Source organism: Lycium barbarum, chromosome 4, assembly GCF_019175385.1.
Source record: "Lycium barbarum isolate Lr01 chromosome 4, ASM1917538v2, whole genome shotgun sequence".
NCBI lineage: Eukaryota > Viridiplantae > Streptophyta > Magnoliopsida > Solanales > Solanaceae > Lycium > Lycium barbarum.
Window position 1 is genome coordinate 7,257,554 of NC_083340.1, and position 72,089 is coordinate 7,329,642.

General features: G+C 34.4%; 6 protein-coding genes across 8 annotated transcripts in view; 2 read left to right on the forward strand and 4 right to left on the reverse strand.

Moving 5' to 3' along the window:
- The window catches only part of LOC132635043 (uncharacterized), a 6,945-nt gene extending 1,132 nt beyond the window's left edge, over positions 1–5,813 (forward strand). Inside the window, exons 2-7 of the mRNA XM_060351256.1 lie at positions 3,688–3,747; positions 3,833–3,915; positions 4,597–4,661; positions 4,740–4,773; positions 4,930–5,000; positions 5,117–5,813. Coding sequence (XP_060207239.1) covers positions 3,688–3,747; positions 3,833–3,915; positions 4,597–4,661; positions 4,740–4,773; positions 4,930–5,000; positions 5,117–5,207 — 404 coding nt within the window. The 3' untranslated portion in view covers positions 5,208–5,813. The remainder of the gene's footprint in view (positions 1–3,687; positions 3,748–3,832; positions 3,916–4,596; positions 4,662–4,739; positions 4,774–4,929; positions 5,001–5,116) is intronic.
- Positions 5,814–6,390: 577 nt separating this feature from the next.
- On the reverse strand, positions 6,391–7,553 carry LOC132635044 (uncharacterized). Its single transcript, XM_060351257.1, has 2 exons — positions 7,235–7,553; positions 6,391–7,134 (listed from the first exon to the last, which is right to left on the reverse strand). The coding sequence occupies exons 1-2, from the start codon at positions 7,292–7,294 to the stop codon at positions 6,544–6,546; spliced, it is 651 nt and encodes a 216-aa protein (XP_060207240.1). The 5' UTR covers positions 7,295–7,553; the 3' UTR covers positions 6,391–6,543.
- Positions 7,554–21,896: 14,343 nt separating this feature from the next.
- On the forward strand, positions 21,897–26,924 carry LOC132635046 (putative transferase At4g12130, mitochondrial). Its single transcript, XM_060351259.1, has 5 exons — positions 21,897–22,451; positions 25,156–25,403; positions 25,722–25,820; positions 26,153–26,311; positions 26,389–26,924. Exons 1-5 carry the CDS (start codon positions 22,003–22,005, stop codon positions 26,625–26,627), a joined length of 1,194 nt encoding a protein of 397 aa, XP_060207242.1. The 5' UTR covers positions 21,897–22,002; the 3' UTR covers positions 26,628–26,924.
- Positions 26,925–27,277: 353 nt separating this feature from the next.
- On the reverse strand, positions 27,278–31,433 carry LOC132635045 (BRASSINOSTEROID INSENSITIVE 1-associated receptor kinase 1). The gene is made up of 4 exons (XM_060351258.1): positions 30,744–31,433; positions 29,772–30,032; positions 28,782–29,660; positions 27,278–28,091 (listed from the first exon to the last, which is right to left on the reverse strand). Exons 1-4 carry the CDS (start codon positions 31,174–31,176, stop codon positions 27,613–27,615), a joined length of 2,052 nt encoding a protein of 683 aa, XP_060207241.1. The 5' UTR covers positions 31,177–31,433; the 3' UTR covers positions 27,278–27,612.
- Positions 31,434–42,993: 11,560 nt separating this feature from the next.
- LOC132635047 (uncharacterized) lies at positions 42,994–57,628 on the reverse strand. The gene is made up of 8 exons (XM_060351260.1): positions 57,388–57,628; positions 56,310–56,435; positions 51,024–51,122; positions 50,580–50,722; positions 50,190–50,298; positions 44,832–44,939; positions 43,759–43,899; positions 42,994–43,587 (listed from the first exon to the last, which is right to left on the reverse strand). Exons 1-8 carry the CDS (start codon positions 57,460–57,462, stop codon positions 43,168–43,170), a joined length of 1,221 nt encoding a protein of 406 aa, XP_060207243.1. The 5' UTR covers positions 57,463–57,628; the 3' UTR covers positions 42,994–43,167.
- A 3,092-nt stretch (positions 57,629–60,720) lies between these two features.
- On the reverse strand, positions 60,721–63,579 carry LOC132635049 (UDP-glucuronate 4-epimerase 5). Of its 3 annotated transcripts, none has more exons than XM_060351263.1 (2): positions 62,009–63,579; positions 60,721–61,055 (listed from the first exon to the last, which is right to left on the reverse strand). In XM_060351263.1, exons 1-2 carry the CDS (start codon positions 63,340–63,342, stop codon positions 60,968–60,970), a joined length of 1,422 nt encoding a protein of 473 aa, XP_060207246.1. In that variant the 5' UTR covers positions 63,343–63,579; the 3' UTR covers positions 60,721–60,967. The 3 variants fall into 3 exon arrangements, with proteins under 3 accessions (XP_060207246.1, XP_060207248.1, XP_060207247.1); XM_060351265.1 differs by lacking the exon at positions 60,721–61,055 and adding an exon at positions 61,086–61,161; XM_060351264.1 differs by lacking the exon at positions 60,721–61,055 and adding an exon at positions 61,336–61,712.
- Between the last annotated feature and the right edge of the window lie 8,510 nt (positions 63,580–72,089).

The following is a 72,089-nucleotide window of genomic DNA, read 5'->3' on the forward strand; positions in this document are numbered from 1 at the left end:
CCACAACCCTACTGGTATTATGGTGTTTCTATGGCAATGGTGCTATGATAAATGGGGTTACTCATAGGCAAGGAACTCTTGTTGCGCAATATAAATGAACAATTGGACATTTTTTATTGCTTCTACCTTTTGATTTCACAGACGGCATAATATCTTGGTAGCATGTATATGTGACGAGTTTATCTTCCCATTTCTTTCTAACATACCCTACCTAGAAATGCACGGCTTCATCAACTGTTTTGTAATACTTGCTAGTGATAGCTGCTCTATTTGGTCCTATAAAACAACAACAACAACAACAACATACCCAGTGAAATCTCACAATGTGGGGTCTGGAGAGGGTAAAGTGTACGCAGACCTTACTCCTACCTTGAGAAGTAGGGAGACTGTTTCCGAAAGATCCTCGGCTCAAGAGAAAACAAGACAAAAGAGTTAGATAAGGACAAGCATATCAGAATAATGCGAAAAATAAGAAATAACAAGAGCGAAGAGCCAACAAATATAAGCAGAAATCACAGGGCAATAAATGATAGAGCAAAACTACGACCACTAGTGCGAGAGAATAAGTGAGACTATCTACTAGCCTTCTATCCTAATCTGAGTCCTCCACAACCTCCTATCTAAAGTCATGTCCTCGGTAAGCTGAAACTACGACATGTCCTGTCTAATCACCTCTAATCACCTCTTCCCAATACTTTTTAGGCCTACCTCTACCTCTCCTGAAACCGTCCATAGCCAACCTCTCACACCTCCGCACTGGGGCATCTGTGTCTCTCCTCTTCACATGCCCAGACCATCTCAGTCTTGCTTCCCGCATCTTGTCCTGCACCGATGCCACTCCCACCTTGTCCCGGATGTCCTCATTCCTAATTCTATCTCTCCTAATGTGCCCACACATCCACCGCAACATTCTTATTTCCGCGACTTTCATCTTCTGCACATGAGAGTTCTTGACTGGCCAACATTCTGTCCCGTAGAACAAAGCCGGTCTAACCACCACTTTGTAGAACTTGCCCTTAAGTTTTGGTGACACTTTCTTGTCACACAGCACTCCAGAAGCGAGCCTCCATTTCATTCACCCTGCACCAATACGATGAGTAACATCATCGTCGATATCCCCATTTCCTTGTATAATAGACCCAAGGTACTTGAAACTTTCTTTCTTTTGGACGACCTGGGTACCAAGCCTCACTTCCACGTTAGCCTCATTTGGTACGCCACTGAACTTGCACTCCATGTACTCCGTCTTGGTCCTACTCAGCTTGAATCCTTTAGACTCCAGCATCTGCCTCCAACCCTCTAGCTTAGCGTTAACTCCGCTACGAGTCCCGTCATTTGGTCCTATAAAACATTATCCCAAAAGCTCAACAAACATTTAACTGATTTGCCACATTTCAATTGAAAATATTCAGTAATCTATGTTATAATAAAGGCATAGGTAAATAGATGTCTAGGTTTATCTAAATATGCCATATTCACTACATTTTCATGTTGATACTAATTAGCAAAATGAAAAAAGATGTTCCAAGACTACAAATTGACAACAATTTATAAACTAACTGATGACCCTTTTCGATGGAGAACAATATCGTTGATTGCCCTTCTGTTCTCTCTTGAGTTCCCCTCTTTCTAAAATAAAATGAACTAGGGTTGTGGAAATGGGTGAAGAGAATTGAGATTGGGAATCAGGTTACGGGTTAAAAAGAGAATTGGGTTTGGGAGTCTATGTAGAGCCTACGTGGATCCGACATGGCTAATTTTTTTGTGTTGTGGAGTCCAAGTCAGACTTCCATCTATATAAGGGAAAATTTATCAAGTATCCTAACGGGGAGGGCAAATTTGATCCCAAACTTTAACGGAGAGGGCAAAGTTGATCCCAAACTTTGACGGAGGGCAAATTTAACCTATAAACCATACTTAGAGGGTAAATTTGACCATTTTCCCATTTTTAAATGAAGTAACTGTAATATAAGTAGTATAGCCTTTAAGCAGATTTGGCACTTATAATTAGTTGGTGTTACGGTGTATCCAGTGTCAGATTTAGGATTTTCACTCAGGGGTTCAGACAAAACAACAAAAGTTAAATATAAAAAATATCTGGGAATCGAACCTAAGACACTAGAGCAATTTTGAACACCCTAGACCGCTTGTGCTAACCTTTTGCATTTGTTTAGGGTATTCAAAAGTTAATATATGTACAACACAGAAAATACACCCTATATATACAATGTAAGTTCACCCTCTAAATCCGCCCCTGGGTGTATCATCTCACTTGAAATGGTCACAAATAGAACAGTGTGGTTAATCCAACTAGTTGTGAATGTGATTGAGGTATAGTTGATTGATTGATAACCTTTCACTTCCATTTCCATGTTTGGATACTTGATAACTTTATAGGGTTAAGCAAAAGTAATGTTTTTTCTACTGACTGACTGCATATGAAATGGCATTCTAGAAATAATTGTATAAATATATTACCTTACAGAAGTGATGTCCACATGGCTGTGCTATAGTTGCATAGCTTGGAATTATCACAAAAGGCGATCAGATTCTCAAATGAGTTATTTTGTTTAATTCATCAAATGAGTTTTGTGTAATGCTTAGAGTGTTATATCTCAGTGGCTCTTTTTTGTTTTCGGTTGGGCTCTTGAGTCTTCGCTTACTTGGTCTCAGAATTATCCAGGATTTTTAGCAGAGTATTTTGAGGTATTTGTATGTGTAGTATAGAGCAATTAGTGGTAGGGAAACTTGTCTAGAGTGGCCATAGATTTTAAAATACATTGGACAGCAAGAATATGTAATAGCCTAAGCGTAGAGTTGCCTAATACTTGTGATAGTGGGAAGTAGCAAGTACCCAGTGAAATAGTCGAGGTGCACACAAACTAGCCTTGACATCACACCTTCATTTGGAAAAAAAATGTGAATATCAACGTCAAAGACTATGGGGATACTAATCAAATTTGAACCACAGGTAGAGTAAGACTATCGAGGCTACTGCCAAGTTAAGCTTTTTCTGGAATTCCTTTTTAACTTCTTAGGATAGAAGTAGTTGTACAGCTACAGTACGAAATTGCTTAATATGGCTCTTCTGCTCAGTGAAAAGCCAAAAACCACTTGGACTATCTAATAATCATCAAAAGCTTTCTTTTTCATGCATATTTTCTCAAACCAAGGCCAACTTTCTACCTATAAAATATCTTTGTAACCTACTCTTGTGAAAGATGGATTTTTTTTGTTGGGGGGGGGGGGGGGGGGGGGGGGCGGAAGGGGAGTGGGTAGAAAATTGAGAATGGGTGATCTCTTGTTCATTACATACTCAATTAGGTTTAGTTTTTAACATGTAACAAGTGTTGCTTCTGATGAATTATTCAACTTAACTTAATCAGGAAGGAGGGGGGTGGGGGAGGGGGGAGTGGGTAGAAAAATGAGAATGGGTGATCTCTTGTTCATACATACTCAATTAGATTTAGACGTGGGGGGCTGAGGGGGTAGAAAAATGAGAATGGGTGATCTCTTGTTCATTACATACTCAATTAGATTTAGTTTTTAACATGGAATAAGTGTTGCTTCTGATGAATTATTCAACTTAATTAATCAGGATGTCTTGTATTTGTTGAACTCTGAACAAAATGGACAAACTAATTATTTTTTGGTGGTGCTCTTCTTTGTTCTATCTTTTTGGTCCAGATTATGTTACTGTTAATTTTGCAAGAAGTGGAGGTCCTGGAGGACAAAATGTCAATAAAGGTCTGGTGCAGCTTGTTTCAGAAGATATGATTACCTTCTAAGTTTTTATTTCCATCTTTTATTCAAGAAGCTTCTATCTTTACAGTAAATACCAAGGTGGATATGCGGTTCAATGTTAAAAATGCTTATTGGTTAAGTGACAGAGTCAGAGAGAAGATTTTGCAAATGGTGAGTAACACCATTCTTTCACTGTTTATGTTCTTTCTATAAATATAACTTGGTGGTCTTGATCAGGTAGTATCTCAGTTTTTATTTCATCCAACTAGCTATTATTTTAATTGGTACTAGAATGTTAAAGTCCAATTGTTGGCTCTTCCTACTTTACATATCTTGCAAAAGGTTTGTGATATATATAGAAAGAAAGAGACAGCAAGTCATCCCTTAGTTAATTTACCATCACGAACGCTTATGGGGGTCTTATCTCATCTATCACGATTACATGATAGTTTGAAGGGATACTTAGCCACTGTTTTTTTTTTTTTTTTTTAATTTGTTGAAATATATGGTTTCAATAGGCTATGGACTGGTTGCAATAATTCTTTAACAGATGCTGATAACTTCATAACTTTCCTGCATTCTAGATCAATAATTAGGTGATAGAAGTATACTGATTAATGGTGCTTGTTGTACAAGTATGCGAGTCTGATTACTGGACTTGCTATATTGCTAAGCATTAGCAAACCTGTATGGGATAATGGGATATATTTCCTTGGTTCCATGGGGAAAACTATCTAGTGAAAAGCTCATTATGCCTCTTCTTGTGAGTGATTTATTGCTGTTCACATATATTTATTGTGATCTAATTTATTGCACCTAACACTATAGCTAAATTTTTAATATCCTAAACAGGAAAAGAATCGAATAAACAAGGATGGAGAGCTTGTGATCTCTTCAACAAAGACGAGAACTCAGAAGTTAGCCCCTTCACTATATTCTTTTCTGTTTGCTTAGTCAAGGCCACAGAGCTGATTGAGTGCTACGATTCTTTTCAGGGGTAACATCGAAGATGCTTTGAGTAAATTACAGGTGAGTATAAGGAATATTCCTTATATGACTGTTCCCACTTTCTACCAATTGGATGTTAGAAGTCCATCCTTGAGTTTCAGATGATGTTTCAGTGAGTAGATTTGTTCCTCAATATACAGGTGTATTATGAATCGCTCATTAATCTCAATATTGCAGGCTATAATTGAAGCTGCTTCTTATGTACCGCCACCTCCATCTGAAGAGCAAGTGAAAAAAATAAATAAGATGTAAGCTTCTCAAACCAATTGCCTGTATGTTATGCACTTGTTACATACCAGTTACGTGTATCTTATGCAAACTTGTAGTTTTCTGGAATGACCAATCTCCTTTCTCTATACAAAAGGGCTTCTATTGGGGAGCGCAAGAGGCTCGACAATAAGAAGGCCCAGTCACAAAAGAAGGCTATGCGAAGAAGCAGAGATAGTTATGACTGATTCCAAGAGCTCGAGATTGGCATGCCAGATTTCTTGTCCAACATAGGCACTCCGCTATCAAATTCTCCCAGCTCCTTGATCATTTCCTTTGTCCTACTTCTGAATGATACGAAAATGGTTTTAGTATGAATCTCTGTAGGTCCTTCAGATGATGGTTTCTTGATACGAGTTACACACCATATTAGCTAAAAGAATCTAGACACAGCCTAAGCTTTAGCTGAGAGCATTACTGAAAGCAAAAGATCTTGCTCTTTCTTTTCTTTAGAAGATGTTGATATTGGATAGGTAAGCTCAGGTCTGGGTGAGAACCCCTGTAGTTACAAAAGAAGAATAACGCGGCCACCCGTCTTTTGTATGTATTGGGGCGCGCATGTTGACAGAGGCGGATCCAGGTTTCGATCTTTGCTCATTGTACTTTTATAATTATTGATTCAGATCTATTACTTGATGAAATTTTTGTGGATTTCACATAAAACACTGCTTGTCGAAAATAGTGGGTTCGGATGACCCGGTGCGTGGATAGTTTGTTATGACTTATGAGACACTCATAGTAGGACAGAAAGTTTCACGTTTTAATATATGTATTGTCTATTGTTTTTCCTTTAATTATTGTTCTAAAATGCGTTGGAACGCCATAGCATTTTCTTTTGCTAGAAGATGATATTTCAGAAACGACAAAATTACATGAAGAGTATCAAACTCCTCTACGCCTCACCAAAACACCATCGATGTTATAAAAGCATTTAATGCTTATTGCTTTTCTCGAAGAATAGGAGAAGTAACGGCAATGAGGCGAGAATTGATGAGATCTGTTCAATCCTGTCTATTTGTGTAACAACTATGAAAGCAAAGTACTAATCCCTCCGGTCACTTTGCTGGTCGTTTATTTTAGAAAATCACGATATAATTAGCTATTAATTTCCACCTTTACCTTATACAATAAATGTGAAACGTGAAGAGAAATTATGTGGTACAAAAGTTAGTAGCATTAAATTAAGATTAAAGAATAAATAAGAAAAAATTAATCAAATTATCCTTTTAGTTTAAGAGGCCTGTAAAAAAAAAAAAAACACATAACAAGTAAAATGACCGGAGGGCGGTACTATTTCATCCAAAAGTTTCTTACGTATATACAACTTTCTTCACCAAGATAAGCACCAGCATATATCAAAATCGAAGAGGAAAAAAAAAAAAACCTGATTAATTTGTATTATCTATATACAGAACGTAACCGAAAGCAAATATAATTAAACAAGAGGTGAAGAAAAAGACAAAAGAAAAAAAAAGTAGTAATAATAAAAGAATTTTCCATCTTCTTGAAAATGGACCAACGTAATCACTTACGTATCACAAATTCCTCTCCTGTATCTCTATCAAAATGTCTAATCCATCTACTTTCTGTCTTCCCACCCTTTCCTCCACCACTTACGGTGGCTCCAACATGTGCTATATCCAAACCTTTACCAACCGGCAAAAAAACAGACCTCACAATTCTTGATTTTCCGTCAAGTACGCTCCTCCATCTAAAATCAGACTCAACTCTTGAACTTGCATTCTTACACATCAAAACTGCACCTCTGTGTCCTAATTTAGCAACCCCCAAGATCCTACCAAAATCATTTCTTCTACAATCAACAACCAAGAAATCAATACCTATTAACCCTTCCATTGCTTCTTCAGGTTCTCCAACCACAACTTCAGGTGACATGCCAGCATGTTCCATGGCTGATATATATTCTGTTCTTGAAATTTCGTCTGGTACTACACAAATATGTCTACCACCTGTAACATGATTTGCAACTGCTAATCCAATACTTGTTGTCATAACACCACCTTTTGACCATGTTTCTACAATCATTTTTGCGTCCCATCCTGCTGCCATGGCTGATATCATCTCTGCTACACTAGATTCTCTACATATCTTACACTGTATAAACATTGAAAAAGCCAACAAAAATCAACAAACGTATTCTTGGAAAAAAAGGGGAAAAACAGATGATGGGAATTTCTAGAAATTGTATACTTACGGATTTAACAGTATCAAGATAAGCTTTAGAGGCTTGTTCTGGAGACCAAACCAACTTCATTTTTCTCTATTCTGAAATTTGTTTCTTGGTGTAAATGGGGTTTTGTATAGTTGGTAAATTCTTGGTGATCAAGTTTGTGTTTTTCTTTGCGGCAAAGTCTTGAAAAGGGAAAGTTAATTTATGCTGGGGCAATGAGAATGGGAGGCTTTATTTATATGAGGGAGTGCGGGGTCAGAGAGAGAGAGAGAGAAAAAGGAAGGAAGAGAAGCGACCCTCTAGAAAGCAAAGAATAATAAGGGAATAGGTCAATTTGAAGAGAGTTGACATTCGGTTTCCATGCAACACCAACGTGGTGGTTTTAGCTTTTCTGTGGATTTTGCCTTATTCTCTTGTTTAGTTTTTGCCTTTTCACAAGCACCCCGACTACCCCTTCCCCGCGCCCCCCACCAAAAATAAAAAACTAATCTCCTCTCCTCGTTTCACCAAATTAAAAAATCTATAAAAAGAAAGTACTCTCTTTCCAAATTTAAGTTTTTTTTTTTATCAGTTTCAAAAAGAATATTTATTTCTATATTTAGATTAGTTGACAATTCAAATATATACACATATTTAATTCAGAATTACAAGATTCAAAAATTTTCTTTTATTTCTTAAATTTTGTGTCAAATCAAACGAAGACACTTAAAAAGGGTCCGAGGGAGTACCTTTTTTCTTTTTAATCTGTTTTAAAAGAAAATTTTTTCTTTTAATTTCTGTGATGTATTTTAATTGGACATAAAATTTAAAAATAAAAAATTTCTATGTTAATTTAACATGATATGGGGGGACTGGGAGAGCATAGAAACATGATATAGAGGCTATTACACTCAATATTTAAAGATAAGTGCAAAAGGAACAAAAAATGAGGCACTAGATCATCAGTTTTTGACAAAATTAAAGTAAAAAGAAGACAAGTGCATAGATATTTGTGTGACCAACAAGGATTGAGGTTGGAGTGTTAAGCACTCCTTTATTCTTAACTAAAAATCTTGGGTTCTAAGTAACCTTTGTTGAGAAGCACTTTACCCCCATTGTGGACTTCTCGACATGAATTCGAATTTAGTGGGACCCTAATGAGATATTCTACACCAATTGGGAACCAGAAAAAAAGATATTTTGTGTAGCTAAATCATCTCATCAAGGTAAAATATTAAGTAAAAAGTTTGATTTTATTTTTTTACATATAAAAATGTAATATTCTTTTTGAAATATATTGAAAAAGAAAATACATCACATGAATCAGACAGATGGTACAGTAACCCATAAATGTCATGGCATCTTTAAAAATACAGTTACAAAAGTCATACAGTGACAAAATGATATATCTTGTTTAAGAACCATAATGTTTCAAAAATCATCATTTTTTTCTTAATCGATGTTGATTCAATCTATATATGTCATATAATATGGAGTGAAGGTAGTATTATGTATACTGTTCTAAAGAGAATAGTATCGAGAGGCGAATTAAAATTTGAACATTAAATTACCTCATCGAGCAATTGTATCCGCTAAAATTTAGATAAATAAAAATGATTACCGTACATTTTAATTTTTAAATTTAATTTGAACTGTTTAAATTCACGATTATAAGTAGATGCATTAAACCAAATTTTCCAGATTCTCTTTGGTCTAATGCATATCTTAGAAAAATTAGTGTCAGTTGTGTGAGATGTATAATATCAATATTTAAAATAAGGATTTGTTATTGTATACATAATTTAGGTGTTCAATAACCAAATACTCATGTAATTATCAGTTTCTACTGTTATTGATAAAACCATCTCAATTGATATTTGTCCTTTTACTTCACCTCTGTCATCACTTACGCGGTCGAATCCCATTTCAAAAAGTAATTATTCGCAAATGCTGTACACACAACTTGTTACCCACATTTTCTTTTCAAAAATATTTTTGTTCACACAAGAAGGAAAGAGAATGTTCGAGGAGACCAGGAAAAAAGAAACAATAATTTGTTTGGTTAAGTTTTTAGAAAGTTAAAAATACTTATTTTTGATTATTTATTTTAAAGACTTGAGATGCTTAATCAACCTTTTAGAAAAACAATAGGTAATTTTGAGTAATACAATAAGCTGTCTTTCTAGCCGTTGGAAAAATCTGAAGAATAGCTTCTCTCGCGTAGTAATTTTTGAAACATTGTGAAGCACAAATGTGTGCTAATATTGACAAAAATATTTTTAAAAACTACTCCACTGAACATTGACCGCTACTCATTGAATTTTTATTTTTTTTAAGAAATGCTTCTTACAAAAAATACTTCTCACAATTTTTTTCTATGTAAATAAATCTTGAAATTAACCACATGAACTTTCAGTCTCTATACCAATAATAATAATAATAATACTATTCCTTATCCCTAAAATAATATTTTTTTTAATTCTAATTCATTTTAAATCCACTCAAAATATTTTTTTTTTAAAATATGATTTGTTTATTTTTTATTTAAATATGCTATATATAATGTCATTTTTTCCTCCTTCCTTAAAGGGCTTACAGGTACTTGGTTCTGCTAATAATAATAATAATACTAATAATAATAATAATAATAATAATTTTAAAAAAAATTATTTGGGGGGAGTGCCAAGTTGTAGAAGCAAAAGTGTATACGGCGAGTGATAATAGAAACAACGAATATCTTTATGTCTACTTCCTATTAATACTCGGCAGACGTAATAAAAGATGGCACGATATTTAGTAATGATAGCTCAATCTTTGCTTCTCCCCATTTTCTGTTTTTCGCGTCCCTAATTAAATGTTTTCTCCCTGCAACTGCCAGATAAGATGATTCTACTAATTACTGCTCTTCACGTTTTAAAAAGATTATCTTAATTTAATTTGATATGAAATTTAAAAACTAAAGAAATATTTTTAAAATGTATGATTCAAAATATATCTTAAATATTTATATAACTGTGAATTATCTCATAAAATTAAATTATTTCTAAATATAGAAATATACTAATATTTTTAAGATAAATTAATAAAAAAAGTAAGACAATCTATTTGAGACCGATGAGTGCTACCATGTTAGTACACTAGTACTTTCTCCTTTTTATTTTAAGTGATGATGTTATTTGAGTGAGAAAGAAATTTAAAAAGAAAAACAGACCTTTAGAGTTTATAATTTAACAAAAATTATAAGTATATATGTGATTACAAGTTATTTATTAAAAACAACAATAATGATTTATTATTTCTAATGTGTGAAATAGTTTTGTTAATGTCAATCCGCTATGTACCTTAAGGATGTGTTCGTCTAAAAGAAAATGTTTTCTACAAAAAAAAAATATTTTTTTTTTTTTGAAAAATAAGTGATTTTCTTATTTATTTTATTGTGTTCCAAAGTTAACAGAAAATTTCAAAAACATTTATATATAACTTAGACAATTTTATAATGATAGAGATGTGGTGGGTTTGAGGGCGGGGGAACAATCAACATGAAATGTCAGTTATGAAACTTATTTTTCATACTTTCATTATGAAGATCATTTTTCTGATTTTTAAGCAACTTTTGTTTTAGAAAACCAATCAAACATAAAAAAGTTAAATCGAAATTGTGTGGTTCACATATGAACTATATAAGTTCACATTACAATGTAAAAAGTATTATGTAATGAATAATAATATATGAATTACTATTAATGACTCATTGATTATCAAGAGTATTTTTGTCTTTAGATAATTGATGCATAATAACCACAAATTTTCTACTTTAAGCTTAATTTTTCATTAATTTTTTCTTATACAAATGGTAGTATTAGCAATTCATAGTTTAATTTAGCATACCAAACGCTGCAATCAGAAATTTATATTCAAATACCAAACATTATAGTACTATATTATACAAAAAAAAAATGAATAATCTCGAATTTTATTAGGAACCAAACACGGTATCCTTTTTTTTTATTAATTAGAGTGCGGGTTGGGCTACACTAATAAGAAGAAAAAAAATAGTAATAGTACCACGTATATAGGATCAAAATTCTCAACTAGTACGGCTGTTATTATTCTGTTCTTTGCTCTCCTCTTTTTTTAATCAACGGCTATTATTATGCTTAGTCTATTCAAAATATTCAAAAAAATGTGACTCTATTTTAGCAGACAAGTAAGTTGACTTCAAAGATTATATATTTCTTCCTCAATGGTTGGCTATATCGCCACGTCATTGTACTTTCTCTTTCCTCATTGATCATTTCCGTACTTTTTTTCCTGGGTCTTATCGTACGCGTACTTCAAAATCAACATGTATAACGAACAATATAAAAATGTTTATAAAAATAGAATGCAGATGTAGACATTACAAATGTTTAATTTAAAGATATCAAACTGAATATTGGCTGTAAAAATTATCTGATTATCACGTTAAAATATGTGTCTTTCTGTTTCGGATGGAATGACTATACATTAAATTAATCTCCTTGCCTTTTAAATTTATTAAAAATATGCCAGTTGTTGAATTAGAGATATTTTCCCCTTGTTGAAACTACGTAATATGATTGAGGATGACTTTATCTTATTTCAAAATATGATTTAACGCATTTTCAATTCATCATTCTAGTTTTGAACATTTCAAACAACGTATATCTTTTAGATAATTTCCCTGCCAACCGGAAATTAGTAAATTATTCAAATATTTGTTTTATATTTACGACAGTGTTTACTTGCACAACGTCAGCTTTTCCGAGAGCGAGAGATTTCAACTTTCAAGACAGTTTATCTTAGGTTGTTAATTATAGCTAAGGTTTTATAATGATTATTTCAGTGGTTGTACGGAAAACAATTCAGTAGTTAAAGCTTATCCTGCAAAGTTAAAGTCACGATTTCAACTTTGTAAGTTATGAATTATAGAACGATGACTTCAAGTGTTAACGGATTTAGAATTTAATATGTGTACATATTTAATAATTTTCTTAAACACAAATACACTGTTTGATTTTTTTTTTTACTGAATTCGACTAAATTCTATCTATGCTCCTGCTTATTGGCGATATGCTAATTTAAAAGATAATCACAATTATATGGTATGCAAGTTTACACTCTACACTCAACATATATACTACATAGTCAAAGATATTATCCATTTTTTTTAAAGGACATTTATAATTTTGTGTAGAAGTCCAATCTCTGTGTACGTAAGCGATTATATATGTACAAGCACATTTACGTTGTACTAGACACAAATATGTCATGGCTGATGGATCCCCCATCACTTTACTATTTATCATGAAGTAACCGTGAATTTGTTAAATATCTATCAGTTTTTGACAAGTTGCATATATGATACGTTTTCCCCAAATTAAAGTGACACTCCCTCCAGATTAAAAAAAAAAATCAGTTAGTCATTTGTCCACCTCTTAAGAAAATACTAATTCCTAAGGTAGTTAAGGGAATAATTTCCGTAAAGACACACTGTGAATTCAGTGGGCTCGAATTTATTTTCCCTTCTTTCCAGATTCTATTTTAGATTATTTTTCGAATACAGATTTAACAACATGAATATGAAAAAACAAGGTTAATTCTTTCTTTATTTGCTAAGTAAACTCTTTTTTTTTATCTAAGAAAAAACGCTAAGTGAGTTCTTACATAGGTACTTTCCAGTACTAGTAAAGTCATATATAGAAATTAAGGTTGAACTAGTGCGTCCGTATATCCACTATCCAGTTGCTAATGTAACTTTTCTGCTGTCGTAGCACATACGTTCACTACTTAGGTTTGAAATATATTTAGGTAAATTTTTATGTCTATTGTTATATAAACATATGGATTTATTGCTCAATAGTTACTGAACCATTGAAAATTATATAAAGTTATTTATCCTTATTTCGTCACAAAAAATTACTGTTCTATAACGCCATTAAATCCATTCTAACCGGTTTTGTGATTTTTCCTTTTTCCAGCATCCAATTTCTGATTTGGCGCCATTTACTCTTGTCGAGTTTTTTTTTTTTATTTTGGATTATTTAGGTCCACTTAGACAACTGTTATAACTGGCAAATAAGGGTTGGGTAATCGGAAAATTTACAAAACGGCCTAAAGTGGGAAGAAAAAGATCCCACTTTCACAAACTATGCTTGATCATATATATGAGACTTTGACTTAGTATACATGACCCCTTAGACTACACACAATTAAACCTATCTAGTACAACATCGTTGGATCCGAAATTTGATTGGTATAGAAAATCCGAAATTTGATTGGTATGGAAAATATTGCTGTTATACATCTATAACAATATTTGACATTTAAATAATAGTTGACTGTTATAAGGAAAAAAGATGCATAAAATCAGGTTTTTATTTTTTAATGTTATAAAAAAATAATAAATTATTTAAATTTTAAATCTTAATGATGTGCATACTTCACTACCTGAAAACTAAGAAAGTTAATATAATTTCAATAAATTCATAACTGAATGTATAAAGTTTAAGCTCTAAGGCACACATTTAAATTTACTTGAAAATTAAATTCTTTCAAGATTAATAGAAGAAATTTATAATTTTAGTTTGTTTCATAGATTCCGTTTTGAAAAGATTAGCAGAATCAAATAATTGTCCTTTTGCTTGCTCTAAAGAATAGGATCGGTACTCTTTATTCACTGTACTGTTTCCCTTTTTAAAAATTATTTATAAATAAAAATAGAAGACAATGATATTTTAGATTACAAATATGTATTCATATGTAATATTTTACCATACATAAAATATCAATATGAAATATTTGGTCAAAATTTCTATACTTATTATCGGTAATCATAGATTATTCTATTTTTATAAAGATGGTAAATTATTATATTACCAAAAAAGAAGATAGCTATTAGATGGGGAGTAATTTTACAAAGAGCATATTGTTCTAAATTTGATTGTTGATGTTATGTTGTTAGAGAGAAGTAAAATATAACATAAAAGATTGAATTTGAAAAACTTAGTTGTTATAGAGAGGTGTTGTTATATGTCAATGCTGTTATAGAGAAGTCTGATTGTATTTATATTAAACCAAAGTTGTTGTCACTAAACCTTCACAGTCGCATGGGAAAAGATCTGGTCAAATGGCAAGGCAAGGCCATATATCAGTTTGGCTCCTCGCGAAGTATAGCTCACATCCAAATATCTGATTGGAGAATGGGGCATCAATTCCCCAATCCTAACGAAGTAGTTCATCCGGAATCCAATGAACAATAACGATTATTTAGGATCAACTTGCGAATTTGTGGCTCCATAGTAGAATCACTTTTTATGAAGTCACGTCAGGAGCTAGTGCTTGCTATCTAAGAATCCTTCCATGGATCTCATTGGAAATGTTTGATACTTCTTGGAGCTTCTTTGGCGACCGTAAAGTCAACAGGCGAATCACCGAGTAAATAGATAAGGCCCGGACACGGCTGATACTCCGGGGCGACACGACCAAAATAATTTTTAGTGTGAAATGGTTATAGAAAAGTGATTTTTTGTGACGAGATAAAGAGAAATAACTTAAATACATGCTAGTTTTTAATAGTTGAGATCATTTGCGGGGAAGTCACTTTATCATTGACACACTATACTTATGATGGAATCCATCCATATTAATCTTAGCACTAATTAATCCCACTTGATCGTGTCAATATAGGTTTGCAACTTGTTTCAACGCCCTTCAACTATGCAAGATTAATCATTAAAAATTGGAAATTCTTCTTAGCACAAATTTAATTCGTTGATATAATTCTTCATATACTTTTTAGGTACGGGTGGGTTGGAGCGTATATATGGTGACGGTGACGTCCCACCAGTTTGATTAAGAAATAAAAAAAGAAAATATAATCAACATAAACATACCATGATCATAATTGCTGGCTAGAGTTTCTTAAGCAGCCCGCAAGAAGCTGATGTAATGGTTGGAATTTAAAAGTTAATTAGAATACTGGATATCTGAAATGGACCTTATCTCACAATAATATAATTACACTAGGTGTAATACTTAAATTATTTAATCGGATATGCACAAGCAAATGAAAACACTAACAAACATGATGTAACAGGAAGTTAGAGCCAAGTCTACCATGGTTTCACTAAATTTAAAATACTGAATTTAGTTAGTTATTGTAGTTATACTCTACACCGTAGTTGAAAAAAGTTACGTAGTTGACTCGGAAACTTCTGGTTTTTTTGAGTACACAGATTTGTTTAGCTTGGAAAATAACGGCAAATGCTAATTAAATAATTAACCTTGCTTTAGAAATTTAATTGGTTCTTTGCAAGCGTGGAATTTTGCTAGGGACCCAGCTGTAGTTTCTAGCAGGCTGGTCATGTTGCCCGACTTGAGGGTTTTTCGTTTTCTTTCCTTCTTTATTGAGAGACTAAAAATCTACAAGACCTCTACTAAACATATTTAGGAAGAAACAAATCAATGTGTCGATTTTCTAGCAAATAAAGAGCACACACAAGCGCATGATGAACATTTCATAATATGGAGAAATGTGCTTAAGAATATAAAGTTTCTTCTCCTCTCCTGACTGCAAATATAAATAATACTCCTATCTTTTCCAATCTATCTATTGCTTTGAAAGATTACAAGCTACCTTTTTAATCTTTTCCAATCTACCAAAAGAAAAAAAAAGTTGAGAAATTTAATAGGCATTTGGCCATAGAAACCCCCCTCCCCCCCAAAAAAAATACTTTTTTTGGAATTTTAGAGTTGGAGTTGTGTTTGACCATAGTTTTTGAAATAATATTCTTTTTGTTGAAATGTACTTATTTTCGTTGTGAAAAAATAAAAAATTTGAAAAATAAAATTTTCTTGCTTTTCAAATTTTAAATACAACTTCAAGTTGTATTTGAAATTTAATGACTAAACACTAATTTTTTTAAAAAAAATTAATTTTTTTTTAAAAGTGAATAATTCTTGGCGAAACGGTCCACGAAGGGAGGGAGAGAGAGAGAATCAAACCAATATTTATCAAGTACTTATTTGATACACTTCTATCGATAGATAGAGTACTGTAAGCTCTGATGGTGCATAACTTAGAGCTTATCTTGTCAAATCTGTTTTCACGTTGTCTAATAATACTGACTAGACAAAGTCATGAAATACAACAATGATGAGATTTTATGAGCGCAAAATGAAATAAAATTAAATAGTATCTACGTACGTAGGGGAAATCTTGATTCGGAAAATAAGATAATATTCTTTACGTCCCGCCTTATGTGACAATACATTGGTTGTTTGTTTATTTAGATGTAAGAATAGTATAATGTAAGAGATTTATGATATTTCTTTCTATTTTGTTTTTTCTAACTATTTAGAAGAGCCGGTTGGGCTCCTTTTTCGTCGTCCAATCGGCTCCTTTTTCGTCGTCCATTCCAAGTTTAAAAAAAAATATATGGGCCCCATATATATTAAAAAACAACAACTAATATTAAAAAAAAAATGGGTTCCATATTAAACATCAACCGGTATTAAAAAAAAAAAAGTGGAACCCACCAGATCCAAACTCACAGGAAAAAAAAGTGGACCCCATATTAACAAAATCAAGCAATATTAAAAAAAAAGTGAATCTCATATTAAAAAAACAAACAATGTTAAAAAAAAGTGCTTAGAAAATCAAAAATTAAATCATTAATGATAGATTCATTGCCACATGCGTATCAACCCATTAGTGGGAGCAAATGAAATTATTTTACAGCAACATACTTAAAATATTTATATGTGGACCCCATACTAACAAAATCAAGCAATATTTTTTTTAAATCAATAATGATAGATTCATTGCCACATGCAAATCAACCCATTAGTGGGAGCAAATGAAATTATTGTATAGCAACATACTTAAAATACTTATATGTGGACCCCATATTAACAAAATCAAGCAATATTAAAAAAAATGAATCCCATATTAAAAAAACAAACAATGTTAAAAAAAAAAAGTGCTTAGAAAATCAAACAATTAGATCAATAATGATGGATTCATTGCCACATGTGTATCAACCCATTAGTGGGAGCAAATGAAATATTGTACAACAACATACTTAAAATACTTATATATTAATATAAGATAGAATTTAATTACTTTTTCATTTTTTCCTTACTCTAATAAATGTGAAAAGAGATTAATGTCATAAAAGAAAAAATACTATTAAATGGAGATCAAATGATTAATAAGGTAAATTAGTGAAATTATAATTCTAATTGACGTTTCCTTAAAAAATCGTGTGAAAACAACATGATAGGTAAAATGAGTTAAACAAAAAAAAATTAAAAATGAAAAAATAGAAGTTCTTCATGGACCCATATTAAACATCAACCAGTATTAAAAAAAAAAAGAGAAGAAAAAAAAAAGTAGAACCCACCGCATCCAAACTCACATGGAAAAAAAAGTGGACCCCATATTAATAAAATCAAGTAAGATTAAAAAAAAAAGGTGAATCCCATATTAAAAAAATAAACAATGTTAAAAAAAAGTGCTTAGAAAATCAAACAATTAAATCAATAATGATGGATTCATTGCCACATGCGTACCAACCCATTAGTAGAAGCAAATGAAATTATTGTACAGCAACATACGTAAAATACTTATATATTAAAATAACATAGAATTTAGTTACTTTTTCATTTTTCCCTTACTCTAATAAATGTGAAAAGAGATTAATGTCATAAAAGAAAAAATAATATTAAATGGAGATCAAATAATTAATAATGTAAATTAATGAAATTATAATTCTAATTAACGTTTCCTTAAAAAACCGTGTAAAAAATAACATGTCGAGTAAAATGAGTTAAACAAAAAATATTTACTAAAAATTAAAAAATAGAAGTTCTTCATTTAAATAGAAAATCAAATTTCTACTTTGTTTCATTTTAAACATGTAAAATTAATATAATAATTTGAATTAGAATTGTCCAAATCAAAATTTGATAAAAAAATTATATGTATTACTTTACTATTACTACTATATAGAAGAGCCGGTTTATAGAGGCAAGATCGTTGTCCGTGTTCGGTCCTACATTTTTATTTAAGGGCAAAAAAATCTTTTGTGGTCCCACCCACTTTTTTATTTAAGGGTAAAAAAATGACGTTTTATATTTTATATTACCAACTCTTCTAAAAGGTAGATAGAAATACTTTATTATATTTATATTTTTCTACTATATAGAAGTATCGATTTACCCATGCTTCGTCGTTAGTTACTCTTTAAAAAAAAAAAAAGGTGGACCCCACCCTCTCCAAACTCATGAAAAAAAAAGGTGGACCCCACCCTCTCCAAACTCATGAAAAAAAAAAGTGGATCCCATATTAAAAAAAAAAAGGCAACGTCAAAAAAAAAAAAAACGTGCACCTCATATATTAAAAAATCAAACAATATTCATGTAATTTCCAAAGTATCCTCATCAAGTCAATAATAGTGGATTCATTGTCACATGCATATTAACTCATTAGTGGGAGCAAATGAAATTATTGCAAGCAAAAAACATGGACCCCATATTATTACTTTTCTTCAAAATATTTAATTGCTGTATTTGCTATTCCGCCATGTCATTTATTTGTTATGTTTACTAAAATAAATATATGTTTACTAAAATAAATATACTTAAAATTTATATATTTAAAAAATAAGATACAATTTAATTACTCTTTTATTTTCATTCTTACTCTAATAAATGTGAAAAGAGATTAATATAAAATGAAGATCAAATAATGAATAAGGTAAATTAGTCAAATTATAATTCTAATTCACGTTTCCTTTCAAAACCATGCAAAAGACAACATGACAAGTAAAATGAGCTAAACCGAGAATATTTACCAAAGATTAAAAAATAGCATTTCTTCGTTTAAATAGAAAATCAATTTCTACTTTATTTCATTTTAAACATGTAAAATTAATTTAATAATTTGAATTAGAATTATCCAAGTCAATATTTGATTAAAAAATAATAAGTATTTTACACCTTTAAATTAATCGAATTAAAATTGAAAGTATCAACTGATGCTTAAATATTGCAATTATTTTATCTCAAAAAGAGGAAAATTGTTTTCTTTTAAACGATTCTTCTCTTTTAAAAAGTATTAAGAAATTTTCGTAGCAAACATGAATATAATAAAGTTTTAGATACGAAACACAAACTACAATGTTATATTAATCGTATTTTAAACGCAGTGTGTATATATATATATATATATATATATATATATATATATATATATATATTATCACTATCTAAACATAACTACATACACATAAATACACTATAATCTAAAGTGTTAAGCTCGTGCGCAGCACGGGCATAGGGCATCTAGTCTTGAAACGGCAGTGAGAAAGATAAACAGTCCAATATAGCCGACTGTACAAAAAAACAATGAAAATTATATAATCGAAACAGGGATTCTTGTAGGATTAAATTGATAAATAAATTTACTGCGCGTCTGCGTCCATAGACACGTGTAGTACTTTTTCTATGCCTCTCTACTCATCTCCCATAAAACTTCTCTAGAGACCCAACACGGCAACACGGATACCACTAGAAAAAACATAATAAAGGTTTTGGTCGGAGAAATGGTCTTTAATCATTTACCATTTTTTTAAAAAAAATTTATGATCCTTTCACAAGAGATTTTTTAATTTTTACGTATAAGAAATCTAAAAAAATTCATAAAAAATTTAAAAAATTATTTTCCTCTATTTAAATTATAAGAGGATAAGAGATTATCTCATTCCCTCTTTCCGTTTGCCTCTCCGCCCTTAAATTTACAGAGCTTCTCTGAAGTCTTGCCTGCAAGGTTTGTAGCATATCTGGCGTTAACAAATTGTGAACGAACATAGACGAGTATAAAATGAGTTGGCCCCTTTTTAGTCCGGCTCAGTTCAACTTGTTTAGGAACCGCATGAAATATGAGCGGATTGAATTTTAACCTGTTTTTGTCTAATTCATTTTATCCCGCTAAATTTAAATTTACCCTCACTATCGGCTTGTTTGGCGAATTTTTTTTTTCTTCAAAAGTGCTTATTTTAAAAAAAAAAATGAGGTGTTTGACCAAACTTTTGATAGATAATAAGTGTTTCTGAAAAGTAGCAGAAGTTGTTTTTTAAAAACTAAAAATATTAACTTTTTTCCAAAAATACTTTTGAGTTTTTAAAAACTTGATCAAATACTAATTACTATTTTTTTTAGATTAATTGACTAAATTGCTTTTCAGTAAAAGAATTTTTTGAAAAATATTTTTTAAAATTAATTGATTTTAAAAATTTGGCCAAATTGATTATAAATACGGTCGTAAATAGTCAAATCCATCCAAAGTTAACGACACATTATAAAGTTAAGAACCCTCCTGACCCCGAGAAAAGGACATAAATGGTCTCTTAACTATGAGAGTAGGTTCAAAATAGTCCCTTAACTATACATTTAACGGTTTTGGTCCTTTAATTTTGCCACAAGTTAACAAAAATGGTCCCTCAACTATGAGGGTTGGTTAAAAATAGTCCCTTAAGTATGCACTTAACAGTTTTGGTCCTTTAAGTTCGCCAAATATTAACACTTTTAGTCTCCGACAAAATATTCATCGAACTCTGTTTGTTGGATTTGACGAGAACTATGAAAAAACTAGCGAGAACTCACATTTGGGTATACGCATTACTAAAGAAAAGGCCAAATACCTCAGGATAAAATCGACGGACATCAGTCGGTTATAGGTAAAAACAGAGGAAAAACCTACAGACTTGATAATGTCAGAAAATAGTGTCTCGGAATACAAAGACCGACGGACTCTGTTGATTAAAACCGACGGACTCCATCAGCTAAGTAAAATACACTAGACTCATTTTTACGGAAAACCCAAAAATAAATTCTTCCATCATAGTGATTCTTTAAAAAAAAAAAAAAATTCCGCGCATTTTCCTTGAAAATAACCGACAGACGTTCGTTGGTTTTCATAAAAAATAATAAAAACTAAAAAAAATTAAAAAATAGTGTCCCTCGATTTTATCCATTGGTTTCCGTCCATCGTTTTTTTCGCTTGTTTTTAGTAGTGATAATTTTTGTAGTTTCTGCTATTTCTAATTTATTTCTAAGGTCTGGTGTATTTTACTTAGCCGATGGAGTCCGTCGGTTTTAATCAACAGAGTCCGTCGGTCTTTGTGTTCCGAGACACTATTTTCTGACATTATCAAGTCTGTAAATTTTCTCTCTGTTTTTACCTATAACCGACTGATGTCCGTCGGTTTTATCCTAAGGTATTTGGCCTTTTCTTTAGTAATGCGTACACCCAAATGTGAGTTCTCGCTAATTTTTTCATAATTCTCGTCAAATCTAACAAACAGAATTCGATGAATATTTTATCGGAGACTAAAAGTGTTAACATTTGGCGAACTTAAAGGATCAAAACTGTTACGTGCATACTTAAGGGACTATTTTTAACCAACCCTCATAGTTGAGGGACCATTTTTATTAACTTATGATAAATTTAAAGGACCAAAATCGTTAAATGCATAGTTAAGGGACTATTTTAAACCTACTTTAATAGTTAAGGGACCGTTTATGTCCTTTTCTCTCCTGACCCCTGAGTAGTGGGGACATTCAGTACTATCGTAAATTACTTGTTCTTTGGGGAATTTGATCGAACACGTAATACTCAACTTCCTTTCTTAGTCACCACGTAGCACCGTCTAACTCCACGTGTCTCGGAACCCAAATTTCCATATACCCGCCATCTTCACACCTCCACAACCTCAACCCGCTTTCAAACTATGTACCGTTTCAAAAAACAATCTCTTCACTTCCTTAAATCCAATTACAAATTCTTCTCTAATCAAACCCATCTCCAAAATGCCGGGCCAATGGCTACCCATCTCAGGACCCGATCCGTTATCCGTTTCACCGGACCCGAAACCGTCAAATTCCTTCAAGGTCTTGTTAGTAACGATGTGCGCAAGTTAGCCGACCCGCAACCCGAGGATAGGACAACCTTGGCAACTACGAATGTCCCGTTTGTCTCGGTTCCTCCGGTTTATGCTGCTCTGTTGACTCCTCAAGGAAGGTTTTTGTATGATATGTTCTTGTACAGGCCGGGCCGGGCTGATGAGAAGCTTGATCGGACCGGGTCTGGGCCTGGCCCGAGCCCGGACACGGGGGAGGTTGAATTGTTTGCTGATGTTGATGGGTCTGAATTGGATGAGCTTTTGCAGACACTGAAAAAGTGAGTTTCAAATTTTGAGCTTTATGTCGTTTTGCTTATTTAATTCAATAGTTAATGGTCAAAAAACACACCTAAACTATCACTATCTGTTGTATATTGATTTCAAATGTTTGGCCGACTCAGTATCGAGGTGTGTTTTAAGACAAAGGAGGTGATAGTTTAGGCAGGTAAAGGGAACAATGGATAGTTGAGGAGCGAAACTCGCGAAAAAGTGATAGTTTAGGTGTGTTTTTGACCGGTAACTCTAAATTCAAGTTAATTGTGATAAGAGCACTTGGATGAGCATGTATGCAAATGTAGCTGTGTATATCAGCATGAAATTGATTAAATAATTGTGCTCAGAGGCGGACCCAGGATTTTGAGTTCGGGGGGTGCTGGACTCAGGAATTTTGAGTTCGGGGGTGCTCTATTAACTATTTATATCTGTTTCCTTTATATTTTCTATACAATTATACACTCCGTGATTAAGTTTAATGGGTGCCGGAGCACCCAAACTTTACACATGGGTCCGCCCCTGATTGTGCTCAAGGATAAACTAGATGGGGTTAGTTGTATGAATCATCTTGATCATTGAGTTTCACTACTGAAGTATTAGAAGCTATTAATATAAAGTATGAACACTATCATTTGGTACCAATCACAGGCACATGACTTACTTTTATAGGATTGTGCTTCAGTTTCAACTTTCAATACTTTGGTCAAATTATGTGGAAGTAGTTTTCAGGAAATAGCAAATGTGTATAGGGCGCATCCTCTTTAATCTAACGTTCGTTCTGGTCCAAGTGTTAAGGTATTGTCCCCTTTGGGCCTAGGCCCGCACGATGAATTTGTTTCTTGGATTCCAAAAGGCTTCTCTGCTTGCTGGCCCAAAATTTTCCCTAGTAGTATAAGCTGCAGAGTTTGTCGGTGCACAGTTCATTGCAGTTGATGCCTGACTAGATCCTCTGTGATAGCATGGACAATTTCTCTTCTAATGTCCCATCTGTACGCATCGAGGGCACGCACCAATCTCTCTCCTGGCCTGAATGAGCCTTGTGACAACTACGGCAAGTAGCTGTAGTGTGGTTGGTCTGTCCAATCAATGGCGTTGAGCTATATGACTCTGTCTTGAGGTGGAAGCACTATTAGATGAATGGGCAACAGATGCACCTCCCGCCTGTCCGGTCCGACCCTCGGATGGCTCTGAGATTCAGATCCTCGGCTTGTACCGATACCCCCTCTGAACGGTCCTGTGGCCTTTGTTGGCTATTTTGTGCTTTAGTTGCTCTTTCTTCTATCCATATAGCCTCTACCTCTCTTGCAATGTCCATTGCGTGTGAGTATGTTATGTCACCCTTTGTCAAATGTGATGCCAGTGGCTTGAACAATGGGTCCCTCAGAGACCTCGTATGATCCTCTTAGCCCACATAGAATTATCGTCCACCAGATATGGCGCATACTGGGACAAACGAGTGAAGAATGATATCATACTCATTCACTGACAACTTTGTGGGTTGCCTCAATCCCTCAAATTGCATCGCCAAAGCATCTCTTAGTCTCATGGGCAAGTTTCAATCAATAAATGCATCACAAAATTCCTTCCTGGTTAAGGGACGTTAGCCAATTTGTCGCCCTGTTTACCGATAGGCAGCTAACTCAACTGAACTCGTGTTGGAACATCCAAGCGCGTCCAATGCTTTCTGAATTCCATCTAAGAACTGTTGGGGATTTTCAGTCTCATTAGCCCTTGTGTTTTCGTCTCATTAGCCCCTGTAAACACAAGAGGTTTCAACTCCAGAAACTCTCGGACTGACCTGCCGAGTGGCTCCTCCTAGTTACGTCCGCTATTTCCTCCGGGCTTCATACCAACCCGAGGTTGTGAGTGGATCTTCTCCACCAAGCTCTCTATCGCCTGATGGAGCATCACAACTAAAAGGTTCTATGCGGGCTAAGAGGTTCATACAAGGTCTGAAGGCCCATTGTTCAAGCCATTGGCGTCTCATTTGACAAAGGGCGACATAACTTACTCACACAAAGTGTACGTTCCAAGAGAGGCAGAGGCTAGATGGATAGAAGAAAGAGCAGCTAAAGCACAAAATAAGAGAACGAAGACTACAAGATCGTTCAGAGGGGGTGTGGGTACATGCCGAGGCTCTAGATCCCAGAGCCATCCGAGGATCGGACCGACAGACTGGAGGTGCATCTGTTGTCCATTCATCTAACAGTTTTTCCACCCTGAAATTTTTATATCTTTTTAAGTTCTTATCTAGTTGTTGCGGTTCATAACAGTGCTCAACCTTGGTGTTCTTTTCATAAAAGGCTTACTGTGAGGAGATGTGGAAATGATCGATTGATATTGGCGACACTGATCTGTCCTCTATGGATGGAGGTGCCAGTTACGATGTAAAAGATCCGAGGATAAGCAGTTGTGAAAGCTGCAATTCCTCGTGCTTGGACTAATGGTGACTAATTGATTGAATCATATGCCGATGTATTAGTATTTCTTTGGATAAGCTGCCGGATGGTCAGTACCAGTTTCTCAAAAAAAGAAGCTGTCAGATGGTTTATCTAGAATGCATGCCTACGTTTCCCGGCTATTAGAAACTTGTTTGAGGGCTTGAAATGGCGAAGTCCAGAAAATTTGTCCTTTGGGATACAGTTTCTATTGCTGTCATTATTGTATATTGGTTTATTCTTGTTAAATATGTATGTAATGTTTATGCAGGTATCGGTTGAGGTCTAAGGTTGATATAGAGAGCGTGGCTGATGATTTCTCTTGCTGGCAGAGGTTTGGCCAAGATTTAGGGCAGAATTCCTCTGTAGAGCCAGATGCTGCCTCCCTTGGATGGGGTGGTGGGTTTGATCGCTCTGGCCAGTCATCTTCACAAGGAAACAATTACGGTTGGCAATGGTATAGAGATCCCAGATTAGATTGCCTTGGATTTAGGGGCATTTTTTCATCCAACACAACTCGTAAGTCTTGGCTACTTACCTTTCCAATGCTTCACCTCTTTCCTTTTTCTCATCTTGTCCACAAGAAGCTGGTGTAGCCCCATATCTTGTTGATCGGTTTTGACTTGTTATCTGCATCTTCATTGATGCACCTCTTTGATTCAGAAATTTGACTTCGAATAAATTTAGGTTATAGGAAGTATATAATGGACTCGCGGACATGTCATCTGATTACTCATATTTCTACATGATTAAGCACAAATTTTTATGTCTTCTTAACATGCCATACTAGTAGTAGATCTTGTACATGCTGCTCATATATTCTCAAATTTGCTTCAGCACCTTTGGTTGAGGCAGACAAAGAAACAAATGAAGAGAATTATCTTCTGTGGAGGTTGGAGAAGGGAGTTGCAGAAGGCTCAGCTGAGATTCCTAAAGGTATAGAATCACTTTCTGCTCAAACTTTCAGCCTCTTTCTATGCGATTATTTTATGGGAAACGACAATTAGAGTCTGCAAGTGTCTGAAATACCAGATGTAGGGAAATGGGTCCTGAGAGAACTATAGAAATTTATCCCCTAAAACGGACTTCTTTCATTTAATCCTTTCGTGTATTTCTTTGATCTTCATTTGAACTCGATCTCTACCTCTGTTAGTCATAAGTTGGAGTAGTAAAATACTATTATAGAATTACTATCTTATACGAATTAGAGTTCTCTTTTGTTTGGGAAGTTTATGAGTCACTATTCTTATCTATAACTTTGTTCGCAGGTGAAGCTGTGCCACTCGAGTACAATCTTGCTGGTTTAAATGGAATAAGCTTTGATAAAGGATGCTATGTGGGCCAAGAACTCATTGCTCGCACACATCATCGTGGGGTCATTCGGAAACGGTTGCTTCCCCTTAAGTTTTTGAATGAAAGTGGAAAAGGTAGCTTTTTTATTATTTTCTAAAGTAGTTCATACTATTTCAGAACCATTGACGAGTCCCCTTATCCTTCTAAACAGAGGTGGAACAAAAAGTTGCTCCAAAGTCAGAAGTAATTGATGCATCATCTGGAAAGAAAGCAGGAACTGTCACAACCGCCCTTGGAAGCTGTGGTTTGGGTCTTCTGCGCTTGGATGAAGCCTTTAAAGGCTCGTTAGCAATTCGAGGTCTGGATGATGTCAAGGTCCAGGCAATTAAACCAGGGTGGTGGCCTGCTGAATGGGCATCAGATCACCAAGAACAGACTGCAGCTGTATAGAGTGAGATCCTTGTTATTGACTGCTCAACATCCTGCCAGTGTTGGCAAATTACTCCTTTCGAGTTTCAGAGTTCCTTCCTTTTTTTGAAGATTATCACTTCATAGATATGAAGAACAGAAAGGAATAAGACGGCTCATCAGACTAGAGAATTTTGTTATAGCAGCTCATGTTTGTTGTACCAATATATTCTGTTATTGACATAATAAACAAACATGTCGACCTTAGGACACTGTGTACATGTTTGGGATGAATTTTTTAACAGTTGTTGCGCCACTAATTATTATTTTGGTTCACAAGGATGTGTGTATAGATGATTAGGATAATTTAGTTTATAATTGTGGTTGAACCACTCATTCACTCTGTAAATACTTTAAGCCGCCTGAATGGCTGATCTCACAGCTTCAGTGGAACTAGCTTTCACTTTGTTTGGTCCATCACATAACAATCACAAGCCTCGTGCATTTCAATCATACAATCTTTGCCATCTTAATACTATGCTTGACATATTCATCAATTATGTTAATCTCCTAAAAACTAAGCTCTGGCATTTAGACACCACGATCCCATCTTTTTCTTACAATGGCTAAATTTGCAGTCATTCACGAGGGACAAGAATTCAAGATGGGAACCATCATAACACCACATCATGAAGAACTTTGACAAGTAAAGAGAATGCATTAATTAGGATATTGTCCCTGAAAAGACATCAAAATACTGTAAAATTTTCAAATAACGGTAAAAATTCGTTAGCATCCTTTTTCTCTCTTCTGAGCTACAATCAAAGATGCCAAGGGGCAACTCAATTTCACCTTCAAACCTTACAAAGAATCTGTTCAATCTGTCTCTTTATTTACAAAAGATCAAGTGATGTTGCATAATACAGTAGATAGAAAAACTGCTGCTCTATCGCTATGGCACTTGTTCCCTATGGTTAATAATCAACAACAATTTTCAACGTCGGAAGAAGACTCGTCTTTTCCCTTTTCAACCACAACTAGACCCGTTCAATTCTTCATTCACCGAAACCATACTTGGCCTGTTATCTGGATCCTCAAGGGTGCAATTTACTGCAAGTTTAGTTAGCATAGTTGCCTCACTTACAGAGAATGTTCCCTTGAGATTTGGGTCAATAAAATTCTCAAAGTTGCAAGATTCAGCTGCAAGCCTCATTGAACAGTCAAGAAGTCCTTTACCAGAGAGTACTTGAAGTATAATTACTCCAAATGCATATACATCACTCTTCTCTGTGAATCGTCCAGTTGTAATGTATTCAGGAGCCATATATCCAAGTGCAGCACTGACTTTAAGTGCCGAATAAACAACATCATCAGCAAGTAGCTTTAGTAGACCACAGTCCAGTATTAGTGGAGTGAACTGTTGATCAAGGAGGACTTTTTCCACTGATATGTTGCGATGAACCATGGAAGGTTTGTCTGGTTCTGAGCTGTGCAGATATCCTAGTCCTGTTGGAAAATGCATAACGATATTAGTCAAAAGAAAATATGCAGGAATCACATGAGATAGAAAGAACGAAAAAAACATGCGCAAGCTGAACATTCACCACCATAAACTATATTAAAGGTTTTATTAATTAGAGCCCTAAGCTATACTAATACTTAGCTCGAATATCTGTTGCCTTTGTTTCTAGTATGGACAACTGGAGTTTAATGCAGTGATGGTGCAACTCTGCTATTTCATCTTGTCAGATCAAATACACTGGTTTTGAAACAGTAAACAAACGGCAACTATTAAATGCATATATTTAATCTGGTTCTTGAAACATGTCCTACTGCTCCCCTTGATGGCAAGGAGACTTATGTTTTCCAATTAAAGCAATAATTGGCAATCTTTTTCTGGTCTCCTTTGAAAACACAACTATTACTGCCCCACAACTAAATTTGTAGCTCACAATATTTTCAGTCTCTCTGTATTCATACTCATTTAATCATACACTACTTATGCCACTTGATCCAGTCACATCCTGTAAAGTCCTATGCAATGAAACTCCTAAGAGATTCCACATTCGATTGAAGATGAGGAAATTTATACCACCATAATTTTTTCAAACTTTAATATACTAGGAAATTTGTTGAAGAATTGTTTATGAGTTCAGTAAAGATGTAAAATGATGAATAAAAGTAAAGAGAACCAACCTTTTGCAATTCCCTTGATGATTGAAACCCTTGTGGACCAGTCAAGAACATGCCTGCTATTTTCTTCAACATCAAGATACTGAGAGAGATTCCCTTTAGAAGCAAAATCATAGATTAAAAAGCATTCACCCCTTCCCTTTGAACAACAGAAACCTCTTAGCTTGATAAGGTTTTCATGTTTCAAGGAAGATAATAAGCTTAATCCTTCCAGGAACTCAGTCTCCTCTGACTTACAACTCGTCACACTGATGCTTTTTACAGCTACCATAGATCCATCTTTTAAAGTTCCTTTGTACACAGCAGAGAAATTGCTCCGTCCCAATAGATTTAACTCTGTAAAATGCTGAGTTGCTGATTCAACCTCTTCCAAATTGAACTTGAATCCATTTAAGAACTCATTGTACATGCTATTGCAGCTCTTTTCAGGGGTCATAGGGTCCCATCGACTTGAGTACTCAACAGTAAGTAACGGAGAGGGGCTTCTCTTGTACATTTCCTTTGTCTGATCAGTGCTAAGCCTATCATCAGAAGCATCAGATGTATTCCCCACTTTTTGTTTAAGCCTTCTTCGTCTGAATATACCGAAAACTACAGCAACTACCAAAGTTACAGTGACTGTAATCACTGAAGCAACAATAAGTGCTTGAGGAAATTTTGATAATCTTGAACAATGAGTTTGATTACAATGCAACTGACTAATATTAGCAGCTCCTGGGACATCTTTAGGGACGCTGTTATTATTGGAATCAGGTACATCAGAACCAACTGGATCCACATTGACATTATCCCAGGCAGTGCAAACTCTCAATGAAGTAAATCCAGTACCACATAAACCAGGATTGCTTTCATAATTGAATTTTCCATTCAATCTCCTCAGAACTTCAAATCAGTCCAGGAAAAAAGGAGAAAAGGGGGGGTTTAGAATCAGAACACATTCAAAAGATATAACTTCAAGAACTAGGCAAAGGGAACTCAAAAAGGGCAACTAACCTGGAGGAACAACTCCAGAGAGGGTGTTATTTTGTACTTCTAGATTTTCCAACTGGGGAGCATTAGCTAATTTTGATGGAATTGGACCAGATAGCTGATTGAATCCCAAATATAGCTTTTTCAGCGTCCCCAGGATTCCTAAGTTTTCTGGAATTTCACCGGTCAACCTGTTATGTTGCAATTCAAGAACACTCAACTTCTTCAAGAATCCAATCTCTGTTGGTATTTTCCCTGTCAACCCGTTACTACTCAAGGCTAGCACTGTGGAACCACAAAATGCCCAAATCATCACACATATCATTGTAGGGAAGGAAAGAAAAAAGAAATGAAATCTTAAATTTCTCTTTTGAATCTCCAAATGTAGATATTAGTCACCTCATTTGGAAAAGAAGAAATCAGCAAGTTGTGCAACAGTGTAAGACCAAAGTAATTAGCAAGAAAGAGTAAAGACCAGGGAATTCAAAGCTTAAAGTTTTCCTTATGTCAGGGAATTCAACAATTTATATATATAACAAAAATATAATTTCTACCAAATTTGCACGGTATAATTTTTGAACGAAGGGTATTCAAAAATGAATAAGAAAGTCACCAATCCACTAGAAGTCTTACTTTAACACAACCAAAAAATCTGGATAGATCTCTAAAAAATTCTGCAACTTGTTTGCTATTTTACCTAATTCACTTAGACTCAGTAATCAGTAGAACAAAACAAAGAAAAAACAAAAAAAGAACAAATTCCTTCACAATTAATTTCCAGATATCCCGAGAATTTCAAGGGAATTAATTTGAAGATAAAAAGCAGGATTTAACAACGGAAAATTTTGATGCTAAACATAAAAATCCATTGCTAATCCTATTTAGTGACGAATTATCAAAAAAATCTTTTAGCTACAATCAATTTAGCGATGGCTTAGCGACTTAGCTAATTCCAGTTTTTTTAAGTGAACAGAAGGATTTTTACTAGCTACAAACCTTGTAAACTTGCCATGTTTCCAAGTTCAGGTGGTATAATCCCAGTAAGATTGTTTTCATTGAGATACAAATCATTCAACTCAGTCAAACTCCCAAGTTCCTTTGGTATCTCCCCTGTTAAAGAATTATAATGCAAGTAAAGCCCTGATAGACACTTCAGCTCTGCAATTGCTGGTGACAACTTTCCAGTAAGTCCGCTGTTTGGCAATGTAATATTTGCTACTTTATGATGTTCATTACAAATCACACCAAAAAAAGAACTACTACATGGATCACCATCACTTGTCCATGAAGAAAGTTTCTTGTTTTCTGGATCCAAAGAAGACTTTATCTCCATTAATGCTCTAACCTCAGCATTTCCAAAAACAGGTTTGATGCAAGAAAATGCAAAAACCAGAGGAAAGAAAGTTAAGAGAAAATAATTAGCACCCATGTTTGCTGAATTTTTGTGATCTTTCAGACTAAAGAGAAAAGTTGAGGTTTTTAAGAGGTTAAAGCAATGAGCTGTTGCATTGGGATTGGTGTGGAGTCTCTGTTAGGGGTAAAGTGAATGAGCTATTCAATGGTGCTTCACAACGGTGAGAGAGAGACAGGAGTGTATACTGGTGTGAATTGTCAAAGGAGAAGAGGGTGTTAGTTAGAAATACAGTAGTATGACTTTTCAGTTTAGTGTCTGACAGATGCATGAACGAATGTTCGGCATAATTTAAGTAATTTTAGTAAAGATACTTATATTTATATTAAAAAACTATTTAAAATATATATATATAAATAACTTATTAAGAACTCAATAGTTATCTCTTTTTCTTTAAGAATCTAAAACTCATTGGTTCAAAATTCTAACTTCGCCTCTTCTTGCATCATTTTTAAAAATTAATTTCTGGTTTATTGTAAGTAAATTTGAAGTTTAAGTCATACGCATTGATACCGGGTGTGTTTGGTAACAAGGAAAATGTTTTTCAATATTTATTACTTATTTTTTATGATTGATTAAAAAAAAGTATTACGCCAAGAACATTTACATGTAATATAGGAGGATATTATCGGGTAAGTGTAAGGTTGGCGGCGAGGGTGGGGGTGGCCATGGATGGGGTGGTGGGTGGGAGTTGGGGGGCATTGTGGTAAAGAGGACATAATGAGTTTGAAATGTAATTTATTAAATTTTGTTTTTTTCTATTCCATTTAGGAAAATTATTTCCTAATTTGTAATGAACTTGTTTTCTTAAGAAAAATATTTTCAAATCAATTTGACGAGTAAAACATGAGAAAAAACATTTTCTCCATACCAAACATGCACACCTAACGTGTAAAAAATATTTACCCAATCAAATCGAGTATCAGTTGTTATTACAAGTTTGTTCAATCTGAATAATATTATATTGTTACTCAAACTTTAATCTCTTTTCATTTTCAGTTCCCTCTTATTGCCTTTTCCCTTTTTCCCATTCAAACTTGCATTAAATGTGAACAAGTTATACGTTTCCGGCCGAACACACTACAAAGCATGATCCTGAATTCCAGTTGCAATATTTACACCATATACTAAGTGGTCGTTTGGTTTGAGGTCAAAATAGTCCCGGGACTAATTTATACCATCTGTTGGTATTATTTTATACCATCTGAAAGATGGTATAAAATAATACCAGTATAAGTGGGTTAAGAAGGTATAAGTTGAGTTATTCCAGCACTAATTTTTATACCACGTTTGGTACAAGGTATAAAATAATCCCGGGATAAATCTATACCTTATACCAAACGTGGTATAAAAATTAATACCGGCATAACCCATGTTATACCTTGGTTTGAGGTCAAAATAGTCCCGGGATTACAATCCCGGGACTAATTTATACCATCTGTTGGTATTATTTTATACCATCTGAAAGATGGTATAAAATAGTACCAGTATAAGTGGGTTAAGAAGGTATAAGTTGAGTTATTCCAGCACTAATTTTTATACCACGTTTGGTACAAGGTATAAAATAATCCCGGGATAAATCTATACGACCACATGGGTTATGCCGGTACTAATTTTTATACCACGTTTGGTATAAGGTATAGATTTATCCCGGGATTATTTTATACCTTATACCAAACGTGGTATAAAAATTAGTACCGGCATAACCCAGATGGTATAAAATAATACCAACAGATGGTATAAATTAGTCTCGGGATTGTAATCCCGGGACTATTTTGACCTCAAACCAAACGACCACTAAGAGTATTTAATTCCTGTAGAGATGAAAGCTGTTATAGCTAGCCAGAGCAGTCTAGGGAATAAAAATATCCTCACGTATCATGGTCTCACCCATTGTTTTAAAAGGCAGTGTTAAGACTCGCCCCGGGGCTCGCCTCGGGGCAGGGTAGCGGCAAAACGCCCTGGGGTTAACGTGCGGAGTTTAGTTTCTATGAGGCTTACGCCCTAAGCGCCCAACCGTACGCCCTAAACACGCCTAACGCCCAACGCCTGGGGCTCGCCTAACAGTTCTTACACAAATTATATTTTAAATTCCTTAATTAAAATCATTCACCCTCATAATTGTTTAACAAAATAATGATACTTAATAGTTTTCATCTATAGAAATAGAAGATTGGGTGTAACTCATTTAACAAGTCGTAGTATTGGATATTTACTATTTGAGAACGTCGTGAGGGTGAATATCACTTAATTTAAAAAAAAAAAAAAAACACATAGCGGAATTGTACATTTTCACTTGTCATTGGTCATAAGTCCTATCTATCAGAATTATCATATAATTTTATTTTTTGTTCATGAAGAAGTTATGTTTTAATTATAATATTGATAAATTTTATTGATTATTTGTTTATAGGGAGATAAAATGAATAGTATGATATTAATAGTGTTTTAAGAAACTATGTTTTTTTCCGTGTTTGAAAGTTAAAATGTTAGAATTGATTTGCATTTCATAATAGCTTTTATTTCATTGTATTGTTTATACTTGTAAAATTATGTTATATATAATTACAAGTTATAAGCGGTGTATAATGGATTGCTTTGATCATTTTTTTGTGAGGATCAACGCTCACGCGCGCGCGCGCACACACACATATATATATATAGTTTTCTTTTATTTTTTTAATGTAATTTTACCTATTTAAAAATATTTATTGTAATTATATTATTTTAAGAAATACTAAAAATTAAATACCCATGGGGCTTAGGCCCCGTGCCTCGAGGCTTACGCCTCGTCGAGGCGTATGTAAAACGCCCCGCCTTACGCCCCCCGCCTTTTAAAACACTGGTCTCACCCCAATGGAATTTAAATATACAAATGCATATCTTAAAGTATTTAAGAACATGCATGTGGCTTTTCAGATTGAGATTGAGCTAAACACGGATTTATGATTTTAACTACGTGCATGCTAATTCACTATGTTTTAGGTCGACATTCAGTATAATTTACAAATAATTAGTTTTCACGCTTTTTAATTGAAAAATAGTCATAGTAATGGAGTTTCAAATTCCAGAATTAAAATTCCATGATAATATGTGCAAGAGTTTAACTTGTGAAATTTTAAACTCTATCACAATGACTATTTTTCAATTTCAAAGCCAAAAAATGACCGGTGAATGCTATTTCTGCCTCAAAAAGGGGAAGATCAGTTTGATGCATACATATGGCACTAGATAGCCACTTTTAAGGGGAAGTTTATAAAAATGACTTTAAAATTGAGTGGTCTTGAATTTTTTACCCTACTTATCCTGTGCATAAAAATTCATGTTTAACAAGTTTTGCCCCATGAAAATAGCTTATGACTTTTGACATTAAATGTTATATGACGCAAGCAGGGTTTAAAAGCTCAAGACCGCCAACTTTCAAAATCATTAATTATAATATCTTGACTTTTAATATCTCTATTTAAAAAATACTTGCAAAAATGGTCGAATAATGTTATACAAGTCTGAAGTTTTGAACTGCCAGAACCTATCTTCATACCCTGAAGGTCCATATGGGGACAGTGAGAAATGTAAATGCAGTGTACTATATTTGGGGCCAGTTATTGTTGAAGCATAGCCGAGAACTTAATGGCTTTGATGCTGAAATATCAGTCCTTTTCCACTACTATAATAATTCTAACGCTCCTTTTCATTTTTTCAGATCTAAGTTTCCTCTCTCACTCACCCATTTATTTTTCTTATTAATGTACCTGTTGTACATCCCATTCAATAATTCAAATTTTGAAAATTCTCAGAATTTTCAATCTTCCCCCCACACCTTCCCAAAAGAAAAAGGTACTACTTCAAAGGTAGTGGATTTCTTAATGATTAACTGCTGCTAATGTTTGAATGGAGTGTTTGAGAAAGGGATATTTGACGGCCCTGATCGTGGGCGGATCAAGTAGGATTGCAGGCTTCTAGGCTGGCAAATTTCTGGAGATGAGATACACATGACACTTTAGGTGAATCTCATATCAGAATGAGAGAGAAAGTATCGTTTGGTTGGGAAACAACTTATTCTGGAATAACTAATCCCGAGATTACTTATTCCACCCTCAAGATGGGATAAAATAAAATTACAATCCCGGAATTAGTTATATTGGATTTTTATTCCAACCAAACATGAGATAAGGAGGCACTAAAATTTTATTCCGGGACTATTTTTGCTTATCCTTCACACCAAACGACCCCTAAAAGGTGCAATAAAATATAACTCAAATTCACATGTTACGCATGCTTTTGGGGCTCTATGTGGCTTGGTTCGAAAAACAAATTTGTGCAGGCGGCCTAGCCCCAAACAGAATACGTGCCATGCACTTAAATCGTGACAATTATGGTATCATAATTCTAAGAGATTTTTACAAGATGCAACAGCTCAACAAAATCTACAAGAAAAATAACTCTAATCTTTATTGTTTAAAATAAATATTAGCCAATATGTAATGTATAATCAACGCATAATCATTCTACAATGTATTAGTATATAATTAATGTGTTATACACTTGTACAAACTATTACAGCAAAACCTATATAATTTTCTTTAGCCGACGGACTAATTCGGAAATTATCCTCTATGTGAGTCTAGGGTTGCTGAAATTGAGGGCATACTCAGCATTGAAGTACCTAATATTGACTTTAACGGTTTTGTCAACAACTAGGGTTGACTCCTTGGGCCACTCTAACTTCTAGACAGACCTAATTTGAACGAGTAAATGTTTTAAAATTAAGGACCGGTGACACAAATCTTAAAATACATTCAATTAACAAACAACATGTTTTGGCGGTTTCTTACATTTACAATTTTTTTTTTTTGTTGGAATATTTGATTGATTCTTGCCGGACACATATTATTATTCTTTATCATTTTCCTAACTTTGGATACCCTATGATTTTATCCTTTTCTTTTCTTTTTGTTTTTTTTAAGACATATGTAATAACAGTTTAAAAATTCAGACGTTAATATTAAATTTTAAATTATAAACGTTTACGTTTTAGTTGATTTTTTTTGTCAAACTAGAAAAGTAATTAGAAGCTTTCATTGTCGCTCTTGTATTCAGGGGCTGAGCTATACCTCGTATAGGTAAGTGAAATTTTGATTTTATAGATATTTATACCAGTATTGACACCCCTTGACACAAGCTAAAGACTTAGCGCAGCGGTTAAAGGGTTGCAAAAAGTCTCTAAGATCACATGTTTGAACCAGACATGCGACATATCTATATTTTTCGATACCATTTAATATGAAACCCGGCTCCGCGCCACTGCTTGTATTGTTGCCAAAAATATGCTAACAAGGACAACAGTTGGCAATCACAAGAAAGCAGGGCTCGCTAAATAAATAAATAAACGTCACATTGAGCCACTGATTTTTGACATTTTGCATATGAAACCATTCAATTCATGAAGTTGTCATTTGCTTTTGATGGTTCTTGCAGAAATTCTCAAAAGTAAAAGACATAATCCGTCGATAGTAATACTCGAGATTCAATATCAGATCAAGAAATTAGTCGTTACAACTCTGACTTATGAACTTAGTCACTCATTTATTAGTAGATACACATTAATTTTAAATTTGTGTTGTCACGTATCTAAATTGTTTGACTCGCGACAAAAAAAAAAATCCAAAGTAGTAAACTAACTCTTCAATTTGCAACTACCAAATGAAATTTTCAATTATGTTTAACAATAGTTTCTTAATCTAAGGAAAAATAAGATATCAACATCGAACCATACAATTTGAATCTATAAAAGTTAAACTTGAGGACTAAAGGTTATATTCATAAAAAGAAAGAGGTAACAAAAAGGCTCTACTCTTTTTTTCTTTTTAACCGAGTTATTATCATGTTTCGCTTTGCTCTACCATTTACCTTTCACTTTAAATGGAATAAAAAATTCTCAATGATGGAGATGAAGGAAGTAGATTACCGACTTGGTTCATAGTACACATATTTCAAGATTATCACTGTCAATTTGTCCAATAAAGGTTTCCATTACTACAACCACTTCCAGCAATAACATTTATATCTTCCTACTCTAAAGTCGATTTTAGTCATAATCATCATGAATATTAAAAGATGATATGTAATAACATTATTAATTAATGTTTCTAATTCCCTCCACCATTCACGACTTGATTGAGTTAAAAAAATATAGAAAAAGAGGGGTAGGCGTGTTAATGAGGTCATAGAATTTGTTTTGAAAAATTGACTCCAAGTTAGAAAGTTCAATACTAGTTACGAAAGCAAAAGAGGCCCTACATGGACTAATATATCCTCTTATTGCTTTCTGAAAGGATATTTAAAAGTATTTATGACTTAAATGGTCAAGTATCAACCTCTATATGATTCTTTCTAATAAATGTTAATCTCCAATATTTTCTTAGTCTATATTGATTATATATTTTGAGAGAGAGCTTAGAACAACAGTAAAGTTATCTTCGTGTGATCTATATATTATAGGTTCGAGCAGTAGAATCAACCACTAATGATTGTGTCAGAGTAGACTACCCACATTACATTCTCTTAGGTTGTTGTGGCCTTTTCCTGAACCCAGTGTAAATGTGGAATCAAGCGTGTAGCTACAAGTATGTCTACCGGTTCGACAGAACCCAATATCTTTGCCTCAGAGTCTGTATTTGTATTTAAAAATTTACTTAATATTGATAATTTGGCAAAACTCTATAACTTATCTTTTTTAAAATTCAAAATTCATAAATTTAAAATTCTAACCCACCTTCGTAAGAAATGATTCGTGTATTGAACTACCACTTCTATATTAATTCTATATTTTGATCCCAACTAGTTGTACTTGAATAGGTTTAGACATTTTTCCAAAATGTTAGGTACACCGTACACAAGTGCTAGCAGTGGAGATTTCTGACTAAGTATTAATCGGAGTGATAAAACTTAGTCTTGAATTAGTGGAATAAGCAATGATGCAAAATATGGTTGCTTAATTACTCATACATAAACGAAATCCCTTTTGAACTTCAGAATTATAATGTACTTGACCAAGCTTCTAGTAAGTCACAAGTGTTTTTTAATTTTAAAGAGTAAGATATCTGATCAAGCTTTTAGAAAAAAATAAGTGACTTGGTGTTGTATTAATAATTTTTTAAATTAAAAAAAGTAATTTCTCATCAGAAATACTTTTTGAAATCTTGGTCAAGTACAAATTGTTATTCTAATATTGATAAAAAAAAATTAAATTAATTACCCAAAGACTAATTATTATTCTCCAAACATACATTTTTGTTAAAATAAACAAATTTTAAAAGTTCGCTAAACATCTTATTAAGATTCTAGATCAAAGATTGAAGGTCTGTCTGGTTTGGATTTTACTTTTGGTGCTTTTGGCATTTCACACTACACTAGACATGGCTGGCAACTTTAGATTAACTTTTTAAAAGGCAAATAATCAGACTCTTCGTTTCATAAACAGCTTTTTCACCTTTCCTTCCAGATTTTTTTTTCAAAAGCAGAAATGCCACTATTGCTTTCAACTTGAATAGTAGTGCAAAGTTTGTGCTTTGTATCTTACAAATGATTCAAAATTTAAAAGGTGAGGTTTCCTTTTGGAAGAATATTTATAACTGGGCAAAACACAAGGGTACAAAGATACTATTCATGCCCACATTCTTCTGCCATACTAGAAGCTATTAAGTAGGACAACTCAATTTGTCCTCACAAAGTTTTACTGTTCTGCTTTCTCATAGTAGGCCCGCCAAAACCATATACTATCTGTTTGGATAGGTCCGATTTATCCCTTCCTCAAAATGAAAAGGGAAAAGGGTCAAATTTACCCTCTAAGTGTGATTTATAGTTTAAATTTGTCCTTCGTCAAAGTTTGAGATTAAATTTGCCATTTTCGTCAAAGTTTGGGATCAAATTTGTCTTCACCGTTAGGATACTTGATAAATTTGCCCTTATATGGATGAAAGTCTGACTTGGACTCTACAACACAAAAAAATTAGCCACGTCGGATCCACATAGGCTCCACGTAGATTCCCAAACCCAATTCTCTTTTAACACGTTTCCCAGTCCCAATTCTTTTAACCCGTCTAGACTATTGCTGACACTAAGGCACCATGTAGTAATGTGAACAGTCGGAGTTTTAATCGCATCGAGGTACACACGTAATGCATGTAATAAAATATGAGGCATTTAAGAAAAAAATTTGCAGCAGCAACAACAAATGTTTAATACGACCAAAGATTCGTTGTTCTCTCCAGAAATATAGAATTTATCTGACTAGCAAAGCTTTCTAGAACATGACATCTATCTTAGGTGAACTTCGACGGAGCTAACTTAACTCATTGTTGTCGCCTCCTTGTCAGAACCTCTCAAAAACTATTCAAGAGACCTTAAAATGGATTTCCGTTTGAATAAAAATGAAAATGAATTTTCAAAGCTGAACTGCACAAATTTATTTTGTTGTCTTGTTATCACTTTTGCAGGATCATAGCTTTTCCGATCTTACTTTCAGTATTCGTTTAGGAATGTATTCTGAGAAAAAATATTTTTCTCTGTTCAGAAATGCTCTGAAGAGGTCATGAAGAAACCTTCACTGTGACAAAACAAATGCGGCAGGGGCATTTTCAAAAGAGAATTGGGTTAGGAGAATTGGGATTGGGAGTCTACGTGGAGCCTATGTGGATCCGACGGGACTAATGTTTTTGTTGTTGTGGAGTCCAAGTTGGACTTTCATCCATATAAGGGAAAATTTATCAAGTATCCTAACGGGGAGGGTAAATTTGATCTCAAACTTTAACAGAGAGGGCATATTTGATTCCAAACTTTGACGGATGGCAAATTTAAACTATAAACTATACTTAAAGGGTAAATTTGACCCTTTTCCCAAATGAAAATGAGTGCAACTCCATTTCATTTTTTTGCGGGTCATTTGCACGATTGTCCTTCAAAGGCACTGGTCTTTAATTTTTGTTCTTAGCTAATAATGTCTTGGTTTCGGATTCGAACCCCCGCTCAGTCAAAAGATTAAAAAAAAAATCGCAAGGTAGAGTTTAGATTCGCAAGGCAATGTTTCAAAACTAAATCTCAGGCAGAGTTTTAAACTCTACCTTAAACTAGGCAGAGGTTTGCCTTCAGGCAATTTATTTATTTGTTTATTTATTTATTTTTAACTTAGTTGAAATTTTACAAACCTCAACCTTAAGGCCTAACTTTTGCTTGAATAGGCCTAATTTTGGACAAAAGTTGGGCGTCAAGGCAGAGATTTGCCTTAAGGCCTAATTTTGGGTAAAAATTTGCCTTAAGGTAAAACTCTGCCTTAAAGCCTAATTTTGGCCCGGATAGGCCTAACTTTGCTACAAAACTCTGTCTTGCGATTTTTTTTTTACTGAGTCGGAGTTCGAACCCCAAACCTCGTGATATTATGCGAAGGGCAACGATTAAAGACCACCAATTTGAGGGACGAAAATTAAAGACCAGTGCATTTGAAGAGCAAGCCGCACAAAAAAAAAATATTTTTTTTGCGCGGATTGGCCTTCAAAGGCACTGGTCTTTAATTTTTGTCCCTCCAATTATTGGTCTTTAATTTTTGTCCTTCGCTTAAAAAAGAGACTTAAAATACCTTGAGGTTCCGGGTTCGAACCCCGCTTAGTCAAAAATTTAAAAAAATCGCAAGACAGAGGTTGGATTCGCAAGGCAGAGTGTGCCTTATGCCTGAAGGTAGCAACTCTACCCTTAAGGCAGAGTTTGCATGAAACTCTCCCTTATAAGGCAGAGTTGCCCTCAGACATAAGGCAAACTTTGCCTTATAAGGTGGAACTCTGCCTTATAAGGACAAACTGTGCCTTGCGAATTCAAATTTTACCTTGAGAATTTTTTTAAAATTTTTAACTGAGCGGGGCTTCAAACCCGAAATCCATGAATTTTTAGGCGAAGATCAAAAACTAAAAACCAGCAATTTGAGGGTCGAAAATTAAAGACCAGCCTCGAATAAGGACAATCGTGCAAATTGCCCACTCTATTTTGGCCTGGTCCAATGTCAAATGAACTTGTAAGCACGGAATCAACTCAATCATTATAGGGGAAGTTACATAAATACTAGTAAATGAGTAACATATTTCATAATATACAACTATTAACTAAATTACATAATTTACAACATATACCCTATAAATGAGTAAAGAAAAAACCTCTTTGAATATGGCAGTTTTTCCTACAAATAAGCAAAACTAAATCCGTAGGTTATAGTTCTTCCTTCAAGACTAACTATGAAAAATATTCAATAAAATCAATTTCTTCCTACAAATTCTCCGTTGTAATAGTACAAGTACCTATTACTAAGGAAGCACTATCATCTCTGCCTCTCTGTTCCACTCTCTCTCTCTCTCTCTCTAGGGTTCTTTATATGTCTCTCTGTTTCATCACACAATTTTTCCAACTCTCTTATCTTATTCAATATGAGCATTTCGAACAAAGATCAGTTATATTCGGATCTCCCTACATCCCTCCCTGCCGTTGCCTAAAAATATTTGACATATGATTGATATACTTATATATCATTAATATCATCTTGATATATTAATGGTATATAATATTTGAATACATACCATTAAATTAAGTATATTGCAATATTATATACATTATATAATACAGTATATTGTATACATTATATAACGCTAAGTATATTATATACAACATATAACATTGGTATATCAATAATTTTAAATTATATTTTAATAATATAAAATACATATATAAACACAAACTTACATACGTGAGTAAGAAATATGTACAATTTTAAAAGTTACAAGAAAAGTTTTCATACTGAAGCGTGAATAATAATTATTAATATGAATGTTCATGTAATTTTCTTAGTATTAATATAATCAAGATGGAGAAGAGATTGAAACGCAAAAGAAAAGTTAAAGAATTATAAGATTAAGATGAAGAAGAGAGATTCTGGGAGCTTTTTGGAAAAATTATATGATAGTTATCTTAGGTGAGAGAATATTTTCTTATTTATTGAATACTTAATTAGGAGATATATTTTAGGAATGTAAAAAATTGCATTTATGTAATTAAAAAGTTAAAATTTTGAATAAGTTGTATTCATGTAATTTTTTGAAAGTAGTTATACTGTTTTTAATTACCATTTTAAAAAGTTATATTTGTGTGACTTTTCCATCATTATATTATAAGTTCATAATCCTACCTAATTCTCATTTTGTTCGGAACATATTCCTTTGATTTCAATTAGCAAGAGAGATCTTGAACTAAGAAATAGACCTAGAAGCTAAAAAGAAAAAGTTATCGCTAGTAATTGCAATATCCGAGTTCATTGATATTTGTGATACAGTAAATACTGTCATACATACAATAATACTCGATCCATGGAATTGTTTGATCTTAAATTGGATATTCTACAATTTCACAAACTCTAGCCAGACCTAAAATTTGAACTTTATGAGTTCAAACCCGAAATTCTACCATATCCCGTCTATCACACATATAATGATACTCAAACTATGTCATACACAGATCCAAATTTTCCTTGTAAGTGCAACTGATGTAAAGGGGGTGAATGTAAAGTACAAACAATAGAAGCATAATGAGAAACTAACATTCCGGGACCCTGAAAGATTTGTACTGCAACATAACAAAGTCATCTCACCACAAATTTGAACTTTATGAGTTCAAACCCGAAATTCTACCATATCCTGTCTATCACACATATAATAATACTCAAACTATGTCACACACAGATCCAAACTTTCCTTGTAAGTGCAACTGATGTAAAGGGGGTGAATGTAAAGTACAACAATAGAAGCATAATGAGAAACTAACATTCCGGGACCCTGAAAGATTTGTACTGCAACATAACAAAGTCATCTCACCACAAATTTTCCAACACATACTTGAGTCTCTTTGAAATGACACTTTTCCAACCCATAATATACACAAAAAAACGAAGAATAAAAAATCTCTCCCATCAAGTGTCTACATTGCAGCTACATTTCCAGTTAATGTACAGTTCCCTAAGTAAACGGGCAGGAGATTAAGAATCAAAAACTCACATGTGATGTATACAAGAGCTCTAGAGACTAGTAAGTTCTGCTTGTCACGGAAAAATGCATTTGGTAACGGATGTGTGACAGATTCACCAGTGCCATAGGAGAGTTTGGCCATTTTAAGGAGTTGGTTGTCTAAATCATGAGAACCGGTAGCTTCTGGAGCCAAGGGAGTATCCGCACTTCCTGCAGTAGAAGGAGTTTCCGCGTCCCTTTTATCATTTTCTGATGAATCATCAGCATCTTCTCTTCCGTTGTTTGGCTCAGCGGAACTCCCACCGCTGCCATCCTTTGGAACGCTAGGGATCAAGTCAGGTCGAGGTTCAACACCAACACGTCTCAAGTGTAGCTGCTCAATTGAAATTACAACCAAGTGCTTAGTTGAAACATATTCTTCTTTTTTCATAAATTACTCATACTTGAAAACTCTTCACAGATTGATAGACCTATATGCAAAAATGCAAAAAGAAAAGTTGATGACAATGATGTTCACATACAAGTGATGAGAAGAAGCTTGTACCTGAAGATGAAGATTCACTTCATCAGGCCGTGAAAGAAATGGAAAATCACCACCACTTTTCAAGTATGCCCGTCTCGCGCCAGGGTACCTTTCACAGACTTGATCTTTGAGCGATTGAGGGGTTGCACAATAGTCATTTGTCTTCACACAGCAGAAAATTACAATGCAACAGGAATCAGCCATTCAGATAGTTTCTACTTTAGTGGCTTTAGTAAGAAAGAAACTGGCGACATTACAAATGGACAATAATATCAACCAATCAATTAACTAAAACTCAATTCCAAATCACTTGGGCTTGGCCGCTTGGGTATTCAAATCCTCTATATCCATTCAGCTTTGTTCAGGTCCATTCCCCTTGGAGTTACGAGTTTCTTTCTCTCATGAAATAACTAGCTTAATCCCAACACTATGTATATCTGAACTTACTTTTACATCCAAAAGAATTTTGACGACGATAATCAACTAGTTGATCCGAAGCAATGGTAAATCCTTTTTTTTTTTTTGGGAAAGTATTGTAAATGCTGAAATTATGTGGTAAGAAGGTCTTCAAGCAAATATGCCTGTCCCACTAGGTGCGGAAGAAGTACGTGGTCCTCTCCTATCCATAGTGAGAAATGTCAACTCGTGAGAAAAGAGTACAAACAATAGTGAATGGAGACTTCCTCGATTTCATGATTAGTAAAGAGGTGAAAGACCAAAATCTCTGGACCAAGAGCTACAGACTTCTCAAGGTCAAAGTTTATACTCACGCAGTCTGTTTCCAAGCAAGAAATGATCAACTTGGTTACCATGGCTTTTGGAAAAAAGCACGTCTCAAGGAAAAATTTAAAAATACAAGCGGCGTCGCAAGAGCAACAGAATGCAGTGGTACCCAGTTAACTTGAATGATTAATGTCCTAAAATTCCAGCAAGGAAAGATGTAAATAAACACATGGCGTACTACAGCATGATGTAGTTAAAATATCAGTGTCGCCTCGTAGTCAATACTCTTATAAAACCGAAAAATGAAAAAGTTGGGGCATGTTGACTAACACATACTGAAATTCGAGGAACTTTGCAGATTAGACACATACATCGATTAAGGTGATGGAAGAATCTGGAAGAAGAAGGGGTCCAACTGATGCAGCATCAGCTGTCAATGTCAATCTGGAGGCCAAGTCTTCTCTCGAGAGTGTCTCAACCTGCATCCAAATCGATTTCACGAGTTATGCCAATAAGTGAGTCAACTTTTTCTGCAAGCAAATAGTTGTGGTATCAAGAAAGAACAAAATTCATGGTGAATAAGCGATGGTCTAGTTTATTAGTTGAACTGCAAGAAAATGGAACAATTAGTGTTAACAAAATTAGAGGACCATCAAAAAGGAAAAAACTAAGACCAGTTATTTGAACAGGGTACAGCAATGAAACATAAACAAAGATATATGAACAGCATATCAACATGTTGTCATAAAGTATCCAGGGCGCAGTAGCTTGATCCAAAAAAAAAAATCTCATGGTGCACAGTAGTAGTATATTAATACACTAGTTATGTGAGGCCCGGGCTCCAAACTCAAGATATAAAAGTAGATATTTTAACTAAAGAAATATAATTTGTGTTAGTACAAGTGTACAACAACAACAACAACCACCACCATATACCCATTGTAGTCCCGCAAGTGGGTAGTTATATGAAAGCAAAATTTTCATTCCACTCCTTTAATACTTTAACTTCCATTTTGATGAAATTATTTACTTCAAATCAAATGTGGAGCCAGAATTTGACATTTATAACTTATGTATCCTAATTTTCTGAAGTTATTTAGTTCCAAATAAATAATCTATACATAGTTAATGAACTTTGAAGACAAATACATACTTTAACTTTTGCAGCGGATGGAGCTGCTTCTCTCTTAATTAGGAATTAGGGGTTCGAACATGGATATGGAAAAAATCTTTGGAGGAAGGCTCCTCCCGAATAAGCGCGATACAGTGCGAATTATTTGGATTAATTGGGCTCAAATGCGGATATCAAGCACCAACCAGAAAATCAAAGAACATGAAAAATGAGGTAGGAGGTTCGATAGCTTTTGAAAAGTAGACCTTAAAAACAAAAAACAAAAAAATTGACTTACATAAATAAGATTAGGACCTAAAAGTAATTAATTAAAAAGTTTTAAAAATTTTGAAAATTATTGTGAGGATTACAAAAGTCTCCAGGTTCGATAGCTTTTGAAAAGTAGACCTTAAAAATAAAAAGCAAAAAAATTGACTTAAATAAATAAGATTAGGACCTAAAAGTAGTTAATTAAAAAGTTTTTAAAAAATTTAAAAATTATTGTGAGGACTACAAAAATCCCCACATTTGCTCTTATATATAATAGTAACAAAAAGTTAATTTGAGGGATCATGTATTACCAAAATAAGTTTGGAAGTGTCTAGATTTATTGAAAATATACTTTAATATATATGCAATAAATATCAAATACAAGGGTAAAATTGAAATTGCAAACCATTTGGTTAGGAAACTCTCCAACAAGAAAGTTGAGAACTAACTAAGGCCTACAAAATTCATTACATTGCCACTTATTATATATAGTAATAACACATTCTATATTCATTCTCAAAAGGAAAAAAATAAGACATACTCCCTCTGCCCCATTTTACTTGTCATATATTTTTTTGCACGCTCCTTGAAAATATTTTAGAAGGGTAAACATACCATACAAGGTGGCATGTTTTGTTTGGTTGGTAGTAAAGAAGGCTTGTTTGACACAAGACAGACTGCAAAGAAGGGGAATACACCTTTGCTCTATCTGCCACTTATGTGGAATGTATGCAGAAACAAATAGTCACCTTTTTTTGCATTGTAGGGCGACTACCCAAGTGTGGGACATATTTTTTGCTAAAATCGGTTTGAGCTGGGAAATGCCAATTCATACACTATATACGCTATCTAGTTGGGACAGAAGAGGAGGAACTAAAGCTCAAAGAAAGAGTTGGAGTATGCTTCCAGGCTGCATATGGTGGACTATCTGGAGGGAACGGAATTCAAGATGCTTTGAAAACAAAAGCAAACCTATCCAGAAGATAAAGCTTAATTGCATTCGAGTTTTGCAATTTTGGTGTAAAGAAAAGTACATAGACAACACAGAGACACTCATACAATTCTTAAGAGTCTCTTTAGTTGTTAGTTAAGTATTTTTGCAGCCTTTATTTAGCATCTCTGTCATTATAGCCTTCACTGGCCCCTTTTGATTTTATTACAGCTTGTTATCATCTCAACCCAAAAAAAAAAAAAAAAAAGAAGAAGAAAGAAAAACTAAAAGGGTTATTTGACTAAATTATCCTTATTTATTCTGTCATCTCAATTTAATATTACTCTCGTTTTCACCACATTAGTCTCTCTCCACATTTATTGAGTAAGGGTAAAGGTGGAAACAATAATTAATTATATCTTGGTTTTCTAAAATGACAACTATTTTGGACCATCTATTATTAGTAAGGATGACAAGTAAAATGGACCGGAGGGAATAAGACGTTCTAGATTTTAGGCAGGATTAAAGCTCAAAATCCAAATTCCGGAGAAACAAGGAAAGAACTCAAGAATGGTACATGAACCAGCTCAACTCAAACCGTAGCAAGAATGACACCATTCTGGCAGTACGGAAAGGATAATCTGCATCCAATTTCATCCATTGACATTCTGGAATACAAAAAGAGGGACTGAAAAGATTTGGGGAAAAGTAAAAGTTAAACATGTTAGAGTTGTCTTAAAATGTTTAAAATCCCTCTAGAGCTTCTTCCGGTAATGTTTGACAGAGGAGAAACAGGTGAATACTATACAACTGCAATGAATGGCACATGCATGCAAAAAAATTACACTATTTTCTGAAAATGGAATAGCATATAGGACATGGGAGAAGTTGATGGCTTTGGGGGCGTGGGAGAGTAGGGGAGATGCGAGCAGTATGTGAGATAGGACGGCCAGTTGCATTAGAGAAGCAGCTAGAGAGGTTCTGGGGGTCTCAAGAGGTCGTCGTGGTAGGCATCAAGGGGATTGGTTGTGGAATGGAGAAGTCCAAGGGAAGGTGGCATACGCGAAGTTGGTAGGCAACAAAGATGATGAAGTGAAGCGGACGAATAGAGAAAAGTATAAGATGGCGAGAAAGGAAGCGAAGTTGGCAATTTCGGCAGCAAAAACGACAGCTTTTGAATGCCTTTACGCAGAACTAGAGGACAGAGGCGGGGATAAGAAGTTGTTCAGGCTTGCCAAGGCGGAGAGAAAGAAAGGCACGCGATCTGGATCAAGTGAAGTGCATCAAGGACGAGAATGGCAAAGTGTTGGTAGAGGAAGCTCTCATTAGACGGATATGGCAATCATACTTCCATAAACTCTTGAACGAAGAAGGTGACAGAGACATTGTGTTGGGAGATTTGGAGTACTCTGAGGCATCGCGATTTTGGATATTGTAGGAGTATAAGGGTTGATGAGGTTAAGGGTGTTGTTCGTAGGATGCGCAGGGGAAGAGCGACCGGACCTAACGAGATTCCTGGGAAATTTTGGAAGAGTGCAGGCAGGGCAGGCTTGGAGTGGCTGACTGGGTTGTTTAATGTTATTTTCAACACCGCGATGCCCGAAGAATGGAGGTGGAGTACAATGATTCCTTTGTACAAGAACAGAGGTGACATTCAAAGCTGCAACAACTATAGAGGTATCAAGCTATTAAGCCACACTATGTAAGTGTGGGAAAGGGTGGTAGAGATGAAGGTTAGGAAAGGCGTGTCTTTTTCAGAGAACCAGTTCGGATTCATGCAGGGGCACTCCACTACTGAAGCCATTCATATTTTTAGGAGATTGGTAAAACCAAACAGTATAGGGAGCGGAAGAGGGACTTGCACATGGTATTCATCAACCTAGAAAAAGCTTACGACAAAGTGCCAAGAGAGGTTCTATGGAGATGCTTGGAGGCTAAAGACGTACTTGTGACATACATTAGAGCGATCAAGGACATGTATGATGGAGCCAAGACCAAGGTAAGGACTGTAGAAGGAGACTCGGAGCACTTCCCAGTTCTGATAGGTTTGCATCAGGGATCAACTCTTAGCCCCTTTTTATTTTCCTTGGTGATTGATGGATTGACATGACAAATTCAAGGTGAGGTGTCATGGTGTATGTTGTTCGCAGATGACATAGTCTGGATAGACGAGACTCGTAGCGGAGTTAACGCTAAGCTGGAGGGTTAGAGACAGACGTTAGAGTCTAAAGGATTCAAGTTGAGTAGGACTAAAACAGAGTACTTGGAGTGCAGGTTCAATGGCGCACCTCATGAGGATGACGTGGAAGTGAGACTTGGTACCCAGCTTATCCAAAAGAAGGGAATTTTCACGTATCTTGGATCTATTATACAAGGAAATGGGGATATCGACGATGATCACACATCGTATTAGTGCAAGGTTGATTAAATGGAGGCTCGCTTCCGGAGTGCTGTGTAACAAGAAAGTGCCAACAAAACTTAAGGGCAAGTTCTACAAAGTGGTGGTTAGACCGACTTTGTTGTACGAGGCAGAGTGTTTGCCAGTCAAGAACTCTCATGTGCAGAAGATGAAAATCGCAGAAATGAAAATGTTGCGGTGGATATGTGGGCACACTAAGAGAGATAGGATTAGGAATGAAAACATTCGGGACAAGGTGGGAGTGGCATCAGTGGAGGACAAGATGCGGGAAGCGAAGCTGAGATGGTTTGGGCATGGAAAGAGGAGAGACTCAGATGCCCCAGTGCGGAAGTGTGAGAGGTTGGCTATGGACGGTTTTAGGAGATGTAGAGGTAGGTCAAAGAAGTATTGGAGAGAGGTGATTAGACAGGACATGGTGCAGTTTCATCTTCCCAAAGACATGACCTTAGATAGGAGGTTGTGGATGACTCAGATTAGGATAGAAGGCTAGTAGGTAGTCTCGCTTTTTCTTTCGCGCTAGTAGTCGTAGTTTTGCTTTATCGTTTATTGCCCTCTGATTCCTGCTTATATTTGTTGGGTCTTGTCTTTCCAGGCTGTTTTATCACGACTTCTTCACTCTTGTTATTTCTCATTTTCGCATTGCTTTGATATGCTTGTCCTTACCTGACTCTTTTGCCTTGTTTTCCTTTGTTTTCCTCTGAGCAGAGGGTCTTTCGCAACCAACCTCCCTACCTTCCAAGGTGGGGGTAAGGTCTGCATATACTTTACCCTCCCCAGACCCCACATTGTGGGATCCCACTGGGTATGTTGTTGTGGAATAGCATATATGCATAAAACATCTATGGGGCCAACTATGAAGCAGCAAAAGAAGCATGGTGGAGCTAAGTTCAATAGACTGCCAATGGCTACTCTCTGAAAACAGGAATTTTTCAAGCAATTTGTGGTAAGAGTGACATGAAATGGATGTAATATAACTAAAATCTGAGCTTAAACATTACCTGAGAAACAACAAAATCTACAGAGTCTGCAATAAAGGGTTCCTGAGGACTATCACGAATTCCACTTAGCACATGCCGTTTCAGTATAAAAGAAGGAGCCCAACCAACACTGCAGTAGGAAACCAATAATAGAAGAAAAACACCTTTTAGAATATGAAGAACTATGCAGTTGAAATCATAAAATCAACGAATGCAATAGTTATGATGGTGGTACATATACACAAAGATACGAGAACTATAACAGCTGATCCCTCACATAAAAATACGAGAACTATAGTTATGATGATGGTACAGAAGTTATAAAGTACCGATGCTGATCACCCACATTTGAACCATAACAGCAATTTAGCAGCTCCTATGATATGCAAAAACAATAAAAAGAAAACTTACATAGGAGCCCATGGCATTGTAGCTGAGAAACTAGTGGTCTCCACAAATGTATTTGAAAGTACCAAGGACCTAACACGCCGGGGACGATGCTGAGCAAAAAGCTGTGCTAAGAAGCCTCCAAGGGCTGTTCCATAGAGATGAATCTGTCGTAGAAAAAGTTTAATACATCACTTATTCCCTTTATCATGAACAAACCTTATAATTCCAAACATTCAAAATGCTTCAACACTATAACCAAACAAATATCGAACATGTGAGGTCAAAAAAAAAAAAATGTAGATGTATCTTTATATGCCTTTGTTTGCATATTCTATCTAAATATATACACAAATCAACAGAGTCAATAAGGTGCATTCTACTAGTTGCTTATCTCCTAAAGACAGTCAGATTGCACGTGTTACATGCTCAGGAGTAAGCTGTAACCATAAAGTAAGAGGAACATACATGATGAACATCAATAGCATCTAAAAACTTCTCAAATGCTTGAATCCACTCGTGGTTGTTCCATGTGCATGGAATATCAACAGATATTACACGGTAGCCCTGAGAAAGTAAAACCAGAAAACATTAGCTTCCTTCAATTGAATTTAGGGGTCGTCTTGTAGAAAAACTAGCAGGGAGCTAGTGGAAAGACATATCCACATAGATTGCAATATGCAAAAAGAACCTATTATATCCTACATATGCAAGTAGTCTTTAGTTTAAATCCTGAAAAATATGTTGCAAAAGATTCTAATCATTTAGAGAATGGGAAATTCTATTTCGCTTAATGAGGTTGTTAGTCATCACTTGACATGGTATTAGCCCATGTAGTAGAGAAGGCAAACCAATGGGATGAGCATTATCTAATTTCCAAGATTCAGTGCATGAATGTGCTTTCTCAAAACTTATTTTGACAAGGATCATTAAAAGAAGTGCAATTTCTGTTGTCGTTTGTCTATATCAGTATTTAGTATTTACCACTCCTTGATGCGTTACAGAGCGTTTATTGGAACATATTCCCTATTCTTATCAAACATAATTTATTAATGAGAACTATGTTGCTAGACGTTTTTTTGGGAATAAGATTTTTATATACCAAAGTAAGCAATATGTACACAGTCTCAGTTATAGCTGGTGTGGACAGTCCCCAACACCAGCAAAGCAACTAAACCTCTAATTAAAAGAACTATGAGTGAGCATCACTAGCATCTTAAACAAGCTTTAGAAACACAAAAAGCCTATAGGCTAGCTTAGTTGAACAGGCAAAGTTGGAAGTTGAGCATTTCAATCTTTGTGCTAATCTGCCCCTTAGTTGTCCCCAATAGAACACCTCCTGAATAATTTGTCTTATAAGAGCTTGAGGTTCTCTTCTCCTTTGTTGAAATATCCTGTAATTCCTTTCAATCCAAATATGGTATACACTTGCTGCCATTACCATCCTATACACCTCAGATGCACTGTTTTTGCCCTTAGCATGTACTGTTGCCCATTGCGTGTCATCTGACCATACCATAGGAATTCTGCTGATGCCTTGCCAAGGTAAAAGAGCTCCCCACATGGTTGCTGAGTAGGGGCAATGGAAGAACAAATGATTTATGGTTTCCGGTCCACCTGAACAAAGTGAGCAGTCCTCTGTTGTTGTTATCCCCCAACTAGCAAGTCTATCCCTTGTGTATAGTCTATCATGAGCAGCCAGCCTTAATATAAAAATCAATTTTGGAGCTCCATAATTATCGCAGACCAGCCTTCTCCATGGCACTTTGAGGAAGTCACACCTCATCAGTAGGTATATCTTTTTGACCGAAAAGGTAGCCATTTGCGTAAGATCATTCTCCAGAAGTCCAATCTCAGCTACATGTTGCTTAACTTGAGCATCTTTTGCACAATCCATGAAGCTTGCTTAGGAGTAGTATTCTAATATGTTGCTAGACTTTTAATATTGAAGAAAGAGGTTTTAGGAATCACCAAACTGCTTGTTACATTCCCTTTCATCTATCGACTAAAATCTGATAGCTAAGATAATTGGAAAAATTGCCATGTCAATACTAACCAGTCATTACATGTTCAGTTGATTTTGCACTTGCATTCTGTAAATTTCGTGGCACTTTTTTTAGCTGCAATTGGTTTCGGATAAGGAAATGGACCTTCGGCCTAACTCAACCCCAAAAGGTAGCTCTCCAAGACCATATAAAGAGAGACTAGGAAATCCACATCCCACCGATGTGGGACTCAACAGTTTCTAGATAAGATAGTCCATTATGACAGGTTCAAGAACTTTTTTTTTGATAAGGTATGACAGGTTCAGAAACTCCTTAAAGTAATATCAAAGTGATCAATAATTCCAGATATGATATATTATGAAAGGTTAAGAAACTCCATAATCTAAAGTGATCAATGTTTACTCTCATTCATTTTATAGGTTTGAAACTCCAGTAATTTTAGGGAGAATAGTTGGCACATTTGCGTGATTCGTACTTAAATTTGCCACCTCAGTTTGACAAATTCATTCTTGAGTTTAAAGATTTTACCATCAAAGAGAAAAAAATAAGATACCATTTGCAAACTTTCTTTCATTCTTCACCTGGCTTTCCTCAGTTTCTGACCTTTTGCTTAAAACTATCCTGTGTAGAGAGGAAATGCAATACACTTATTGCATTCAATAGCATTTTATGGTTTTGGGACACATAAACTCAATTATTCCAAGTCACTCAATTTGGCAGTTAATGAGTGAGCATTTAACAACCACCCTGTAGTAAAGCTTTGATGCCTGATCAAATAAAATCTTGCTTCATGGGTACAGTAGTGACATCTCAAGAACAATTACACATACATTATAAGAAAGAGGATGACAAACACCAAGCGATATGATCTACATAAAGAACAATTACATAAACTTAATTGTTCATGGGTTTAACTTCTGTGGTTAAGAAACGAAGTCCCAGCAAGCCAATGGTTTCCGCGTCATCAAAGCTATAGTATATACTCCCTCCGTCCCAAAAAGATTGGCACATTTCTATATTTAGAAACAATTTAACTTAATAAGATGATTTACAGCCACACAAATATGTAAGGCTTGTTTTAGACCACACATTTCAGAAGTCTTCTTTTATTTCTTAAACTCCGTGCCAAGTCAAACTAAGACAATCTTTTTGGGACGGAGGGAGTAGGAAGGATGTTCACAAGAAATGAAAGTTGATTTCACTTGTTTGCTTCCTGGTGAAGAGGAGGAAACATTAAATCATCCCTTTGATAGCTCTTAGCTATCTCATCTTGGTACACGATGATTTAAATGAGAGATCATCCTTTACAACCAATGGCCAAATCACAAATATACGTATAAGTAAGAGCGATGGAGGATTTAGGTATTAACCATGCCTTAGCCTTTTTAATTAAAGATCTATAGTAGAATCCATATCAATATTATAACAGAAGAAAATATAAGTAATTATCTGAAAAAATCTGAAGGAAATTAATCAAGTTGGCAAATTTCAAATTGCTTAAAAATCAAACAAGACCAAGTGGTAATATTTCTTCTTATTAAAATAGAATTTTTCATTTGCTATAGAAAACTTTTTATGTAAAAGCTCAGAGATCAATTAAATAATTGATGTGTTCCCAGTCCCTCTGTTGTTAGATTCATTGTTATCAAAAGCGAAAACCACAAAAAAGCTCTAAGGTTTGTTGGGGCTTTAAGCGCAAATAAAGTGTAGGCTTTAATGAGAAGGCGCAAATGGAGAAAAACTACAAACACACATATGTTTAGTCGAAGGCTAATAATTATTAGCATGAATAACAAATATATGGACAAAGATATTGAAAAAAAATAAAAAAATTACGATAAAGTGAAATATCAATTGTTTAGTGTTGCCTCTTCAGAAGACGCTCATTGGCAAGGCAAGGTATGTTTTAGAGCCTTGATGACGACGTTGAAGCTCACATTAAGCGAGGTGAAGCGCTCAACACGTTTTGAGCCTCGCTTCAGGGGTTAAGCGCGCTTTTGACAACACTGATTAGATTTACATCCCAATTTGAAAACCTATATTTAAGTAAGATCTCAAATCAAAAAAAAAATTTGGCGGGGGGGTGGAGTGGGAGAAGGAGACTCTCATGCTCAAGTCATATGCTTCTAGTCAGGGGCGGATCCACCCTTTAGATTGATAATATTTTTATATATCTGTGTTGCAATTTGCTTAAACTACATTAAATATTCGATCCTGCCACCCCCAGTCCCAAATTAGACAAAAGTACCATGGCTAGTAGACCTTTTAGAAAGCTTTTCTCGTGTGTCAGACATAAGTTCGAATCTATTTGAACATTTTCCAACTCCCGTTTTTCTTTGTACTTTTTAGTTCCTTTGTAGTTTGTACCGGCCGTTACCCTTTTCGAATCTCCAAATTTTCTATTTATTTTTTATTATTTATGTTGCCTTGCCTCTATTCTATTATTTATCTGTGATCTCTAGCGAGAACACACAAAATAGAAACTTCAAAATTCCTTAAATTAAGTATTTCTTTTAATCTCAAATTTGTGAGTATTTAAATCGAAAAACTTGGGTCTCAATGGGAATTTTGGATTGAGATCAAAATTCAATTTTTTTAATAATTTCTTTTGTTTATTACTCCCTCCGTCCATGTTTACTTGTCTATATTTGACTTGGGACACTCTTAATAAGCAATAAATAAAATGAGAAATGAATTGGAGTACTTAATAATAAGGGTAAAATAGGTATAAAATGGTAAATTATATCTTGATTTTTCAAACTATACCACTTACATTTAAAAGTAGACATCTATTTTTAGTATAATGGACAAATAAAATGGACGGAGGGAGCGTATTGTAAAAAATTATGCTATTATATAATTGTTAAATTCAATTTAAATCACTTTAATACTTAAATTGTGATGGAAATTTCGTAAGCATTGATTAGGAAAAACATGAAATTTATGATTTATTTTTTAGAACTTGTAGATTATCAAATTCTACATTTACTATGGGGTATAATTTACCTATTGAAGAGTTTCTATTATTTTTCTTATTTTGCTTGGTGTAATTCCCTTATTGAAGATGTTATTTTACTTGTGCAAGTTTATTTTTTACTATACATAAAAGATGTAAGTCCCTTGGTGAAAATGTTGATTTTACTTATGTTGTTACTGGGTGTGATTCCTTGTTTAAAATGCTAATTATATTCGTTTCTTGATATTTGATATGTAATGTTCATATTTGCAAATAAAAAAGGCCTATTAAGTTGACCCGAATTAACTCAAACGAGATGGACCCGACCCAAATACATGTTCATAACAAGATGTACATTGAATAAAATTGCGCCACCTTCAAATCCTAGATCCGCCTCTGCTTCTAGTGATAATCCTAATCACTAGATATCAATAGTATCTGCTTTCAATCTGTTTAATGATGGATTTTGAATAAGTTTTAGGTGCACTTTTTGGCATTAAATTAAATGCATTACCAAAGTGCATAGTTTATTCTACCACAGTTCTAATCATTTAGAACCCCTTATTTATACCTTTAACCAATCTTGGAAGTTACCATAGTAACACAGGAAAAACGTAATGTATGCAAGTTTAAGTGATTCCTAGTATTCATACACAATTTTGAGTAGCTAAAGTGATTACAGTCACAAATATGACCCGTTCTTCACTGTCGTTATCACTCTCAAAGCAGATACACAAGCATTAGTAATAACTAGACAAAACATGCAAAAGAACCAGGAGTTTGCCTCACTACCTTCATAGATAAAGACATGATCTGTTTGTAATAGACATCAGCCGTTCCAGCTATGCCAGGAAGGCAAATCAGTGGTGGAACTACTTTCGGGCCAAAATCATAATATCGCCACTGCTTTGACCCAATCTGCACAACAGATTAGAGTATTAAGAATATTAGTACATTTAACAAGGAGGCAAAGGGTCCATTTATGCATCTCAATTACCTAACCAAAGAATATCAGCTTTATAAGAATTGCAAGAACTGAAAAATTCAAGATCAAGATCAAAGTCAAGACACATCATCAACTTAAAAAAAAAAAAAAAGTAGCCATCTTCTTCGTCTAAAAGAGAAGGTGGCCTTTCCAACTAGCAAAATTATCAATATATAAGCAACAAGAGTAGAATGCAGATAAAGATCAAAGTTTAGAAGAAGAAAAAATGACCTTAGTATAAGCATAGATTTCCCCATTCTACTGTAATTAGTACATGGGCATTGATGGAAAACACATCCACTCTTCAATAATATTCACACACAAAACTAATCAGACCAACTACAAGATAGCACGATTTGCAAGAATTCCAGGATTGTACAAATTCTATTGGGAGGAACTAAAAGGGAAACTAAATTGATTCGCATAACATATTTGAAAAGGCAATTAAAGCTAGCACTACAATTACCACAATAATGATTCAGAGCAAAGTTGTTTTCGAGTTAAAAATGATAACTTTAAGCAAGTTTAAGGAACTCAAACAATTTTTTAGGTCATTTTTCAGTCAGTACTCACAAAAAACACACTTCATATTTTCCTATAAAGAAGAGATATTGACCACCTAACAGTCATAACAGATTCAAAGAAAAAGGAAAACCACACATAAAAGATCACAAACAAACTCAGAGGTCCCAAAAAATGTAACACAATAACTAAATCCAATTGGGTAAACCACTACATGATCAGATATTCAGATTCATTAAAAATCCAAGAAACAAACAAAACACAATCAAATTGAAGAAAAAATGCAGACCCAAGTTGAGAAACAAAACAGTTGAGCAAAATCAAAGATACCCAAATCATAAAAAAAAAAAAAAAAAAACTTACAGGGATCTTGTGAAGAGGAACTTGAGACTTGAAGTAGATGTAATCACCAGGCGCCGAAAAGACGCCTCCTCTCATAGCTTATATTATTCAAGTTTATTGGATATAATACCACCCATCAATCAAGCTATTTAAAATCACAGTTCTTGAAATTGTTTTATTGAATAAGAAAACTCATCTTCCCCAAATTTGGGTTTTTGGGTGTATTGAATTTCTTCACAAAATGAGACAGAGGCGTAATGAGCTGTGTTATGTTTAACAAAATAATAATGAAAGATAAACACGTGGATGGGTCCCGCTTTCTCCTTGTTCCGTAATATTGGAGTCCTTTTTTATATGAAGTTATAAAATTCTCATGATGAGTCTTTTATATTAATATAAGATGAATTAATTTTAACAAATTATAAATAACGAATAAATGTTAAATATTTAAAAAGTATTGAAAATAATTTTATAAATAAATGCTTATGTATTTGAATGTGATCTCTTTTTTTTTTTTTCTTTTCACATTAGTAGGCGTTTGGACAAGGATTTCATGTCATGAGATGAAATCAGCGTGGACATGCGATTTGACGATTTCATCTCAAGGATGAAATCCCAAATCATCCAAAAAGGCATGATTTGAGATTTCAAATCGTGATTTTAAAAATTTTAAATGTAAAACTTGACCTATAAGTTTATATTTTGTAAAAAAAGACTCATAAGTTGGTAGATATTTTTAACAATTACTCTCACCAATAATTTACTAACCTCATTAACTTCTACCAACCTTTATTTATATTCTAACTTCTACCAACCTTTATTTATGTTCTAACTTCTATCAATCTTTATTTATGTTCTAACTTCTACCAAGTCATGGTTACATTACTATAAAAAAAAAAAAATGAACTAAAGTTTGATCAATTGATGTTATATTTTTTAGAAAGATCTTCTAGTAGCGTATTAATTTTGATATGAACTATAACTTGCTCATTTGGTAAAATTGTATAAGAATTGAGAAAATTTTAATAGTTTTCACAACTTGTTAGGTTTTTTATGTGTATAAGAAAAAATGTAACTTAAGAAATCCAAATTGCATGTCGTCTTATGATTTCATCTCATAGTTTCAAATCATGATTTCAAATCATGTCCAAACGGCTCCTTATTATATTTAAATTTTCATTTAAGTTATGGAATGTGATCTCTTTTTTTTTTTTTTTCCTCTTGTTTTTTGGAAAAAGGGTTTGGTTTTCGGTTTCCAATGATTTTCTTTGTTTTTGTTATAGTTGATGTCCATCACTATCTTGTGCAATAATATTCGAGATTGAAATCTTCAACATTGCAATTTGTGGGCTCTTGAAATGGTACTTGAACCTCAAAATAGATACCGAATATTGAATGAAAAATCAAAAGACCATTTTGAGCCTTTAAATATAATATCAACTTATCGGAAACTCCGACTTTTTGATAATCAAATGAGCCATAGATTATTTTAACTTATTACAGAAAAACTTCAGCATCACATAACGCTAGAAAGTTAACGTGTCGTGCCGTTGCCTATGAAACTTCTCAAGGAATTTAGTACACAGATAAGGAAAGAGGTCACCAACACATAAAGCTAGATAACTCTAATGTCTGTCTTAAAATTGATCCAGAAGGATTTTCAAGACGGTAAAAACTAGGGGTGTCAAATGGACAGGTTGGGCTGAAATTGGTCCAATCAAAATGGGCTGAGGTAGTAAATGGGTTGAGGTAGTAAATGGGTTGGGCTAACATTGACCCAAAAGTTATTTGGGCTGAAATGGGCTAAAAATGGGCTGGGTCATGACTCGCCTAACTTAACCCATTTTTTTTTAAGGGTCTATTTTCTAGAAAAACATTTTTCGCGAAAAATATTTTTCTTGAAAATTATTTTTGCGGATTTTTCTTGAAAAATATTTTTGAGGAAAACATTTTCCGTGGTAAATATTTTCCAGAAAAACATTTTTCTTGAAAAATATTTCCCTTCATATTAAACATACCACAAACTTATAAGATACATGATTAAAAAAAAGTGTATACATAAATTAAAAAAAAAAATCTCAAGCAATAAACCCAAATTTAAGTAAATCTTAAAAAGGGGCTAAAATTGGACTAGTATTGAACTAAATTGGAGATTACTTTAAAAGGGGTTATGTTGGGTTGGACTAAAATCAGTCTAATATGAAAATATCTTGAATCCCAACCCATAAAATTTTGGGTGGGTTAAGTGGACCATCACCTTTTGGGCCAAATTTGACACCCCAGTAAAAACTTACTCATGGCGTATTGATACCATATTATTTTAATTTATGATAATTAAATTATAAACATAATATGTACTAATCAATCTGCTTGGTACTAACAAATGGATTATATGTTATGTATTTATAGAGTCGTAAACGTCGGAATAAATAATTTTTAACTCAACAAGCAAAGACCAGTACACTGACCATGATTGGTACGCGTAGACAAATCATTGCTACCCTTCCTCTCCACGAGACCAACAAAAGGTTCTAAAATCATATCAGGTCTTAACAGAGGATTAGAAAACGACATTGAGTTGAAAATAGAGAGAGAGATGCCAAATCAAAAGGTAATCGAGCTACTATTAATGTTATTATTACAGGTGTAAGCTTATTATATACTCTAAATTTCAAGGAAATCAAGATAATTGGTTTAGAATAGTGAGAGTAAAATATTCAAAATTTGCATATGGACTAAGCTTAACTAGGGGCCAAGATGTTTACGGCAATAACAAGGTTTCACTTTCACCTCAGTTGACAAGTCCAAAAGTACCATGCTAAGGACTAAACATGGGCTGAAAATCCAAAGTAGGCAAAACTGACATTTACAATGAAAAATCTGGCGATTAGTTCAGAAACACGTGAATGCCAAACCTGATGATTGGTTCATGTTAAGAAGATGGATACTAAGCTTAAGTCAACTCCAAAAACCAGCTCATGAAATGAGAACTTCCCCAGAACCATACAGCAGGACAACAGCCCAGTCCGTCATCCTAATGTGAGACAATCTAACAGTTCATCATTTCCTCTAACAGTCCCTCCACTACTTAATGGGCAAACTATAATAGTCGATTATTTCCTCTCCTCCCACCATTACTCTTCTTGCATCAATCAACATAGAGCTAATCCAACTCATCTGCAAGTCCGCGACCATTATCTGAATAAAGGAGCAGAACAACCAGAAAATAGTGTCCTTAAGAAGCACCAAAATCATATATCATGACTTCAGGCCACTTCTTAATCACAATCTTCCCAAGCTAAAAATAAACTAAGTTACAGCAGAAAATGGTGTAATTAAAGGGTCTTCTAAGAAATCAAGCTAAACTACATACACTACTTTTCTTGATAGGTTCGTGTTACAATCATGATTTGAATATAGTACAATAACTAGACAACTTCTTACCAAGTTCTGCTCCGCATTTCTAATGACAAGGCAACCTACTGATAACAACTATCACCAGACTTGCATATCTTCCGGCATACGCTATGAAACAAACAATTGCCTAATTCGTTAAGAAAACTAGAAAATTCCTTTAAACGCCAGCTCAAAACAAAATTCCCTAAGATGGATAGAGACCACAGCATCCAAAACAAGCACAAGAATCATGAAATGTCCTTTCAAGAATTGGCATCGTGGCAGCCCTCATCCTGTTCCACCAAAAAGTTCTGTTCCTTAGAAACAAAATTCCAAGACTAGTGCCTGGCCCGGCACCTTCTTTGATGGTGACAAAACCAAATACACAATGGTCCATAGCTGTCAAGTCATGTAAACACATGAATGGGCCTAAAGACTACAACTTTTGTTACTTTCTATGAATGAGAACGGAAATTAGCAAACAAAACAAAAGAGCCTGATGCAACAATCTATACAGACAGCAACATGCAGATCCAGGCACAGAAAGTATACAATAGCAATGAGACCTCCAACTTTCAAGATACATACGATATTCTTTTTCATAGAAACAGTCTTAACAAGCTCATGAATCCCAAAGATGGACGACAATGTACGGTGATACACAACTATTGAAGAGTTTAACAACGTTTACCATACGGAAAGCTAAATTCTCAAATTACAGACTTCATCTAAAGCAATGGACATTAAAAACCGAAACTACTTTCCTAGAGTCGAAGAGGAAGGTACAACTACTAAAAAGCATGGATGTATAATAAAACATCAAGGCATCCTAGCAAGTAAATGGAGGTATCCCACAAGTCGATTCAACCGGCATGATGAAAAGTTAAAATTTCATCAGAACCTGTTTGACAGCTAATTTTGCATCATTCTTGAAGTTGAATATTAATAACCTGATTTGAGAACAAATAAAACTGAACTTAGAAAGAAATAGATGTGTTTCTTTATAGCAGTTCTGATAAATCGAATAAACCAGACCTTAATCATAAGTATGAGTATGGTGATTAATAACACACACATTAAACCACCATAGGAGAGTCAATAGATCAAACATGCTTTAGTAGTAGCAGTGGCAGAATGTACAATGGTCGCCTACAAATAGAATACTAAAACAATGTGGCAAATCAATGAAGAGGCATCATCAACGCATTAGAGAGAAACAAGGCAACACCAAGTTTAAGAAATTCACCATGAACTCTTCTTCTTTGAACCATAGTAGTTAACATACCACTTCACAAACTTCTTTAACCCTACTTCCAAGTCAGTAGTAGGCTTATACCCCAGCTCCTTATGTGCCAAACTAATATTAGCATGCGTAAATGGCACATCCCCATTCCTTGGCATTTGCAAAACCTTCTTCTTTGCCTTCACCTTCAACAACTTCTCCAAAATACTAACAAGCCTCCCAACAGGCACCGGCTTCGTATTACCCAAATTATAAATCCTCAATTGGGCAGCACCCTTCTTCTTCCCACCACTCCCCGTGCTCTTTTTCGCGGTATCCAATGCTGCCAAACAACCCTTTACCACATCATCAACATAAGTAAAATCCCTAGCAACACTACCATGATCAGACGTCTCGAAAATCTTGATTTCCTTCCCTCTCAAAATATCCTTCGTAAAGAAAAAATACGCCATATCAGGCCTACCCCAAGGCCCGTAAACCGTGAAAAACCGCAACCCGGTAATCGAAAGACCATATATATGGTTATACGTATGAGCAATCTCTTCACCAGCCTTTTTAGTGGCTGCATATAAACTAGCAGGCTGATCAGTTCTATCTTTTTCTGAAAAGGGTACTTTAGAATTCAATCCATAGACAGAACTTGATGAAGCCCAAACAATACTAGGTTGTGGATTTGCAATTTTACATGCTTCAAGTAAACTAACAAAACCAGCAATATTACTATGAACATAAGAACCTGGATTTTGCATTGCATATCTAACACCAGCTTGAGCTGCCATATGCATGACATGTGTAAAACCAACAACATCAAACAACTTTTTCAACAATACAGCATCATTTATATCACCTTCAACTATCATAACACCTGAACGTTCAAGCAGGCCCGAACGGGCTTTTTTAAGCCCGATATCATAATAACTGTTAAAATTATCCAGGCCCAAAACACCATCACCACGTCGTTTTAAAGCAAGTGATACATGGGACCCAACAAAACCAGCTGCACCAGTGACTAGAACAGTAAAGCCCGTTTTCGATCTGGGCCGGGCCGAGGCCCGAACCCGACGTTCCCAATTCGGGCCGAGTGATACAGGTGGCGAAACTTGGTTTTTTAGGCTCCTGCGGTTGTTTCCGGTTGTGGGGTTGGTCGGAGATGAGAAAAAGAAGAATAAAACGATGAAAGAGATGAAAAGGAAGGACCAAAGTGTAAATCTTGGGAAAAGTGTGGGGTGAAAACGGAGACGGTAAAGATTGTAGGGTGAAGATTTTTCAGACTTAAACTTTCCTGGGGTTGAAGGAATGGCGTCTATATGTGTTAGAATAGGCTTCAATTGAGTCATTTTTTTCTTCAGTATGATCAAAATTCAAACAGTCAAGAAAATAAAAAATCTTCTAGTGTTTACATAGATTCAAGTTTTTTTTTTTTTTTTTTCAATTGATTGTTGGAATTTTTTTGAGTTTAGAGAAGAAAAAGAGAGTTGTGATGGGGAGAAGAGGTTTTGTGACAATGGTTTTCGGGCCCGGTAGGTGGTGTTTTATGGGGAAAGTGAAAAGGCAACATTATATTAGTAGTAGTAAAATATTACTACTACACTATTACTTTATATTTTTTTCCTTATAAAGATTCATAGAATGCGCGTGCTTTAGTGGATTGCGTGCAAAAATTTTGGTTTGTTTAATGATCTTTTATAGTAAATACATTAATGGGTTTCCCCTTTTTATTGACTTTTGATTTGCAAAAAAATAAAAACATAAACGCGTATTAATGTAATCTTATTTGTTGGTCAATTTGTTACCATTAGTTTAGGAAATAAAATTGCAAGCAATATCTTCAAAAAATTTCCAAAGTTTTTCAAAAAATTTATTGCACCGTTAGCCGTTCAAATGAGTTGGTCTTTAATTTTCGTCTTTCAAACTTTCAACGGGGCATAAGTCATTTGATTTTGAAAGATAAAAATTAAAACCATCACAAAATAGGGACAAAAGTGTAAACACACTTAACTTGATTAAAAGAATTGAATAATTTTTCCAAAAAAAATCAATTGAGATGTGTGTGTATCTCTAAACTTCAAAATTCAACCAAAAAAAAAAAACTTCAAAAGAAATTTTCTTCCATAAAAGCATATGTGGGAATGTGAAGTTAGTGTGTGCTCAAATACACTGCACTCACCATCTCTGTGACAATAGATGCTCACTTACATTGAGTTAATACTCCTATGTTTTACGTATTTAAACAAAAAGTTGAACTACAGATACGTATACATATAGAAGTACGGATATGTAATTTGAGATGAAAATAGTGAATCCGTCAGCACCTGTATTTGTGAAGGTCCATCCGTCCTTAGTTAAACATCTTAGTTCTTCTGTATCCAAACAAAAGTAAAGGTAAGGTCTGCGTAAACCCACCCTAATCAGACCCAGTGGCGGAGCCACAGCTACTCAAGGGTGTTCATATGAACACCCTTCGTCGGAAAAAATTGTCGGATGCCTATGTTAAATATAGAACTTTGTGGATATATACTAGTAATGAACAACCTTGATATAGAAACAAAGGATAGTCTAGCGGCTAAGGGTGTGCAAACTCTTGCTCAGGACGTGAGTTCGAATCCTAGCTGTGGCACAATTTTTTTTATTTTTGCGTTAGAGGCATTGTGTTTTTCATGTGTTGTTTTTTTTTTCCCCCCACACATCCCCTGTCCTAAAATATGAACACCCTTGCTGAAAATCCTGGCTCCGCCCCTGATCAGACCCCACTTGTAAAAATATATTGCGCATGTTACTGTATTTACATCAATTTTTCCAATTACCATTTTGTAAAATTGCTCAAAGTCACCAAATTCTTTGGTTTGAATTTTCTACCATCTTTTTTTTTGGTAAATTAGGTTACCTGCGGAGCTATCAAGGAAATGGAAATAAAAGAGGTTTCTATAATTATGAGCAATAAGAAGTTAATGATAATTATTGTGTGTGGTTGAGTTAGAAATCTTTTGAACTAAATGCTCAGTCATGTATAAAAGTTAATATATTTTATAGAATCATGGTTCTTATTAATCTATCAATCAACGACGTTTATTTCGTTAATGTGTAGTGTGTACAGTATAATTGTGCGTTAAATGCACCATAAGAAACATATGATTCTTATTTCTAGTTACGCAACTGCTCTAAACCAAATTTGCTCCATTATAAACCATTCACTTTCATTGTTTGCAAAGAGAGCGTTTTTTTTTTTTTTTTTTACTAGCAATCTTAATAGAGGTTAATGTCTATTATTAAAAGCATAATTTTTTTAATGATGATGACTTTGTGAATACTGAAAGCGTTATTAGTTACTTAAGATGATCATGATACAAGCAGCCTCCATCCCTATCATTATGTTACTAATTACAAATAAAATCTTCATAACCTGGCAAAGATAAGTGGTAATTACACGATTAATGAAAGCTTTATTCCCATGCAATCTTTAAGTCCAAAGAATTTAAAACTCTGCTACTTTTCAAAGGAGAATATGAGTAAAAAGTGATCAATTTTGTTACAACATCGATAAATCGCCAATCTATATACATATACTAATACTACATGGATTTTGCATTACCAGTTCTCGAGTAACAAGCCAGAATTGGATTAATATCATGTGAAATTCATAATTAGGAATGAGATCAAAAGACCATTTTAAATTTAAATTTTATATAACTCCCTCAGAGAGAGTTACTTTTTAAAGTATTACCTAGAGTTTTTTTTTTTTTTCTAAAGATATTTTGGCTATTACATTATTTTCATTTATAATTAATTAAAAAGAAAGTGAATGGAGGGAGACGCTCTTTTTTTCCAATCAAGAATTCTTAAAAATCACGGAAACACTCTTTTGCAATTAAACGTTTACCTTTTGTATTAAGAAAACCACAATTCCCTAACAAAAGGGATTCTTTTTCCTTTAATGTGCAAAATAAAGGGGGGAAAAGTCAAATAAGCCAGTTTCGTTACTTCGTATGCAAGTCACCAATTCCCTTTTTCATTATTAAAAACAAAATAACAAATTCAATGAATATATTTAAAGAGAATCCTACAAAAACGGATTTTGTTTTCTTTTGGAACGTCAATTTTCTTTTCCAATGTTCATGCAATTGTTTGTGAAACTTCTACGTGATATTTTGTGTACTTTTTAGGTAATTTGAAAGGGAATTACACGCATCAAAAAGTTAACGACCGATTATTATTATTGGAATATTACAAGCAAATTACATGAAATATATAGGTATAATAGAACGCAAACCTTATTGCCAGATTTAAAACTGACAAAATTGCCTAGATGAGGTCGACAGATCGTTTTACTTTTCAAATTCGTAGAGCCAAGGCATGTTCTTTCATAAAATATTTTATTATGAAAAAAGTTAATTTGAAAATTTGTTTTCTTATTACTTCTAGTAATTTGTTGGATCTAAAACTTAGTGTTGTATGGTAATCATATACACAGTGCTGAATAAAGTGAATATAGTGTTTCAATGATATTATTAAATATCAAAATAAAAAAAGGAGTGTGATTGAAGTAAGTGGTAAAAAGTACTTAATACTGTAATTGTAATTTTCAAAGAAATATAACTTCGTTCCAAAAATGGAGTAAACCGTTTCTTTATTTGGTGGAGTAATGTTTTTAATGTAAAAATATTTCTACAGTTTTACAACAACAGAGTACTAAAAATATCTCTTTTCAAATAAAATAATTTAAAAAAAAATTGTTTTTCACGTACTCAACAAGTTCACTAAACCAAATTATGCCACCTGCTCCCTTGAGTAAAGTCTACTGAATACAGCATTGCTTATTTGACACGTTCTTAACTTGCAAGTTGCCATATTTGATCGACTTATGTCATATACTACCTTTTTTTTTTTTTTTTTTTTTGTAATTATTAAAATTCAAAGTTCTGATGATATCACATGCTTTAAATTAGAGTATTTAGCACTGGATAAGGGTCCTACATGCAATACAGTATTGGACTGCAATAACCTATTTTGATGCAGTCAATCAAACCATAGTTTACACATGTATAAGGTGGAAGCTGATTTAGAATTTAAATTTGATAGATTTAATATTTTTAATTTCATCATCAAATTCGCTGCATTTTTAAAATTATAAGTTAAATTTTTTAATATTAGTTTAAATTTTACTAGTTTTTGACGTATATTTATATTCGAAGTCGAAATTACTGAGTAGTTGAACCATGTAAATAGGGCAGCATACGTTGTTGTATCTAATATCCATACTATTTGACGTATTATTTATATTGTTGGGGTATAGGTATTCTTTTTTTTTTTTTAAATCAATTTTGCCCATCCGGGCTTTTTATTAATGTGCAAAAATTAAATGAAGTTCAAAAGGTCCAACCCAAAATCGAGTCAGGCCCAAGAAAGAAAAAACGAAAAAAAACACCAAAAACAAATAATATTTGCACTACTTTCCTAATTGAAACTCTAAATGCTCGGTGTCTTCTCTCTCTCTCTCTCTTCATCCACGTTTCTCTCTGTATCTTCTCGCCGCCGGTGGTGTGAAGGTGATGAAGAGACCAAATGATGCTGATTTGATGGTTCGTTTCTGATTCGCACCTTCACGTGTGGAAGTGTTCTTCAATTCTCTCGTCAAAATCTTCAGGTAAAGCTTCAACTTCGAAAATCTGTTCGTTTGCACAATGCTTGTTGTTTGAATTGGAATTCTTGTAAACCACTTTTTTCTCTGTTGACTTGCATGCACTGCTGGGTTGTGGATTTTCTCTGCTCTTGAGGTTGGCCAGTGTTATCGTGGTCCTCCCCTCCAGCTGGCTCTGAGCTTCTTTCCTCTGTTCTCTGTTCTGTAAGCTCCTTATTTTCCACCTTTGATGTGTTTTGAAATTCTGTGAATACCACAAATAAGGCATCAATTAAATCCATTTGGTATAAGTCATGAATGAGAATTTGACTTTCTGTTCTTCTCCTGTGCTGCCATTGTTTTAACTGTATGAAACTTGTTTCAGCTTGTGTGTGTGATATGTGCTGAGTGTTATGAAATCCCTGAGAATATTGTTGTGACTTGTGACTGTCCTGACCATATATGTTATATGTCCCTTCAAGTTTGTGTCTTCTGGTTGATATGAACCTACAAAATAAAACACACATTGTTAGTAAAAAACACCATGTTCTCCTCCCAAAGGATTTGAACATGGTGTTAAAATCTTTCTACCGCTCCTTTTTTAGATCGAAATCCCATATATCTGCATCTGTTCCCCTATCTCTGTATCCTCACTCTCAGATATGGAATCTGAGTTTTGTCACTGTTGAGGATCCTTCTACATGTTGAACTTAGATCCTGGAAACTATGACATTCAACATTAGCTTCATCTAGTGCATGATTAGCTATAGCATCTGCCAACTTGTTTCCTTCTCTCAAGATATGACTAAATAGAATATTCCTATTAGTTTTTAGTTCAAAAATCTCCTCTACCCAACTTGTTATCCCCCAAGGAGGTTTCCACCCTCCCTGTAGAATCTTGTACAGTATTTCACAATCAGTTTGGACTATAATATTGTCTAGATTCTCATTTTTGCAATATCTCATGGCCTGCAGAATTGCCATAACCTCAGCATCAATATTAGTAGTTATTCCAATCTTTGTAGCATAAGCATATCTCAGATCCCCTTCTTTATTTCTCAAACAAAATCCATATGCACTCCTACCAGGGTTCCCCCTTGAGGCCCCATCTGTATTACATAAAAACCACCTTGTTGGGGGAAATTCCCACCTCACTTTTGTAACTTTCAATCTTCCACACCCTATCTCTAGCATCTAAATTAAATCTGGCCATTTGTGAGGTAGTTGACTGATAGAAGGATTCCTTGTCATTACTAGCCTCTGTATAGTGACATAGACTAAATAAATGACTCTTCCAGTTGATCTTTTCCCTCCATGTTTTATTGTGTTCCTCCTTTTCCAAAGTTCCCACAAAATTATAGCTAGAACAGCTTGATAAATAGGTTTCCCTCTTCCTTTAACTGATGCAGTCCACCATTTCACAATTCTCTGCTGTAAAGTTAATCCTTCTATAGACAATCCTGCAAATGAAGAGAAGTAGGACCAAGTCCTATTAGCAGTGTAGGAGTTAGCAAACACATGTGGTATTGTTTCCTCCTTAGGGCTGGAACAACACCAACATCTGGATGCTATGTTATAATGCATTCTCTTCAAAACATCATCCAAAGGAATTTTATATTTCCAGCATCTCCACAAAAAGAATGATATCTTGAAAGGCAAACCTTTAATCCATATATTTCTGTACATCTGCATAGGTTGTCCTTTTAATCTGATATATTCCCAAGCTGATTTGACTGTAAACTCACCTTTAGTGTCTAAGATCCACCATGGTCTGTCCATTTCTTTATCCATCCTTGGGGGTCTGATGGTATCAGCTATATGCTGAACTATGTCCTGAGGGAGTAAACTATTCAGCTTTGTCATGTTCCAATTCCCATTCTCTACTACATCTGATACATTTTGAATGCTCTCATTAAAATCTTCCACAATGAAATATAATGCACCCATTCCTGTCCAGTTGTCAAACCAAAACTGTGAATTCCCCATACCAAGCTGCCACCAGATCTGATGTTCTATTAATTCTCTTGTTTGTATCATGTTTTTCCAAGTTTGAGGCCCTTGTTTCCACTGAATAGATACAGGATTTTCTTTTCTACAATACTTGTTAGCCATGAAAGCACTCCACAAAGAAGGCTTAGTCCTGAAATTCCACCACAACTTACAAAAAAAGGCAATAGAAACATCATGTAATGATCTGAAACCCATCCCTCCTTCCATTATAGGTAGACACAAAAGGTTCCAAGATGCCCAATGTCTGCTTTTACCCCCTACTGTGTTGCTCCAGAAAAACTGGGCAAACATTTTATGCATTTGTCTGATAACACCTATAGGAGGGTTAACTGCAGATAATAGATGAATTGGCAGACTCTGCAAGACATGTTTAATCAAAATAGCCCTTCCTCCAAAGGACAAAAGTTTCCCTTTCCAGCTTTGTAGCCTATTCATAATCTTCATAAGAATCTGAGTGAAAAAATCCTTTCTTCTCCTACTATAATAAATAGGACATCCTAGATAGATGAAAGGGAAATCCTTCCTCACAATACCTGTGACAATTTCAACAGTAATGCTCACATCCCCAGGTACATTTTTATGCATGTATACAACTCAATTATTCATTGTTCGGTCTAAGTCGATTTTTTCCTTAAAGAAAAATCAACTCAATTGAGCAAGTTTTTAAAATATTAGAACCAAACAAACCAATTAAGTTGGTTGTCTATCGGCTTAATTTTTTTGATTTTTTATATATTCTTATAGACATATGAGTATATCACTACATGTTAAGAATTTCTTCGGACTATTTTAGCCCAACAAATATTCTGGGGTTTATTTGGTTTGAGAGATCAGAAATACAAGAGTACAAAATTTGAAATTATTTCGTTTGGTTGTTATTATTTTCATTTATGATACCTTTCATGTGACTTTCGTTTATGTTACACCTCGGAAATTTTCCGTTAGTACGCAAGTGAACGAACTAGTGATGAATATGAGTGCATGATGTCCATGAGCAAGAAACGACGTTTGATGACCTTAGGCGAGATTTCGAAGGTATCCGATGTGAGATGAGAAAGTTGACTAAGTTAAGATGAGATATAAGGTAAGCAATGCATGTGCATGGACGTGGGTGATTAAAATGAGAAGTCCAAAGAAATATGAAAAGTTGCAGATTTGAAATCTGCCCAGTGGTCATAAAGTGCAGAATACAGACCGTAAATTGGTATGCGGTCCGTAAGCTGGCAGTCGTAAATTGCCATGCAAAGGTTTCAACTTTCTGCCAGTCGAGAAATAGTAAAATACGACCTGGAGGACGGACCGCAAAGTGATTTACGGCCCGTAAACCATGGTCGTAAATCACCATGCATGCAACCAAAGCTTCTGGTTCTGGAAATGGTTAAATACGATCGCGGGGGACGGTCCGTAAACTGCAATACGGGCCGTAAACCATGATGGACGACCACTGTTCACCTCAGCACATATTTTACAAGTCATTAAATAAAGGGACCAACACTTGTTTTATTTCATTATAACATTACACACTTCTCTCTAAAACTTCTCTCTACATTTATTATATGAGTTTTCAAGGATTATAAGCCATCAACAACATTAAGACAAGTGAATCAAGGGTAAGGAAATCATCAAAGGTCATCCAAGGTCAAGAAATCCAAATGGAGAAAAACTAGGGTTTTGCTCAAAGTGGAGTATTATCAACCAAAGCTTGTTCCTACAACTTCTAAGGTAAGATTCATAATTTATACATGATGTTTAAGGTATTGGAGAAATAAAATACATGGATTGTAGAAAATATGGTCAACTAGGTCATGAATGATGAATAGTGACATGTTGAGGAATAGTTTGGATTGAATCATGAATGTTGTTGTGTTGTGACATGAATGTGTTATAAATGGTATTAAGATCATGAACTAGACACTTTAGACGAATGGACGAAGTTGGGTGTTATGACCATGAATGTGGGTGAATTAGAGGCAAATTAAGGAATCTACATAATATGGATAATGTGAATGACTAATGGCCATTGTTATGATATTAATGAAGGTATAGACGCTAGCATTGGAAGGAAACGTGCAAGTGTAGAATAGTCCGACGAAAAGGTATGTAAGGCTAACCCTTCTTTCATAAGGCATGGTTCATTGGCCAAACTCTTAAATCCTCTATATGAGTATGATGTATTCAATTGATTGACATTCCGAGCTCATAAGCTCACGATCCTCGATATGTACTACGATTGTACTACGCACCCCATATGGCGAGTAGGCCTAAGATATAGATGTAGCGAAAATGATGACGATAGTGATGACGATGATAATAATAATGATGCTAAAGGTGCCTACGGGCTATTATACTTATATGTGCCTATGAAGGGCTATAATGACACCCCGAGCTTATAACGCCGGGTAGGATATATGTATATGATTATGTATAAAGTATGTATACGATTACGAAACGCGCGCACAC

Bases quoted from the DNA above. Each gene is read 5' to 3' on its own strand.
- LOC132635044 (XM_060351257.1), bottom strand. From the start codon at position 7,294: ATGAAGTTGGTTTGGTCTCCAGAACAAGCCTCTAAAGCTTATCTTGAT. The intron at 7,135-7,234 runs GTAAGTATACAA...ATGTTTATACAG, and splicing joins ATCTTGATACTGTTAAATCC to TGTAAGATATGTAGAGAATC.
- LOC132635046 (XM_060351259.1), top strand. From the start codon at position 22,003: ATGTACCGTTTCAAAAAACAATCTCTTCACTTCCTTAAATCCAATTAC. The intron at 22,452-25,155 runs GTGAGTTTCAAA...ATGTTTATGCAG, and splicing joins CTTTTGCAGACACTGAAAAA to GTATCGGTTGAGGTCTAAGG. The intron at 26,312-26,388 runs GTAGCTTTTTTA...CCTTCTAAACAG, and splicing joins TTTGAATGAAAGTGGAAAAG to AGGTGGAACAAAAAGTTGCT.
- LOC132635045 (XM_060351258.1), bottom strand. From the start codon at position 31,176: ATGGGTGCTAATTATTTTCTCTTAACTTTCTTTCCTCTGGTTTTTGCA. The intron at 30,033-30,743 runs GTTTGTAGCTAG...GTGGTTCCACAG, and splicing joins AAACATGGCAAGTTTACAAG to TGCTAGCCTTGAGTAGTAAC. The intron at 29,661-29,771 runs GTTAGTTGCCCT...ACTGATTTGAAG, and splicing joins CTCTGGAGTTGTTCCTCCAG to TTCTGAGGAGATTGAATGGA.
- LOC132635047 (XM_060351260.1), bottom strand. From the start codon at position 57,462: ATGAGAGGAGGCGTCTTTTCGGCGCCTGGTGATTACATCTACTTCAAG. The intron at 56,436-57,387 runs GTAAGTTTTTTT...TCTGTTGTGCAG, and splicing joins TTCCTCTTCACAAGATCCCT to ATTGGGTCAAAGCAGTGGCG. The intron at 51,123-56,309 runs GTAGTGAGGCAA...TTACTTTCTCAG, and splicing joins TCATGTCTTTATCTATGAAG to GGCTACCGTGTAATATCTGT.
- LOC132635049 (XM_060351263.1), bottom strand. From the start codon at position 63,342: ATGACTCAATTGAAGCCTATTCTAACACATATAGACGCCATTCCTTCA. The intron at 61,056-62,008 runs GTGAATTTCTTA...TTGGTGGAACAG, and splicing joins TCAAAGAAGAAGAGTTCATG to GATGAGGGCTGCCACGATGC.